The sequence below is a fragment of the Diplotaxodon limnothrissa genome, linkage group LG17, assembly GCF_057381915.1.
Source record: "Diplotaxodon limnothrissa isolate DT_005_m linkage group LG17, D_limnothrissa_male_GT1.1, whole genome shotgun sequence".
Classification (NCBI taxonomy): domain Eukaryota; kingdom Metazoa; phylum Chordata; class Actinopteri; order Cichliformes; family Cichlidae; genus Diplotaxodon; species Diplotaxodon limnothrissa.
In genome coordinates this window covers 10,599,685-10,660,632 of record NC_140612.1, presented here as the reverse complement: position 1 = coordinate 10,660,632, position 60,948 = coordinate 10,599,685, and the positions used below count along the sequence as shown (strand labels likewise).

The following is a 60,948-nucleotide window of genomic DNA, read 5'->3' as shown; positions in this document are numbered from 1 at the left end:
CAGCTGACTCCTTTCGATGTGGAGCAGCAGCGGCTCTACTCTGAGCCCCTCCCGGATGGCCGAACTTCTCACCCTATCTCTAAGGGAGAGGCCAGCCACCCTTCGGAGGAAGCTCATTTCCGCCGCTTGTATCCGCGATCTCGTTCTTTCGGTCACTACCCACAGCTCGTGGCCATAGGTGAGGGTAGGGACGTAGATCGACCGGTAAATTGAGAGCTTCGCTTTTACACTCAGCTCCCTCTTCACCACGACGGACCGGTGCAGCGTCCGCATTACAGCAGCTGCAGCCCCAATCCGTCTGTCAATCTCCGGCTCCCTTCTCCCATCACTTGCGAACAAGACCCCGAGATACTTGAACTCCTCCACTTGGGGCAGGAACTCATCCCCGACCCGGAGAGGGCACTCCACCCTTTTCCGGCTGAGAACCATGGCCTCAGATTTGGAGGTGCTGATCCTCATTCCCGCTGCTTCACACTCGGCTGCGAACCGTTCCAGTGCGAGCTGGAGGCCCCCACCTGATGAAGCCAACAGAACCACATCATCCGCAAAAATCAGAGATGAGATTCTGAGGCCACCAAAGCGAAAGCCCTCCGCCACTTGGCTGCGCCTAGAAATCCTGTCCATAAAAATTATGAACAGAACCGGAGACAAAGGGCAGCCCTGGCGGAGCCCATCACCCACCGGGAACGAGTCCGACTTATTGCCGGCAATGCGAACCAAGCTCCTGCAACGGTTGTATAGGGATTGAATGGCCCGTAGCAATGGGCCAGACACCCCATACTCCCGCAGCACCTCCCACAGGACACCCCGAGGGACACGGTCGAATGCCTTCTCCAAGTCCACAAAACACATGTAGACTGGTTGGGCAAACTCCCATGCTCCCTCAAGTACCCTCGAGAGGATAAAGAGCTGGTCCAGTGTTCCGCAACCAGGACGAAAACCGCATTGTTCCTCCTGTATCCGAGGTTCGACTAGCGGACGAACTGCCTCAGTGACCTCGCCCCCGGAAATTGGCGGGTCATTCCCCTCATCCCCAGACTCTGCTTCCTCCTCGGAAGACGTGTCAGTGGGATTAAGGAGGTCCTCGAAGTATTCCTTCCACCACCTGACAATTTTCTCAGTCGACGTCAACAGCGCTCCACCAGCACTATACACAGTGCAGGTAGAGCACCGCTTTCCCCTCCTGAGACGCCTGACGGTTTGCCAGAATCTCTTCGAGGCAGTCCGAAAGTCTTTTTCCATGGCCTCTCCGAACTCCTCCCACACCCGAGTTTTTGCTTCAGCCACTGCCCGAGCCGCATTCCGCTTGGCCTGTCGATACCCGTCAGCTGCCTCCGGAGTCCCACAGGCTAACCAAGCCCGATAGGACTCCTTCTTCAGCCTGGTGGCTCCCTTCACCTCTGGTGTCCACCATTTGGTTCAGGGATTACCACCACGGCAAGCACCAACCACCCTGCGGCCGCAGCTCAATGCAGCAGCTTCGGCAATGGAGACGCTGAACATGGTCCATTCGGACTCAATGTCCCCAGTCTCCCTCGGAATGCTGTTGAAGCTCTGCCGGAGGTGTGCGTTGAAGAGCTCACGGACTGGGGCCTCTGCTAGACGTTCCCAGCACACCCTCACTACGCGTTTAGGTGTACCAGGTCTGTCCAGTGTCCTCCCCCGCCACCTGATCCAACTCACCACCAGGTGGTGATCAGTTGACAGCTCAGCCCCTCTCTTTACCCGAGTGTCCAGAACATATGGTCACAGGTCTGGTGATACGATTACAAAATCGATCATCGACCTACGGCCTAGAGCGTCCTGGTGCCACGTGCACTTATGGAAACTCTTATGTTCGAACAGGGTGTTTGTTATGGACAAACTGTGATTAGCACAGAAGTCCAATAACAAAGCACCGCTCGGGTTCAGATCAGGGAGAACGTTCCTCCCAATCACGCCCCTCCAGGTCTCGCTGTCATTACCCACGTGAGCATTGAAGTCTCCCAGCAGGACAACAGAGTCTCCAGGTGGAGCACCTTCCAGCACCCCCCCCCCCAGGGACTCTAAGAAGGCTGGGTACTCTGAACTGCCACTCGGCGCATAAGCGCAGATGACAGTCAGGACCCGTTCCCCGACCCTAAGGCGCAGGGAACAAACCCTCTCGTCCACCGGGAAAAACCCCAACGTACCGGCAGCAAGCCGAGGGGATATTAGAATACCCACCCCAGCCCGCCGCCTCTCACCAGGGGCAACTCCAGACTGAGACAGAGTCCAGCCCCTCTCCAGGAGACTGGTTCCAGAGCCCAAGCCATGCGTAGAGGTGAGCCCAACTATATCTAGCCGGTACCTCTCAACCTCACGCACTAACCATTCCATGTCCCTATTGCCAGTCTTGGCAGCCGGGGGTCAGTCCGCCAGGGCCTCCGCTCCTGGCCGCCACCCGACACACAATGCACCCGACCCCTATGGCGCCTCCTGCGGGTGGTGGGCCTGCGGGATGATGGGCCCATGTCTCCTCTTCGGGCTGTGCCCGGCCGGGCCCCATGGACTAAGGCCCGGCCACCAGGCGCTCGCCCTCGAGCACCCTCCCCGGGCCTGGCTCCAGGGCGGGGCCCCGGTAACCCTATCCCGGGCAGGGTAAACTGTTCCCTCGATGTCCTTTTCATAAGGGTCTTCTGAATCGCTTTTTGTCTGGTCCATCACCCAGGACCAATTTGCCATGGGAGACCCTACCAGGGGGCAAAAGCCCCCAGACAACATAGCCCCCGGGATCCCTGGGACACAAAAACCCCTCCACCACGATAAGGTAGCGATTCAAGGAGGAGCACCCCTGGTTGAATCTCTGAAATGCTTTCATGAGCTCTGAGCCAACAGATTTCTAGCCTATAAAACATGACTGCAGATATGTACCCAGGATAATTTACAGCTAGTTATTACTTGTGTGGAATTTAGCAGTTCTGCAGTTTCATCTTTCTTGCTAAATGCAGCAAAATGTCCTCAGCATGTTATTAAAAAAACAAAACCATCCAGTGTCTGAGGGATATTTGTGAGGAAGTTTTTATGCCATGTAACTTGAATGTGTCCTGCAATAATTGTAACTTAATAGTTACATTAAAAAGCCAATTTAGAAAAACAGTAAAAGAAGTTAAAGAAGTGAGTGCGAAACAGTTCTGCTTCACTTTCACCTCCAAGCACACAAAGTCTTAACTCCTAGCAGTTCAAACATGCACACTAGTTCAGTGCAGCGATTAGAAGGGATTTAAATGGTTAAGACTCTCCGGAGCTTTACTGTATTTCTCTCGCTTTTTTGCAACAAATAATCCTAAAGGTAAAAGTGCCCATACACCAGTCTTACCTTGAGAGAGTTGCAGAGCGACACAGACGGGCTGCTGCCTGCAGCCTGCACATCTGCTGGGGATGTAATGCAAAGCTGATAGGAGACCCCCACTGCCAGAGTACTGATTACAGCACCCTGGTTTTGGGACTGTGTAGTCTTAGCGGGCAGATGGTATCATCCATTTCAGTTACTACAGTCAGAGAAAAGCCCCGACCCCGGAGTACCTGTCAGGACTGCAGCAGACAACGAAAAATTGAACTACAGTACGTGTCTTCGTTTTATTTCTCTAGTGCCAATTAAAAGGCATGTAAAAGGGGCGCTTCGTTGGCTACCTTAAAGTTACCTTCTGATGCTGTGGCAGGACCAGGCGGGGCAAATGCAAATCAAGGTGGTGCTAATTGGCTGGAAAAGCCCTCCGGCAGCACTGTCTTTGGAGGGTGGAGGAGCAGGACTTAAAGGGTGTCCTGCTCTGTCAGAAAAGGAACCCGTGTGCTGAGTCTGCGTGTTATCCGCTGTGAAGGCTAGAGGCGTTTCTGTTTCTCTGCACCGTCATTTCTTTTAAATTATGATCTAAATAAAACCCCGATTAAAATATCATCAAACGTTTAGGTTACACGAGACTTTTCGGGTTTTTGAGTGTAAGTTAAATCTAATTATGGCCATTGGGTTACAGACTTGATTACTGAGTCACTTGCAGGTGGTACAGTTAGCACCATTTGCGATTTATTTTCAAGAGCAAAGGTAAGCAAAATTAAAAGTAAAATATTTAAACGAATACGAAACTTTCGAACGCAGTAGCTAGTTAGCATTCCGGCTTAGACATCCTGATAATTTACATGCTAATCAATAGGGCGCCTTTTCAAATTAAGTTTAAACCAATGACTGTAGAAAACTGTTTTCTATAGTCATTGGTTTAAACCTGGACAAAAGAGGTGAAACAAAATCAACCCACAAATAGTCATTAGCCAACTCTAAAGTTGTATATACCTTGTTCACATTGTAGACTTTATTTTTTAGAAAAATAGAATTAATAACTTAATTAAATGTACGTTTCCACCTGGTCTCCCTAACTTTCATGTTTCGTCTGCTACTTTCAGGCGAAATCGTCTTCCTTTCAAAATAAAGACTGAACTAAAACCTAAAACCACTTAACTTTATACGTGAGTTTTTGTTCTGCGTTGTTGTTTGTTTGTTGTATTTGTCACCTCACTTTACACTTTGAAACTAAATCTGACGGTTTTTAAGTTACAAAATATAGCAAATCAATTCATCAAGAAACGTAAGCGAATCAGCAACAATCCCTCAAGAAGGGCTGATCCCAAAACGCATACGGCTCTTTGCATTATCACAATATCTAACTACTGGTATTACTGGGCAGCAACTGGGAATAATCGTGTCGTATTTAAGAAGGGACGATGCCATCTTGTGGAGGAAAATGAAAAGCCACAAAGAAATGGTTCCTTCCAAAGTAGCACTACCTTTACTCCACTAACGTTGAGCTTTGAAAGTCATATATTTAAATGGCTATAGAAACATTATTGGTATACAGTGCTAATCTGCACTGTATGTTATGTATTTCATCTGGAAAACTGCTTTTCCAAATATGTGGAAATTATTTTGTTCTGAGTCTTTTGAACTGATGAAATTTGAATAAATAGTTAATAGTGTGCCACGAGTAGTTCCCAAGAGTAGGCAGAGAGGAAATAGAAAAATGTATGTATTACCAGGTAAAATGGTGCCAAAAGACTTCTGAAATATTTTCAGCTGTCCCTTTAGAGATACAGTCACTATTTCACAGAGGTAATCAATCACTGATTCACTATATCTGGTGCCCCTTTGTAGGTTATCTACAGATACAGAGGTTAGAGGGCAGATATGATGGTAGCCCCCCTTTGGATATCTGCTGTCATGTTCAAATCTTTTAAATGTTTTCTTTTATTTAATTTTCATCCTTTGGAAGTTGATTATTGATTCTATAAAATATAACATCACCTGTTTTCTTTCCATTCACCTAAAACGGCAACATAAAACTGATCTGATCTGCCTAGTTACAAAATAAATACATAATAAAATAATTCTGTCACCAATGTAAAAATAAATCCGTGATAATTACAAAGTGTGTCATTTGTAATGTTCTTTCAACCAGTGGTCTGAGTTACAACTTCACATAAATCAAGTCAAGTCAAGTCAAGTCAAGTTTATTTATAGAGCACATTTAAAAACAACCAAGGCTGACCAAAGTGCTGTACAGTAAATACAGATAAAAATACAATAGAACACAATTTCGTAATAACACCTCGCTGATAAAAATAAAATAAAAATATATAAAACAAATAAATTAAACCTTTCTAAAAGCCAATGAAAAGAGGTGAGTTTTAAGAGCGGTTTTAAAAGTTTCTAGGCTTTTGGAGAGTCTGACGTGAGGAGGTAAACTGTTCCACAGTCTGGGTGCAGCCACAGCAAACGCCCTCTCTCCCTTTGTCTTTAATTTATACCTGGGAACATCTAAAAGCATCAGGTCGGCTGACCTCAAAGATCTCCTGGGGCGATAAGTTCTAAGGAGTTCTGACAGGTAAGAAGGTGCAGTGCCATTTAAAACCTTAAAAGCCAGCAATAAGATTTTAAAATCAATCCTAAAGGCAACTGGGAGCCAGTGGAGAGAGCAGAGAACCGGAGTGATGTGGTCTCTTTTTTTTGAACCGGTCAACAGGCGAGCGGCAGCGTTCTGCACCAGTTGAAGGCGATGTAGACAGGAACGATCTAGGCCAGCATAGAGGGAATTGCAGTAGTCTAGCCGTGAAGTAATAAAAGCATGGACCACTCTTTCTAGATCGTTCCTGCAAAGGTAAGACTTGACTTTGGCTAAAATCCGCAAATGATAAAAAGATCCCTTAACTACAGAGCTGATTTGTTTATCAAGTTTAAAAGCATTGTCAAAAATAACACCAAGACTCTTAATGGAAGAAGTGCAATCGGAGGTTAGGGGTCCCAAAAAGTCAAGAGAGAAGTTGGGATCTTTAGGAAGCCCAAACACAATGACTTCAGTTTTGCTTTCATTAAGGTGTAAGAAGTTAAGAGTCATCCAAGTCTTAATGTCAGACAAGCAGGAGAGTAGCGGCTGCAAAGAAACATTGCAGTTCAACCTCAGAGGGAGGTAGATCTGAATATCATCGGCAAAGATGTGGAAGGACACATTATGTTTACGGAGCACATCGCCCAGAGGGAGCAAGTACAGAATAAACAACAGGGGGCCTAGTATGGACCCCTGAGGTACGCCACAGGTTAAAGGAGCTCTGGGAGATGACAGTTCACCAAGGTGAACAGAAAAACCCCTATTATTCAAATAGGACTGGAAAAACTTTAAGACAGTGCCCTTTAACACAATGTTGAAGGCGGCATAGCAGTATGTTGTGATCAACAGTGTCGAAGGCTGCTGTCAGGTCCAGGGTTACTAAGACAGCAGCACAACCAGAGTCAACAGTTAAAAGCAAATCATTAAAAACTCTCAGAAGGGCGGTTTCTGTGCTATGCCGAGCTCTAAAACCAGACTGGAACTTCTCATAGAGATTGTTATTGTCAAGAAATAGCTGGAGCTGCGTGAGGGCGGCTCGTTCCAGTACTTTAGACAGAAAAGGGAGGTTGGAAATGGGCCTATAGTTAGAGAGTAGGGATGGATCTAGATTAGGCTTTTTAAGGAGAGGTTGAACAACAGCGTGCTTGAAGGGTGTTGGAAAACAACCAGAACTGAGGCAGGCATTGATCAGGACCAGAAGGAAAGGTCCGACTGAGTCCAGAACCTGCTTCAGAAGCCGAGAGGGGATAGCATCGGTGGAACAGTTGGTAGTCTTAACCTTGCAGACTATTTCATGCAGCTGAGAGAGAGAGATTGGTTCGAACTGATTAAAGGCAGAATGGCACAAAGACAAAACACAGGGATTGGAAGGTGAAGATGGAATGACAGACTGCAGGGAGGAAATCTTGTTTACAAAGAACTTTAGAAAGTCATTACAGAGGGTGGCAGAAGGTGTGAGGCTGGTGGATGTGTAAGGATTTACAATGGAATTTAAAACACGAAACAGAGTCTGAGGTTTATGGACACTACTGCTAACCAGGTTTGATATGTAGGAGGACTTGGCCTCTTTGACGGCTTTCTGATAGGTTGAAAGAGAGTCTCTGAGGATATTAAAAGAAATGTGCAGCTTGTCCTTTTTCCATTTTCTCTCAGCACACCTACAGGTGCGCCTGAGAGCACGAACAGAGTCTGTAATCCAGGGTTCAGCGTGAGCTTTGGGACGGAGTGTTTTTAGGGGAGCGATGAGGTCCAAAATAGAAGTACATGTTGAGTTGAAAAGCCCCAGTGTTGCTTCACATTTGACTGATGGGTGAATTGGTGCTGATGTGACATTCACAGTATAATTAGACTCACTTTAGACAGCGACATTCCAGCTTTGGTGAAGGTGCTGTATTTGATACGTTAAAATAGTAGGGATCACTTGTGAAGACTAATCTGCAGTGTTAAAGTTTAATTTTAATTTTTAATTTGTTATTTTACTTTAATAGTTTAGTTGTTACTTTTATTGAAGTAAGATGTCTCTCTCAGCAGGGCAGCCTCCAGATTTTTTTTTTTAATGGGGTGGCCATATGGGGGGTCACTAAAAATATTGGGTTGGCACACCAAAAACAGAAGAGTGCAGGGGTGCAGCAGAGGGGAGGGGGTGACGCCGGGAAATTGTGAGGAACATGCAAAGTGACACAATCCGAATGACAAAAATTGTATAATCAGGAATAAATAACAAGTTAATGTTTCAACTCATTGCAGGGTGCCTTCCTCTCTCTTGTGCTCACGTTTATTAAAATTATTACCAACATAAGACAATCTTACCGGGGCGACCTTCAAATTTTGAGGGGTGGCCAGTGGCCCCCCCTGGCCCTCCTTAGTGGTGCCCTGTCTCTCAGGACTCATACTGTAAGCTGGATGGAGGAGGCAAACTGCTCTGCGATACTATGATATATCATACTATCTGCAAAATGGTAATGGGTTACAAGAAGTCACGAAAGTATATGAAAAATGTCAACAAATATTTAAGACAAAAGACAAAACAGAACCAGCCCTTTACTTTATGACAGCTCGATAACCAATAAAAAAGTTGAACGCAATACAAGCAGGCTCGTAAGCCAATCAAAACCAGAAAAGGGCGGGCGCTGGATTGTTGTGGTTGACGTTTTACTTCCTCTTTCTTTGCGACGTGAAATCAATAAACTGCAGCAGCGAAGCTCAAGTAGGAAGAGAGGAGAATCCGCGAGAAAAGCGACTTCACGAAGGAAAACGTCTGTCGCATGTTTTATGTAGAAAGTCAAAAAAGTAAGAAGAACGAAAATAGTCGGTCGAAGAGCTCATGTGATGTGAAGTGAGACAATCGGGGGCTGCTGCTGCTCACAAGACTGCTGCATGTGATATCGATTACAGAAATAAGTCACAGGGATGACCACAGCCCTGCTTCGGGCCCACATGGACGGCTAGAAATTCAGGCTTGAATGCAGAGGTTTGTAGTGTGTTTTTTCTTTTTACCTTTATTACAACCGTGTTGTTCCCGCAGGTCTCTGAGATTTAATTGCGATAGTTTCGCCTTTCCCCCCCTGACTGATGTTAAAGTTTGAGAGAAAGTCTGCAGAAAGAGTTTTTAGCCTAATTCACTGGTCAAAAGTAAGTTGAATTGTGACGCAGACCTGCAGATCAGTAAAAAAAGAACAACTTTTCCTAGTAAACGCCAACAAATATCTACCAAAGAAATGGAGGAAGTACACTTTCGTGTGAAATTCATGTGTGTGTGATATGATGTTTATGTGTAAAAAGTAAAAAAAAAAAAAAAAAAACTGCACGAGAATTATATGTGCAAGTATGCAAATTAGTCCAATGTGTCAAATAAAGGAAAACTTTCCAGATGGCATCAGTCCTCATCGATAAACAATCCAGCGCCTGAGACTAAGTGCATCCCTTTTCTTGTAGTAGTCCTGTTTACCCTGATGGATGAAGCCTCTGAGAAACACAGATAAAGTAAGAATGAAGCACCTTAACTAATGTTTTGGGGTTTTTTTTTCTTGTTTTAAATTTCCACCTTGTACAGAGTCCTCTTGCCAGAAGACCAAACATGGTGCACGTCTACAACTGCCATCCTTTCTCCTCTCAGCAGATTGTGCAGGTAAAGTGAAACCTGACTGACGCTGATCCCATGTCAGCCGTGTTTTATTACCTATGCTCTCGTCTTCACTGCTTTCCCACTCTGTGGCTCAGGTGGAGAAGGAACCCGGACTGGTCTGCTGTGGAGGTGGAGCTATTTTTGTGGTGGCGACTGGAGGATGCAAGGTTGCTTTAATGTGCTTATGTTTACAGTTTGTGACCTTTTTAAAAATGTATTTATTTTAGTAATGACTTTGGTGGTAGCGAGGCAAAATAAGATAAAATAGTCAGTTTTGTGTTAAGCCTCTCCCACCAGATGTGCAAAGGTATTTGAGGGCATATCAGTCCCGTTAACTCCACTGGGACGAGTTAATTTCGCTCCAGACCACTTGAATTACATCATGCTCAAAGGTTATTATTGATGTTTTGTCTTCCTCATCTTACTTAAGCATTTAGTAACTAACCCTTTGTAGTAGCCTGACACTGTTGTGCTGAACTGAATCCAGGTGGAGGCGTACAATGTGGAGGTGGAGGGCTGCCCCCTCATCTGCCGCTTTTCCACCATGGGCGCTGTGAGGAGCATCCAGCATAGCAAGATAGGTAAAGACATTTCCTGTCTCCCTCTGCCCTCTGTACTGACATTCACTTTTTTGCTGTCTGTCTCCCATATGTGAGCAAAATGGCTTCAAGTGATGACAGTGTAAACTGGAAAGGCATCAAAAACAAAGACACTAGACACTGAAAAATCTTGGGTTTTATCACTGCCTCCTCTGTGCTCACTCACTTCTAGGAGACTACCTGGTGACCATTGAGGAAAAGAACAATGCCACCTACCTGAGAGCATACACCAACTGGCGTTACCAGGTACACAAGAACCATCTCGAGTCCAAATCACCCAAGAGTAAAAATAGGACAGAAACCTCCTTGTGGTTAGGGGAAAAAGTGGTTGCGAGGTGATTTTTCATTCGGCGGCAGATTGCAAGTAGTTGCAGTGACCAACTGGTTGGCCAGAGGTTGAATGCACACCACCTTTAACTAGGATTACCTCACTCTGGTGGTATGCAACCTGTCTCCAAGCAGTTGCAGTCCACCTAGAAATGACTGCGGTCAGTCTCACAAAGCGTAGCTCACAAAGGTTTGTAAATAACTAGCATCTAGATTACGAATGCAGATAGATGCTAACACATAATCAGTCAGTCAGTCTATCAGTCTGCTCTAATGGATGCAGATCATCTCCAATGTGTTTCATTGGAATGGCAAACTTGACTCGGCTCATTGTGAATTAGTTTAATTATGGTTCTATGCATAAATCTTATGTTGCTTTAATGTGATTAAACTAAGGAATATAATAAGCTTTTGTAAGAAAAAACTATCTCTCAGATTTAAACTGTGAATTTTTTGAAACTGGTAGTCAGATGTTGTTGTCAGATTGTTCTAGCTCTCTAGCTAGCTGTCTTAATTTGAACTGTACATCCTGTTATCTTCATATCACGGTATACTATACCAAACCTTCTAATTGAGGTCACGAGCACCCTCAATTAGTCTCAATGGTCATATGTCCAAGCTTACCTATGTTAGAGACAGACTGTCAAAGCAAATGGTATAAAGGGCGTTTAAACATGTGCATAGTTATGGATAAATTATGCTGAGAGCAAGAAGAAATAAGCAAATTATATTCCACCAAAGGCAGTCTGCAGCTGTCATGTATATTGCTGTTTTCTAATTACACACTGGGAAATATGTTAATGCCTTATTTGCCCTCTGTTCAGGCAGAGGAGAAAGCCCGCGTTGGGGTTCGTTTGTTGGGCCACTTGCTGGGTGGAGCATCTGTGTGGGGTGGAGTGCAGATGGAGATTATTGAGATCCCTCTGTCAGAGCGGCCCATTGCCGTGTCTTGCTGCCCGGTTAGAGGAGACCTGCTGGTTGGCTCTGAGAACACTCTGGTTCTCTTTACGTTGAGACAACACAACCAGCAGAACCTGGTAAGAACTCAATTCTTAATCAAAGTTTACCTGCTTTATTGACGTTATGGAGTTTATCTGCATTTAAATTTACAATTCAATAATGTCTTTAATTTGTTAAAGACTGTTTATTTAAGTTTTTGTTACTTTTTTGCGCAAACCGGTGTAGCTTCTCTCTGATAAGGGTCGATTTCAAGGTGCTTCAACCTTTGTCTGCTGCTCCACAATACCTCCCACATTAATTTCAGTGCTTCTTAAGCATCTCCGTTGGGCTTTGGTCTTCCTCTCATGCTGGACTCAGGACAGAATGGATGCTGCATTTATTCAATACACCATTTTGTAGTACTGATTTGTGATATGGTGCTTTGTGTGCCAGATGGGAGTCTTTAATGGGCCAATTCAGGCCCCCACGCCTTATGTTTAACATCCCTGCTTTAAATAATATCTCTTCAATATAATATGACGTCTTGGAAATAAAGATTTTTTTCCCGCACATACTGTTGGTAACTTGCACTCTTTTTTAGAAGATTTTAAAGTATTTTCCAAATATGATGAGTACCTTTACAAGGTTTTGTTAAGGTGGCAGCTTAACACCATTTATTTTAATAGCTGGCTGTAAAAAGATCAAATGTTGTGGTAACGTCTCTCATCGAAAATGAGCAGACTCACTGATAACCTACACACTATGTTACACTGGAATAATGTTTGTTTCTTTGGGAGGAAAATCAGGAGAATCGGAGTCTTCAGAGCAGCTGGCCAAACACTCGGCAGCGCTGCGGTCAGAGTCAAGGTAACTAAAAAAACACACATTTATTAATTTATTAAGATATTTTCAGTCAAACACTCATTTTGTATCGCAACTATCTACAAATCATCATCTGATCATTGATCAGAGAAAGATGTCTTACAATGAGCCGTGTGTATTTTATTTCATATGGCAAAGAGTTTACATTAGATGTGAATTAGGACTAAAAAGCTTCTGTTCAATAGGCCTGTTTTCTACCAACAGCTCAGTCTTCAAGTTCCAGCCAGAATCTTTCCGTCCTGGATTTTGAACGCTCCGTCATCCTGCACCTTCCAAAAATCACACCTAAGCAGGTGCTTTTCTTCACTTATTTTTATCTGTGACTGTGTCAAACTGTTATATCAACCATGTTCACTGCACCTATTTATATTTAAAAATGTAAGCCTTTTCTGAGTGGATAGCTTGCATTTACATAATGAGAGAAAGAGAACAATTTCTGTCGTACTGGGAAATTTCTAACTTAAGCATTTTTCCTTGTTTTTTTTTTTTTTCCTAAATATTTTGACCGCTAGGTGGCACTGTGCGACACATATGTGGCTGTGCAAGGAGAGCTGGAAGTCTTGATATTAAAACTGGATGAAACCTCTGAACCCCAAACCCTGGAGGAACCACTGGACACAAATAACGGTAACGGCACACATGTAAATGCTCTATAATGTGTTTTAAGTTATGGCTTTAGGGTGATTTTTTTTTCTATTTAACTAGAAAGGGATGAGTACAGAGACCTTTATGAATATGAATTACATTACTGAAGCTGTCAATTAGACATTTTTACAGAGTTCTCAAGCATTCTTTTTGGTTTTATTCTACAGATTTAATACTAAGAAAACAACATAAAAAATGCATTCAAGCTCATACTTTGAAATTGTCCACATGCAGCAGAGCATGAGACATTTTATCAAATGTAGGAGTGACCTGTGATATGCAATCTGTGATCTTTCTGCATGCACAGCAGAATATCTGGAAGACCAGGCTGACTTTCTGGTTGTTCCGAGACACCAGGAGTTACTTGGCGATCGAGCTAAAGACTGCGACATCCCAGTTAGCATTGAAAAAACCGGGCTGGAAGAAGGAAGGCAGTATGCACTTTCTTACGTTCTTTTCAGGTGTGTCTGCACTTCTGAGTTTGTTCCTTAAGAATATTTCTCCCAGCTGAGGTTTGACTGAACTCCCTCCGGTCCTGCAGGCACTTTTCTCCAGAGTTCTTCCAAGGATGCAGCATGGATGAGATGCAGCTTCACTCCCTGCAGCTTTACCCGTTCTTCACTGGTGAGTACAACATCAGTGTCGAGTTAACAGTGGAAGATGATCTGTTTTGAAATGAGGAGAAATGGAATTTTTTTTTCTGAGACATTGTAGTATGTTCAGGAGTTTACATTCAGTCATCACAGGCATGAATCTCATGGTAATTTTGGACTTTTAATGATGTTTTGAACTCTTTGTTTTGCTCTAGTGTGAAATGATTGCACAGCACGCATCCTTAATGACTTTAAAAAAACATTGCATTTCAGTGAAGTGTCATACCATGACATTCATGCCCGTGATGAGTGCATGTAAAGCTTCATTGCTATAGAGATATCTCTGTGGTATTTCTACAGCACCTTCACATTTCGGTGCAGTTTGCTCATGTTGTAAAAAATAATCCTTTTTCTTTTTGTCCTTGTGTGCGTTTTTGCCCAATCATTGTTTTTGAGGGATTGTTACTCTCTCCCCAGGTAACCAGTCAGTGTCTCCCGATGAAGCGACATGTGTGTTCTGCTTCTTCTCCCTCCCCACCACGGGCTACCTGTACAGTCTGAAGGGTGGAGTTGAGCTCCTGTCAGCATATCAGTATCCAGAGAAGGTCCTGGAGGCGGCGCTAACAGACCACCTGTTGCACGTTATAACAAAGTATGTCTGCAGCCTTGAAGGAGCCTGCATTCTGTGTGTATTTACATTTTACACGGGTTTAAAAAAAATAGGGCTCTAAATTCAACAGTTCACCAAACATCAGATAGATTACCTTTTTCATCAAACCCATCAAGCCTTATTTCCATGATATTCCAATTATACCCAAATATAGAAAAGTTGGTGTGTATTTTTTAATCTGTGGTTCTTACTTTCTTTGTGGATTACAAGTACATTTCTCTGTGTGGCTGGTAGGAGTGCATTGCAGTGTTTTACAGTACGATGTGCAGCTCTAGCAGCCAGGATTGAAGACCCCTACATCGATACGACCATGAAGGTATGAGCCTGGCATTTACAATAAGCGAAGCTAATTTAAAAGAAAGTTCAGCCTCAGTGCTCCCCTCACTGCAGAGATCCAGTTGGTGGCGCTAATATCTGTATGGATTGTTATTACATGTCTGTAAATGAGAACACATTTAACATTTACGTGTGTGTGTGTGTGTGTGTGTGTGTGTGTGTGTGTGTGTGTGTGTGTGTGTGTGTGTGTGTGTGTGTGTGTGTGTGTGTGTTTGTAAGGCCTGCCCACCCTGCAGCCTGGAGGTCTGTGCGCTCAGGATGCAGCTCTTCATCGGCCTGCGGTCGATGTGCGTGTACGGGCGCCATGTCATCCTGCTCTCTGCCGCCGACGCAGAGACACCGGAGGAGACCGAACGCGGCACACAGCGCAGGGGCCTGTAAGTTGTACGCACAAACACGCCGCCATGTTGATTTGTACACCTTTTGATTTTTAAAGGCTTTTTCAGGTTTGACCTCAGATACTTCCCTGCAGTTACTTGCATGTGCATGCATGTACGCACAAACATTTGAACATTTATGAGCCTGTTTACTGTATGTGTGTACGTGTGTGTTGTTGTTATTATAGCGAGTTGAAAGAACACAACATGCTGACTGGTATTTTCCTGGCGGTGGGAATTGATCCCGCAACCACGCCAGCTCTGGAGAGCCTTCTATCACGCCCCTTACTGTAAGACAAACCCAAAACCCATCCAACCCCCGTCCTTGTTGTCACTTTCAGGCCAAGCTGCAATGACGAGACCCTCAAAACACTCTCGTTCTCAAATGAAATCTTTATAAAGTCCCCTTCTGTAACCCTTGTTAATCTTATGTTACAAGACTAAATGATTCTTCTTTGCTTCTGTGTAGAGGTTAGAGGAACTCCATTAAAAACATTTTAAAAAACTAAAAGGACTCCAAGAACACAAACCTCCACCAAGGGAGGTCACTTTCTAAGCAGTATTTACTCTTTAAGGTAATAGTGTTGTATTTTCAGTACATTTGTATATCTCTGTTCTTTTTAAACATACTTTAAGGAGTTTGCAGTGCAGCAAAAATAAGCAAAGCGTGAAGGTGTTTGTTATTTGCCCTGCTGAAACCTATTTTTTTATGTTAATATAGGACATGTGTGGGATTCAATTCATTTTTTAGTAAAATTAATTTTTGATCACAAGTTTATTTAAGAAACATAGTTTTTTAAAGCCGTGCAACCTTCAGATCAATCTATTGATTGAAGAGAGGTCAGAGGTCAAATTTTACATATTTTAAATACTTATACGGTACTTTCTTTATGTTGACAATACACACCACACTTGTAAGAATCATAGTTTCTTAGTTATAAGCTTTTTGTCAACCAATAAATCATGGTGTTGATTTTAAGGACCTTGGTGGATGTAAGGCAGAATTTGAACGTATTGTTAACATGACCCGACTCTACTAACTTTTATCAGCATCCATTCAAAACTTGTCCAGCTATCGTGTTGACAGACAGAAAGAAATGCAAATATACCAAAAGCATAACCTAAAATCACAGACAACATATTATTTCATTGATAAGAACTTAGTGATCATGCCGTTTGATATAGAAAATAAAGAAAGGCAAATATAAAATTATATAAAAATTTAAAATCGCTTTTTTTTGGATTCATAAGAAATAAAGAACTAGCAGAAAAGGTCTTAAGCAAGTAAGTTGCATGTTTTGTGAAGAAGTTCAGAAACCCTGTGACAGTATGCAGTCAGTCATTTCTGTTTAAAAAATGGTAAATGGTCTGTATTTGTATAGCGCTTTACTTGGTCCTAAGGACCCCAAAGCGCTTTACACTATCACAATCATCCACCCATTCACACACTGGTGATGGCAAACTACATTGTAGCCACAGCCGCCCTGGGGCGCACTGACAGAGGCGAGGCTGCCGGACACTGACGCCACCGGGCCCTCTGACCACCACCAGTAGGCAACGGGTGAAATGTCTCGCCCAAGGACACAACGACCGAGACTGTCGGAGCTGGGGCTCGAACCGGCAACCTTCCGATTACAAGACGAACGCCCAACTCTTGAGCCACGATCGCCCCAAAAAACCAAATGATTAAAGTGTTTGTGTGAGTTTTGCAGCTTGGTCTAAAAGAGACAGCACTTCCTGTTTTAGTTTCTAAACCTAGCCATGGTAACCTGCCTAACTGCCCTCGGTGTGTGTTTGTGTCTTTTTTTTCTCACAAACTAATCGTGTTAGAATTGACCTAAAAAGACAATTTTATCACTGAGGTTCCTGGATTCCTGTAACTCTTTCTCTTTGACTGACACGGATGCACACACACAAGCCCCTCACCGTGTAACAAACACCTCAACATACCCTTGGTATGAAGCTCCTGTTACCCTGTTCACTAACTGTTTGTTAAAGCTGGGCAGACACTTAACAAACAGCTGAATTATGCTGTGAAGTGTTAGCCACTGATGTAGCACAGCGCATGTAGAGAGCTAAACGATCATAGTTGTCTATCTGTAGCTTCACGTGATCTAAATGTGCCAAAAAATTAGGTATAATCTGCAGTTTACCAGATGGCAGGGGAGGAAGACAGGACAAAAACATCATTAATAACTAATAATTAAATGGAAAGTGGTGTATCAATCTAGACCTACTGCAGTGTTACTAAGCGAGGAGCCAGGGGCACTTACAGTCTCACAGGCTACCATTGTACTCGTTGGTGTCAAATGATAAACCTGTTTAAAGATGAACAGGCAATAATTGGTTCTAAAAACTGAGAGCAAATGAAGCAGATCTTATAGGCTAGATTATGTCCTCATGATCATTCTGACAGTTGTTTAGTGTGTGCCCAGTTTAACAGTTTGTTTGAATTTGTAAAATTGTGTCTGTACTGTCTTGTTGATGTCCTGTAAAGGCAATTTTTTTTTAATAGTTAAAATATCTACAACAGATCACAACAAAGGTGGGTATAAGTACAGGATTCTTCCTGTGTATGTTGTGACTCAATGGTCAAAATCTTTGCTAATTTTTCTATATGTTGCTGTGTAATGTTTGATCTCAGGAGCAGGAGGTGGACAGTGTCTTCTACCAAAGAAAGCAGTGCAGCGGGACATGGATGGAACCTCTATGTTGTGGACACCGTCCCCCCCTTTACTCTCTACCAGGAGATGGTAACTCTCATTTGCCCAAATTGTGTGTTGCGCAACTGTTGATGATGAATATGAAAAAGTAAACAAATACAGATCTGCTGTGCAATCACTTGTGATTTGTGTGTTTTTCAGGTTGAGTACAGTCAGCGTTATGCAGAGACCAACCCACAGGCCCAGAGTCTGCGACACCTCCTCAGCGAAGCTCACCTCCTCCTGCGTGCTGCTCTACTACACGCATCAGACGAGCAACAGACGGGCCCAGGTGGCCCAGCAGATCACAGGACAGATCGACAAGTGCTGGAGGAGGCGCTGAGGGAGAACTGTGCCCAGCTGGGAGACAGTTTCAGCAGGTAACACACAACCAACATTCTGTATTGATAATAACATTTTATGGGTTTTTAAATGTGTTCAGTCAATGAGATTTTACTCTGTTGGACACCTTTACCTTCAGTTTTTGTATTTTCTGGCTATTTTATTAAAATTTGTTTCAGCAAAACTTTTAATCTCTTCTTTTCTCTAAGGGGCGGTCAGAGGGAGTGTCACCTTGCTCTGCCGTACTACAGGATGTCTGGTCTGTCACTCACAGAGGTCATGTCCAGGAATCGGCCATTTCCGGGCAGCCCTTCCTCCTATGGCCCTGGCTTCCTGTTTTACCTGAAACATTTCCTGTTAGAAGACTCAGAGCAGACCCTCAGTCAGGTACACAAGATCTAAATGAGCATGATTTAACAAGTTGAGGAGATTACTTTTTCACACAGCTGGTCAGCTTTTTTCCCTTAATTTAAATAATGATTTTAAACCATTTTGTAATTACTTAGAATGTCTTTGTCAAATATTAAAATTTGTTTTAAACATGACAAATATGCACAACAAACCTTAAGAAATTAGTAAGGGAACAAAAAAATACAAAATATTGAATCAAAAGAGACGGGGAACCTTTTTAATCTTTCTTTCCCTGCAGGAAGCAGCTGATCAGGTCATTGACATTTTCAGCCAATCAGAGCCTGTAATGCTCATAAGCATGTGCACCAGCCCCTGCATGATAAATGTCAGTCCTGCTCGGACGCTGCAAATTTTACAAAATCTGGAGGACTCGGTGGGCGTGTCGGTTTCACTGACAATCACCATGGCTACCATGATGCTGCGTTTGGGTGACCTGCAGCAGTACACACAGCTGATGGAGAGACACGCTGAGGTCAGGATTTCACTTGTTTTCTTTGGTGTACTAACTGCTCAAGGTGCAGTGCAAGGTCAAAGTTTGCTACATGATATTGCTTCTTTTTTTTTTTAAATTGTATGTCCATATTTTTTTTTTTATATTATATACTTTTCCACACAAAATGGACCAAAATAAAGAAAGTTGGTCCCTTTCCATTCTGTGCGTAGATGCTGCTAGTGTACGGGTTTATCGAGGAGCCGAGGCTGCTGCTCTATGGTGGATGTGCAAACCAGCATAGACGTGTTTATCCCACAGCTTTAACCCGCCAGATGGCCGACTCTCAGCCTGGACTGCTGGTGGCTGCCATGGTGGCTTTACATGAGAACAGCAAAGTTAAGCTGGAAGAGGCTGATCACATATTCAAGGTACTATTGGCACCTGGAAGTGCAGTGCCTGGAGGATAGTATATCAACCCGCTGATTTGTATTACTGCCTTTCTACACTTGGATGTAGAATTAATTTCAGTTTTGCAGAATCTGATGCTTTCTACGCTTTTAGGAGCTGCGTTGTGAAAACAGCCTGCAGGTCGACTTCTGGGAGGCGATGCTCATGGCATCATCAAATGACGCTGTCATTCAGGAGCTTCTGTTTCGGCTGGCTTCTGTCTACATCGACCGTCTAACAAATACAAAGTCAGAAAAGCACACAGCTCCAAAGCGCAAGTCACTGAAAAGTGCTGATGACCTGGTACGGCTACTTGGTGGTCTCTGTTTAGTAACCCCCCCCCAATTCTTTTAATTTGTTCAATAACCAGATTATAAAGACACGAGTTTCATGCAATCAGCTGCTCCCATGTTTGTGTCTGTTCCAGGTCAACTCGTGCTCTCATTACGGTGCTTTGTATCCATGGCTCATTCTTCTAAGTCCAACAGACATTACCAGTTCCCAACACTTGGAGGCGCTGCACAAACTGCAGGTATTTTCTAAAGTCTGCTTTGACTGCATGGATTCAATACAGTTAAGTCCATAAATTTTTAGACAGAGGCAACTTTTTTTCTAATTTTGCTTCTATGTTACAACAATATATTTTAAATGAAACAACTCAGATGCAGCTGGAGTGCAGACTCTCAGCTTTAATTCAGTGGGTTGAACAAAAAGATTGTATAAAAATGTGAGGAACTAAAGTGTTTTTTAACACAATCCCTTCATTTCAGGTGCTCAAAGGTTACTGAAAATAAAATGTTAATTTCTAATACTTGGTTGAAAACCTTTTGAAAACCCTTTGCTGTCAATGACAGTCTTGAATTCATGGACTTCACCAGATGCTGGGTTTCCTCCTTTTTAATGCTCTTCCAGGCCTTCCCTGCAGCTGCTGTTTGTTTGTGGGATTTCTGTCCCAAGTTTAGTCTTCAAGAAGTAAAATGCATGATCACTTGGGTTAAGTAACTGACTTTTCCATTCAAGAATATTCCACTTCTTTGCTTTAATGAACTCCTGGGTTGCTTTGGCTGTATTTTTTTTTTTTTGGATTGGAGCAGACAGTGTGTATCTGAATACCTCAGAATTCATTTGGCTGTTTCTGTCCTTTGCCACATCATCAATAAACACCAGTGTCACAGTCCCATTAACACCCATGCATGTCCAAGCCATCACACTACCTCGGATGATGAGCTGTTTCACACCTTCTCCATACATTTTTCTTTCCATCATTTTGGTAGAGGTTAATCTTGGTTTCAGTTTTCCAAACAGTGTTTTTCCTGAACTGGGCTGGCTTTTCTAGATGTTTTTTTTTTTTTTTAAATCAAAGTCCAATGTAGCCTTTCTATTTTTGAGGATTATGAGTGGCTTGCACCTCGCAGTGAATCCTCTGTATTTACTTTCATGCAGTCTTCTCTTTACTGTAGACTTGGACATCGATACGCCGACCTCCTGGAGAGTGTTGTTCACTTGGTTGGCTGTTGTGAAAGGGTTTTCTCATCACCATGGAAATGATTCTGTGATCATCCACTACTGTTGTCTCCTGTGGGTGTTCAGGTCTTTTAGCGTTGCTGAGTTCAGCAGTGCTTTCTTTCTCCAAAAGTTGATTCTGTTCATCTGGATGTAGCGTTTTCAGTGGGAGGAACATTTCGTCACTCATCCAAGTGACTTCTTCCGTCTCAGTTAACTGCAGGTTTCCCCAATCTTATAAATAGTACGTTTGCATAATGACTGAAACTAGCACCACTGTAGGAACAATGGGCTGTGAGGTCAGTTCCTTCATCATAATTATGCAAATTCTCATGATCATTGATCAACAACTACTGATCAAGGCCCGCTGATCAAAGACCACCAATGGCCATGAGTACCATTCACCATCTTTCACCATCTTACAATGCTATGATTGCAGCCATTCCCCAACTCTCTGTGAATGGTACTCATGGCCATTGACAGCTCACTCGGCACTGCCGAGTAAAGGGGACGTGTCCAAATGAAGCCCATGTCAAGGCCTGTATGGTTCTTCAGAATATCACGTGACGAATGACCAATGACTCTCTGAAATGATGTGTCCGGTTATGTGATTGGAGCTGCTGAAAAGAGGTGAAAATTAGTTTTTTGCATGAACTGGATCTGAGGTGATTCCGAGGATCATCACGAGAGCGCACGGAGATTGTTAGCGAATTATGGAGCAACCGAAAAGGTCAAATAATATTAGCAGTTAGGGGGCATTTTGACATGCTATAGCCCAATAATAAGTCTTAAATCAGTCTCAGAGAGGATAGTTAGTAAGAGGTGTGTGTGTATGTATGTATATATTTATATTATACAGGACCTCATATCGGTATTCTCCAATTGATACATCTTTACATTTATATATCGACTGTTATGTCAGCCCCTTGCATTATCACAGTAGGGCTGCTGTACATGGAATGACCAGCAGATGTCAGCACATCCAAATGAGCTGTTAAACGTTGCTTTGTGTGATCTGCCTTTTGGTGAACCGATTGGCCGGAAAGATTTGACACATTCACGGGGCTTCATCACACCATCACTACTATAGTACCACTTTCTCAGATGGGTTTTTTCTGTTTACGCAGCTTAAGGATGGTTTGTTTCACCTGCACAGAGAGCTCCTGTGACCGCATGTTGTCGGTTTACAGCAAAAAAAACAGGTCTATCAACTCCAGGCCTTTGATCTGCTTAATTGATAATGACATAACAAAGAAAATGCCCACACCTGCCCATGAAATGGCATTTGAGTTAACTGTCCGGTTACTTTAAAAAGAGGGTGGAACATGTTAACAAGCTAAAACTCCTCAACCCTTCATCCAATCTTAATGTGGATATCCTCAAATGCAATCCATTGATCTCCATTATATAACTATAATTGGAAGATATTTCAGTAAACAGGTAAAATAAGAAAAAACACTTTGTCATTGTCCAAATATAGTTGGACCTTAGTGTATAACAGACTAATGGAGCCACTGAGACATCACTGAATTGCTGCCCAACCTGTGCAGGAAACACAATTTCTTCTACTCGGTTGTGAAGAGACCCCTTTTTTTCCTGTTCACAATAAAACCCTTAAATGCTTTTACAATAAACCCTCAGTACTCCTACAGCAGTAAATGAAACTCCTGTTGAGAAAGTGCTGATAGTTGTGGTTTATGCCTTTTTATAAAACAAAACAAATATCCCCAGTGCATTCATTATGAAGAGGGAAATCTATTTTGTTTGTTGCTGTAAATGTTTCCTTCTGCTATAAATTTGGGAGCTGTTTTTTGGAGCCATCTTCAACTGGCCATTGAAGTAACTGCGCTTTTCAGCCCCCGGGGACTTTCAGTGTGTGACAGTTTTGACAGTTTAATGGTTTTCAGTATCTTTATTACTAACACACACGGTTGCTGTTCTGAAACACACACAGCTGCAGCTTTTCAGCCACCAGCCAACTACATACCGACTACAACAAGACAGTCAGGAACTGCTTTTATGCCGGCGAGGCATGATTGCCAATGCCGCGTAGGTGTGTCCATCTCACCTGCAGAGGCACTGCAGACAACACCCCGCCACAGTGACAAATACATTTTGTTTGTGACAAACGTTTGACTTGTCTCAGCTGGCAAAGCACAGGTGTACAATTGATGGCTGCATTCCACGTAGGGTGATGCCCTATTCACGGTCATTACTGGAACTTATAGTAATACGGGGCCATCATGCATTCCATGGCTTGTGAACTTGTTGCAATAAATATGTAGGTCAGTGACATTTGAAGAGAAAACATTTTATCTGTGCTATCAGTAGTGGACTTGGTGACATATAGCAGTTTATTTATGTTTCTTTTTCTTCTCGTGGACTTTAATTTAAAATCTAGCTGCTGTTATTCTGTAATTGTATTTTTAAGTGTTCCTGTTTGTGTGTGCAGTCTCTGCTGTGTGGTCCATCTCTGTCTGTGGGCTCCGTCGTGCCTTTGTTGGAGCGCCTGTCAGACGAAACCTTATGGGGCTTCAGCCTGCACCTCCTTTGCGCTACCAGAAGGGGGCAGTATGATAGGAGCATTGAGAAGTTGCTGGACAGATGTCCTCAAGCGATCATACCCTACGCCAATCACCAGTTACAGGAGAAAAACATGGTCTGTACTGATCACGGGGCTTACATTTGAAGTCTGTAGCTACACTTTTTAGTTTATTTTTAATTTCGCACCTAATTCAACTCCCGTCTCAATCACATGTCTAATCTCCGCAGGCACTTTGGTGGCAAAAGCTCCTCCCAGAGCTTTGTGATCGCACAAGAGCAGCCTCAGACAACAGCATCCTCCTGGCTGCTCTCAAAGGTAGAGGTATTTTTCCAAAGAGCTTTCACTTTCATTTAAAACAATTAGGATTTGCTGTGCTTTCGTCAGTCATGACTCACTAATGACCTTGTATTGTTCAGACTTATAATTTTATTACGCGGCAAAGCCGTCTGGCAGGTTTGAAAAATTTTTTGACATGAAATGAATTCACATTAAATCCCTACTTTAAGTCACATCCTCAGCTATTCAGAACCCTGTAATTAATAATGGATTCCGTGCTCAGGGAACAGATTTGAATCATTTAAACTGTAGAATACAATATTAAAATGACAAGCAATGAAGTCATCTTAGTCCAGATCTTCAAACAGTTTCAACAGTTTAATCAGTTTAATGGTCTAAAACTTAAACTGGTTCTTAAAAAAATAGCTGGATGTAATTTTATTTTACCATTTGGTCTTTGTTTTTGTGTGCCAAGCGACTTCATTCAGTCATTCATCTTGGTTGAAAAAGTGGTTCTCAAGAAAGCCCAAACCCCCTGTCTGTCTGTTCTGTGTAGTCATGTTTTGAACAGACACCGTCAATCGTCCTCTTTTCAAAAGCAAAATTGACTGCCTGCATGAAATGTGTTCAGGGAACATCAGTAAATTGTAACTTCAGCAACTAAATTGCTGTCATTGGGAAAGTGTTGGATATCTGTGCTGGGGAATGAATAGCAATTCATTACAATATGATTAAACAAAGTGAACTCTGAGGGTGTAGCAGGGTTGGGTAGACTGGGCACACCCCAAGCCACTTCTGTAAGTGGATATATTATGATGGGAATTAAAGAAATATCAGGAAATTACTTACTGATACTGGCAAAGAAACTAGAAGTATGAGGAAGTAACATCTCCTGTGTGTGTGTACTTGAGTTTAATGAGACTTGTTTTTTGTCAACAGAGACGCTTGTCGTAGTTGCTATGGAGATGAGCCCCGCAGAATTCCTGGAGCTCATCCCTGATGATGGCACAGCATCATACTTCTTGCCACACCTGTTGACGTGCAGCCAGAGACAAGTGCTGGCCTGAAGTGTGCATACACACACACACACTGAATACTGAGAAAACATTTCAGAAGAGTCCTCAGAGTTGTGTTTTTTGGCCAGCCACTGTGGATGACTCAACTTGCAGTATTTAAACTATTTGTTTGATATCAAGCAATCATGTATTATAAGCACTGTGCAACTAAACTCAAAGGCTTTAGAGTACTATGGTGGACATATCTCCTATTTGATGTGATTGAACAAATACAGGAACAGGCCTGCCGGGGGTGTACTATGTGAGATTAATGGCTTAGTGAGGTGTGTTTAGAGTTTAGGTTTAAAACCAGTTCCATTATCATAAATTCTGTTAATGAAAGCACGCACCATGGTTAGATCACTACCCAAGAGAACTTTATATATGCAGACCTGTTGGTTGGTACGTTGGTAACGCCACTTAACCTAAACCATGCAGTTAGGTTACTCATGCTTTCTCTCTCACATTGTCACTGGAATTTACAGGTGTTTGGTTACTGATGCAGCAAATGTTCACATACGGTATTCTTTTATGTTTGGTCACTTACCAGTGTTTTTTTTAATTGCCGATAATCAGTTATAAATTCACAAGAAAAGAACACTTTTCTGCACTCTGCAAAAGTTGATTCTGTTCGTTTTCAGTGGGAGAAACGTTTCGTCAGGCTTCTTCAACAACCACTGATCAAAGGCCATGAGTACAATTCAGATTTGGGGAATGGGTGCAATCACAGCATTTGTAAGATGTACCCTTCCTCGATTCAGAGATGGTCTTTCCCTTTTCACGTAAATGGCCTCCTTGACTCCCCGTTCAAACCAGCATCCCTTCCTCATCAGGATGTGTACATCCTCATCATGGAAAGAGTATCCACTGGCCTGTAGGTATAAAAAGACTGCACAGTCCTGGTATGAGTGGCGAAACGTTTCTCCCACTGAAAATGCTACGTCCAGATGAACAGAATCAACTTTTGGAGATTTACGTACCTGGATGATTGAGCAGGCATTAAGACACTTTCCTGCACGGTTTCTCTTTTGCTGGATTTGTTCCACCTCACTCATTTTGCTTTTTGGCATGATATTTTCTTGTATGTTATTAAAGTTTCTCAACCCTGAAGTGGAAAGCCCAGATTACTAGTGAAGCTGCACTAGGTTTTCTACATCAAGCTCTGTTAGTAACAGAGGTTATCAACAATCTCATATGTCTGAGCGACGCAAAGAAAGCCTTCCTACACTGAAGTTGCTTCATAGTATCCCCTTTAGGTCATGGAGAGCTTTTAGCAATGTCCCTCCTCAGGGCTGAAGCCTGTTTATCTGGTTTTATGGAGTCGGGGTGGGGTTGTTTGCAGAACTGTCGATATGTAGATATCGTTTTGTTTTCCCGTTCATAATCTACTATCACTGGCCACGTTGTTAGGTACACCTTGCTAGTACTGAGTTGGAGCTACTTCTCTCATCAGAGTGTACTTAGCATTGAACAGGTGTACCTAACAAAGTGGCTGTTGAGTCTATGTGTTTATGAAACACTTTAAAATACTGTTAGAACTGCAGAGGAACATTCAATTTATTTATTTTTTTAAAACTAAAGTTCTTAAGTGTGGAGATTTAGAAGTGAGTGACCTTTGAGCACTGATTTGTCCACTGATTTTTTTTTTTTTTTAAACAATTGCATGGATGTCTGTTAAGTGATAATGCTGTTCAGATAAACGGTAAATACATACCTCAACACATACCGGCGTCTTCTTCCTGCTGTATTTACTGTGTATCTGGTTGTTCAGTGATGACGCGACGAATCCTACTTCCGGGTCTAAAGTAGTCTGCGTTTAATATGGCTTTTGTGTTGTTAACATGTTTAATGTTATGTATTTTCTTCTATTTAATCTCAAAAAGCTCCTAAAACAGTCAGTGATCACTGTTGACCTCCCTCGGCTTTTATTACCGCTAATCATTTATTTAAGCTCAGTTTTTAAAACCTTAGGATGTAACTACAGCCCAGCCCATGCAGCAGTATATGAATGACTAACCTCGTATTGTGGATGGATTATCTCAGTTGTTCTCTTGGCTGAAGTTTGGTCCTTTTACAGCATCTTGCCATGCGATTACATTTGTTCCTGACCACCGAGAACACTCACGTTAACTTTTATCGAGTGGAAAAAAAGTTAGCTTGTTTATATTATGCTAACATAGCTGTGTCGCTAGCGGTCACGTAGCACATCATTATATACCAGCTAGCCCAACTTCAGTAACCCTACAAACGTCACTGCTGTTTAGTTTTCTGTCTTCATTTATGCTGGAAGTGATAGCAGAGCTGTACGTTTTAATTTGTTTCCAAAACCCCGCAGTCAGGACATGTTATATTGTATTTAGATAGAAGCTAGCGAGCTAACTTCCTGCTAACTTCTAACTCCGTTAAATGTCATAAATTCCGTTTTCATGGATGCCTGGATGTTAAACTCAATTGTTACACCTGGTAGAGCAGAACGCTGATCATTTTATTAAAGATGAAAGACTTTAGACAGTTTTTCAACTCTCAGTAATGCCATAGTGATCGTTTGATATATGGACCTGCAGCGGAGTTTAGACCCAGACAGGCTAGTGACGTCAGACTGAACAATCGGATTGTCACAGAGTGTGAAAGTTTAGTTTTGGCCACAGAAAGTTTAAACCTGTTTGTCACAAACAAGTGTTACATATCATCTGAGTATGCAGCAGATATAGAGATACTGTATCCAAGCAGCTGCCAACCAGTCTACCATTGCAGCAGCTAACTTTCCATGAACAGCTGAAGCGGCCAGAAAGTGTTTGTGAAGTAGTTGGGTTCTGCAAACACTTTAGGATTCAGGTAAACAATAAGCACAGTAGAACAAATATTGGTTTTGTGAACAAAATCATTTATCATAATCAATTACATCTTCTCCATTGAACGCCTTTTAAAACTTATTTGAATATTTCATCGTGTAAATCAACAACTAAGACCCGAACTCCTTCATTGCATGCATTTTTAATTTTTCTTTGCTATTTGGGTTGATTGGGACCTAAAGAATGTAAAAACAAAGAATTACCAGATTTTTTTTTTTTTTTTTTTTTACACCTAATTTTTGTTTTTGAGAAAAATGAGATCCACATATGAGGACATTTGTATCAAATTTTGATAGAACAGTGGCAGTATAATGTCCTCGTAAGTGAATATCAGGCCCTTGTAGAAATTTTTTTTTTAAAAATTAAGTATTTTGGTCTAGACGTCCCAAAATGTGATGTCCACATATGTGGACACCAGGTCCTAGGAGGTTAAGGAAGAGGAAATGTTGAGCAGAGGAATGCAGTCAAGTGAGGGTTATGAGGAATCTGTCTTCACACAGCTGATTCCTCATAACCCGGGGCGATCGTTATCGGTTACAGTTCGTCTTGTGTCCGGAAGGTTGCCGGTTCGAGCCCCGGCTCGAACAGTCTCGGTCGTTGTGTCCTTGGGCAAGACACTTCACCTACTGGCCTTCACCTGATGGCCAGAGGGGCCGATGGCGCGATATGGCAGCCTCGCTTCTGCCCCAGGGCAGCTGTGGCTACAACTGTAGCTTGCCTCCACCAGTGTGTGAATGTGAGAATGAATGACTAGTGGAATTGTAAAGCGCTTTGAGGGCCCCGAAAAGCAATCCATTATTATTATTATCATAACCCTGGTAAGTAAATCCCCCAAAAAGTTGATTCTGTTCATCTGGATGTAGTGTTTTCAGTGGGAGAAACATTTCGTCACTCATCCAAGTGATTTCTTCAGTCTCAGCTGACTGCAGGTTTCCCCAATCTTATAAACAGTACTTTTGCAGAATGGCTGAAACCAGCACCACTGAGGGAACACTGGGATAGGAGGTCTTCGATCCTCAACCCCTCGGTAGGCAGCTCTGAACACTGCATCCAGAACACCCTGGATTTTGTTGAGAAAGTGAGAGATGTCATTATGGAGGCAGATGAAACCGTGGTCTTGTACGATGTTACATCTCTCTTCACTTGCATCCCAGTCACAGAAGCGTTGGAGGTAGTCCTTAAGAGATTACAGGATGACCCCAACCTCAGCAACAAGACCACTCTCAGCATCGACCAAGTGTGTTTGCTTTTGGAACTGTGTCTTCATTCCACCTACTTCACATTCAAGGGTCATTTCTACAGGCAGAAACATGGGTGTGCCATGGGCTCCCCAGTTTCACCCACCGTGTCCAATTTGTACATGGAAGAAGTGGAAAAGAGGGCTTGCTATCCTACCCTGGAACACCACCAAGCCATTGGTTCAGGTATGTGGATGACACCTGTGTGAAAGTCAAATCTCAGGACGTACCACATTTCACGGATCACATTAACTCGGTGGACCAACACATCAAATTCACCAGGGAGGATATGAAAAGTGGCAGGTTAGCCTTCTTAGACTGTGAGATTTCCATCAGTAATGGGGGACATCTAAAAGCTGACGTGTACTGTAAACCTACGCATACAGATCGGACACAACGGTTCGGGAGGCAGAAGAACATCGCATCAAGAAAGTCCTGAGTAAATGTGGTTATCCCATCTGGACATTTGTCAAAGCTGGAAAGGCACCTAAAGAAAGCTCCAGCCGATCCAGGAGAGAAGGACAACCGCTGACTAAGCGAAAACCTGTAGTGATCCTGTATGTATCAGGAGTATCAGAGCAGTTGAGACACATTTTTTCTAAACACCGTGTCTTTGTAGCCTTTAAACCCCAAAACACACTGCACCAAAAATTGGTCCACCCCAAGGATCGGGTCCCCTGACACAAACAGAGTAATATAGTGTACGCTGTTAAGTGCATGGGGATTGCCAGGATTTATACATCAGGGAAACCAAACAACCTCTGGCGAAGCGGATGGCACAACACAGAAGAGCTACCTCGTCAGGCCAGGACTCTGCAGTCTATTTACACCTACAGGCCAGTGGACACTCTTTCCATGATGAGGATGTACACATCCTGGACAGGGAGGAACGCTGGTTTGAATGGGGAGTCAAGGAGGCCATTTATGTGAAAAGGGAAAGACCATCTCTGGCAATCGAGGAGGGGGCCAAAGGGTCCATCTTTTGCCATCTTACAAGGCTGTGATTGCAGCCATTCCCCAACTCTCTGTGAATTGTACTCATGGCCATTGATCAGTAGTTGTTGCTCAATGGTCATGACAATTTGCATCAAGGGAACTGACCTCACAGCCCATTGTTCATTCAGTGGTGCTAGTTTCAGTCATTATGCAAATGTACTGTTTATAAGAAAAACCTGCAGTTAACTGAGACTGAAGAACTTGGAAAAGTTACGAAACGTTTCTCCGACTGAAAATGCTACGTCCAGATGAACAGAATCAATTTTTTGGGACAAACTTGTGACACACATCAGCCTCCAGTCATCTCAGGGAAAACGATGGTGCATGGAGCAGTATGCATTCCATGACAGTGAAAAGGAAATGCACAAGACTTCTTGGAAGTTAGATAATGTGATAAACAAAGGTAACATTAGAAATACCAAGTCGTAGCTCACACCCGGCTTCTCAGAATCTTGTCCAAGACATTTGGAGTGACTGCCGCGAATCACCATTATCAGGAAACACAGGACCACCATCATAAATTCTGTTCCCTTCTCTCCTGATTGCAAGTGGCAGTAAACAAAGTGGATAGCTTGCAGTCATAGTTAAAAGTTTTCTTTTAATATCAGAACATGGTTTTTAAAAATAATCTGGTCTTTAGCAGCTTCTAAAATAATTTAAATATAACCTCAGGTGTAAAATTGCACACAACAGATTCCACTGTTTAATTGTTTATTTAACAAAAATGCAAAATAAAATAAACATTTAACATGTTTAGCTGGTTGAGTCTAATGATGATCTACTCCAGAGAGGACTAGCAAGTCTTTCCACTAATGAATCTCACTACACAAGCATGGACTTTAAATAGTTAGAAAATTAGTCGGTTAACCAAAAGCATTTGAATAGAAGCACCTGGCTGCTGCTTTCCTTTTTAATGGCAGCAGTAAGGTGTTTTTAGCGATTCACTTACACCTTCTGCATTTGGCTTAGCTTTTCTTAAATAATGACAGCGCATTAATTCATATGTTGTTCACCTGAGGTTATATCTACCCAATTGTTTAAAAAAAAAAAAAAAAAAAAAAAAGACCAGACAATTTTTATTATATTTTTATATGTAAAACCTTAGAATTGAAAGGTGATGATGGGACAAAGCAGTGTCAATAGGAAGAAATGCTAATGGCAGAACACTTGATCACAGCATGGACCCAAAGGCCACATTAAGACAGTAGAACCTAGTGAATATGTAAAATGTTGTCTGGGATGCCACTGCACAGATTTCCCCTGGGGGGCAGGCACACGTGCTGCTTCATACTCTTGTTTTATTGTGTCACCAAGCCAGTGAGAAAGTCACTGTCTGAACAGAGCCTTATCCCTTGTACTTTCAGATGCAATGACTGGAGTGGATATAGCAAATCCAAATCACAGTTTCTGTACTGCAAAGATAATGCAGCCCAGAGCCTCTGACATGGTCTCCTTGTTGGAGAAGAACTTAAATTCTGCATGGTATGATAAACTAAGGGCTTGAGGTCAGTCAAGAATGACAGATTCCCTTCAAGTGCATTTGTAAGGCTGGAAAAAACCTGGAGATGAATGCCATACCAATATTTCTACAGCTAAGGTCCATTCTCCTTTTGAGCTGCCACAGGTCCCTGTTCAAGACCCTGCAGGGAGTAGGGAACCAGACTGTTGATGGACACTTGGGTGCCACCAAGAGGACCCTGAGCTCTGACTGTCTGACCCTGTGAAACATTATTGAAGGAATCAGGGGGAAAGCGTAAAGAAGGTGGTGTTGGTGAAAGCATCCAACACCAGGTCTTTCCATGTAAAAATAAATTTCCTGATTTAAGTTTTAAGAAATACACAAAGATACTAACTCGATTTATCCATGTGACATTTCATCGGATCCATTTGAACCTCATGAAGGATATTAAATGGTAAATTTTCAGTTTTTGATCCTGCTGATTAAAGACTGTTCAGTGTGGGGTTTTATTATTCGCCACAGTCTCAGTGAAATGAATAAACATAATTAGATATGGAATCATTGTTTCCTAGTACCTGCTACCAAAGCTCACGCTTAAGCCTAAGTCATTTCTTTATCATTTTTTAGCTGTTATTTTACACTGTTTCAAATCAAAGGTCCTGAAATGTCTTCCTTGTAAACTTACATGTTGTAACAATTAATTTTTGCAGTACTTTTAACAGGAAAGTTGAAGTGAATGAAAATTAAGCCTGAATAATAATTTTAAAGAAGGAAATAAAAATATGGATTCTGAAATAATGTGTTACAGACTTTCTCCTTGCAGTCCATATTTTAATAAGGTAAATGAATGTTTTTGTTAATAATGGTATGATAGCTTTAAGAGCAGTATTTTAATAATCAGCCTTATGATGAAAGAAATTCTTAGGATAGCATGATTAGTGACCTTTTCTCATGACAGTGTCTATAACTTGAGGACAAGTCTCCTTCAAGCTCTACAGAGACAAAGTTGCATTGATTGGGCCACATGTTGTACTTCTAAAGCTACTTTTGAATCAGGCAGAGCTTTTTTTCATTTCATTTTTTATTTTGTTTCACACGTGGTACAGCAGTAATTCATTTCCTATACACAAACCGTCCTTTCAAAAGTCACACTGTTTTTGAACAGAACTCCCATAAATATCAGCTTCTAGATTATCCACACAACCAATCACAGCCTGAGAACACAACTGTGAGCCAACTACAGCTTTAGACTGATAGGTTGCAGCTTGAGGTAATGAAACTTCACCTGTTTAGATGTTTGGTGGTTCCCTCTCAGCTAAGCAAGAGAACACTTAATTAGCATGAAATCAGCTTTGAGTCACAAGAAGCCTGCAAAAAAGAGGTAATAAGAATAAGGACAAAATAAAGAACAAGCAAAGGTTAGATACCGTAAACGGTGTCATTTTAGGAAGGATGGCGTGTGGGAAGAAACCAGTGTCACTGGTCATTAAAGAAAACATTGAAATGAAAGTGTTTTCTTCCAAGGAGCCCTGTAAGGTCTTGATAACACAGGAGGAAGAGGAGGAATACAGCGTTCACCAGGTGTGTCTTTTTAAATACTTCACTGCAAGACATTATGTGTGATTTATAAATAGTGCTGACCCCATCAGGAAACTTTTTGAAGCTCATATGATGAGCAGAGTGGTGGTATATCATAATCAGATCCAATATCTTTTGACTAACCTCAGAACTAACATATAAATACACCTTAAAGGGTTGATGTCCTACTTCTAGACAGTACAGAGAGGTATTGCTTTAAATACTCACCAAACCTGTTTGGTTTTACTTTGTATGTAGAACTGTAGATGTATAGATATTGTTCTGCGTTTCCATTCAGACTTTACTTTCACTTGCACCTTGCTGGTACTGGGATGGAAACCCTTTTTCAATTTAGAACTGCTTTCATGGCATTTTTCAACAACATAATTGCTGCAGATTTGTCAGCTACACTCTCTTGTTCTACCACATCCCAGTTGGTGGCATTTTCTCAGTTGTTACCAAGTGCACCAAATGTGTTAGAAGATGTCTCCTACTACATACATACATACATACATACATACATACATACATACATACATACATACATACATACATACATTTTTCCAATCTTCTGTTCATGAATCTTTCTGAGACCATGGAAATTGTGGCCTCAGTTTCCTGGTCTTAGCTGATAAGAGTGGCACCTGGTGTGGACTTTTGCTCCTGTAGCCCATATGCTTTCTCACCTCTAGCATCAACAAGACATCTTCAATTTTATTTATACAGTGCAAAATCATAACAACAGTCGCCCCTAGACACTTTTTATATTGTAAGGTAGACCCTATAATGGTACAACAGAGAAAATGAATGGTAAATGAATGGGAAGACAACAATCATCATCAATCACGTAAACGCACATTTTTTCTTCTCACTCTTAACAAACTGAAGACTTTCATTGAACTGCCAAATAAACAAATTGGTACTGTCTTTCTGGCCAGACACATGGCAGCACTTCTGCTATAACTTTGTTTGAATCTATCAAAATAATAATGCAGACATTAGTTATTGACTGCAGGTGAAAATTGTTTTCTTTGCGAATAACTCTCACTGAACTAACACAGACAATCACTCGACACGTTTGCCATCATTAAATAATTTCTTTGCTTTTTAAAGAACTTATTTTAATGTTGCATTCAACAACAAAGAAATCCTCTTGAACAAAAAAAACACAAACTTAAAGAGCCAAACTGCATTATATTTCTTTACGCCGATATAGGGATGACGTGAGACGCAAGTGGCCCTCTGGCCTAAAGGAAACATGTATAATGTAAATGGAATGAACAAATTTGAGTTTGTTAGAAAGATATGATTCCACTGCAGTGCAGTACCTTTAATACCCACTGCATGTTCTCATTGGTGTAATAAAATCTTATGGTCAACAGTATCAATCTGTTCTAGCCGGACAAGCACAGAGATGAGGCCACTGTCAGAGGCCACCATTTGTAACCATTGCTTAGGCTGTTTCTGTACTCTGAGCTCTGAAACCTGACCGAAACTCTTCAGATAAGTCATTTCTCTGTAGATGATTAGCTTTACTACTACTCTCTCAAGAATTTCTGATATAAAATTGATGAAATTCTGTTGGTACAGCTAAATAACAATCTGCTGTCAAACCTGTCAAGCAAAAAGCACCAAGTTAGACTACAAGCCACAACATGATCTAATATCACTGATTGTTGTTATTCCAACAATCAGTGTTGCTTCAGATACATCACTGAAACTGTTCAATCAAGCAAAAGGACAACTGAACCAGAGCCAAAGCCATAATTTCAAAACACTGTGATTAATCAGCTCTCATCATTGCAGTGAGTAGAATTGTTCTGATGTTGTAGTGGATCCACAATGTTGAAACTACAACTCATGTATTCAAAACAACAATGGTGTTTTGCTGCCTGATGGTTAATGATGCGGACTCACATATTCTTTTGTTGCATCATTCGTGTGCTCATACATAACAAGCCAGCTCCTTGTCCTCCTCTTGTACACAGCGATACATGGCGAGTCCTCTGTTCTCCAACTCCGAGGAAGCCCCTGAGCAGCAGGTCCAAACTCAACCCAGACACCAGGCTGAAACAGATTCCCCAGACCAGGAAGAACCTCACTGCTCTGCTGTGGTCTGCAAACAAGAAGTAGAGATAGAGCTGGAGGTTAGTAATAAGGCAGAAGTTATAAACCACTTGGTAAGAAAGTAAGAAATTTGTAGTAGAAAAAAAGACATCCCATGCTAAATAGCTGGTCAGGACCTCCAGGAATGGGTTTTTACTTTACTTTATTGCTTCTCTACAATGTTCATCTTATTTGTATTCCTTTTTTTTTAGTTCACATTTCTTGTTTTTATTCACCCTTCTTGTTTTTCCTTCCTGTAGGTGATTCCTTCTATCAGAAAGTCAAAGAGTCATCCAGCAATGGTAAAGTCAGGGAATCCTTTATTCATTACTGATATGTCATGACTCTTCATAACATATCACCGACTCAGGCATTTGATTTGCAGCCTGGACTCTAGAGCAGGGATGCTGCATACAAACAGTGAGAGCAGTGCAAACAGTATATAACTATATGGTGCAGTGGTCCAGTTCCCCTACTGGAATTAGAACAAAGCACAGCAATGTTAATTCAAATCAGTTCATACCAAATCAGAACAACAGTCGCCTCAAGGAGCTTAAATTGCCTCCCTAACATTGGTTAACGTGTGTATTATATGAAATTGGTTCTTCATCCCAAACCAGGCGGACAATAAAAAATGAAAAATGAATTAGACATCATAAGATTTAAATAAAATTTCCTTCAGAAAATATTCACAATTCACACTTTCAAGTGTATTAAAAAAGAACTTTTTCTTTCTACATTACTACTACTACTTTATATTTTTATTGTAGGCTTGACCTTAATATTGATGAATCTGTTCATCTTTCTTCCACAGTGTCAGAAAAATGTTGACTTCAGTCTCCAGCACATTATTTATCATCAACGATTTAAGCTTTTTAATCAAAGTTCAATCAGTTTTTTCAAACTTTATTTTCTGCCAAAATGGAAACCATATTTCCCATTTCCTGCACAGTTTTGCCCCATTGTAACTTCAGGATATTCTCCTGTTCGTGAATCCAACATGTAACACTGAGGGTTTATTCTGTGTATTTCAGCCATATTCTAACAAAGCTGGTCATCTCAAATGGAAGAGACTGATTCCTCAGAAGAAAAGACTGGTGGTTAAAGACGTGGTCTGTTTACCCAGAGGACACTCTATGTCACAGCTGGACAGGTGAGTGTTTATGTAGGAAAGAATACCATAAAATCTTATTCAAAATGCCATTTTAGGTCAGTGAATGTTTGAGTAGCTCCCACTGTTTCTAAAGTGATGATTGTGGCAATAAAAGGTGTTTACATAGCTCTGTTTGAATCTACTCTACTGTTCATAACATTTTTCAGTGAAGTAAATGTTATTTTCTGTTCTTCCAGACAAATAGTTCCAAAGAATAAAGACCAAGCAGCTCTGGAAGCCATGATGATGACTGCTCGCATCACCATTGACCACAGCTGGTCAGCCACTCAGGTGAAGGGTCGACTGGCGATGCTCTTTCAGGGGCACTTTGTAAAACAGGCAGGACAAAAGTTTTCATTTACATATCTGCAGGTGGGTGTGAGATGTGTTCTGCCTGAGGTGTCTTAAAGTCTGTTCATTTTAGTACACAGAACATTGCTGAATGTGGTGGTTGTTTCCAGTGTGTGCAGAGCTCCAGAGTGCTGTTTGTCCCTGACACCCCTTCAGAGGGCTGGACTGGAGAGCAGGTCCTCAGGATCTCTGAACATGGTGCTTTATATATCCTGAGCCACCACGACTACTCAGAGGTAACTACTGCTGCTTCATTACTAATACCCTGATGTGATCATTATAAAAGTAGGACTTGGATCTGATACATTTTTATATTTCAAAAGCCATAAAGACAACTTTGTGTGTTAAGATTCAGTTTAAAGATAATTTGGCTTCTGTGAAAAAACAGAAACGACAGCAAGTGTTTAAAATGGCTCATGGACCCCTGGACGCCTTGTTCCTGTGAACCGGGGAACACGGGATCTTTAATTATTTCGTTTATTTCTCCAATCTGCTTTAGCTTTGCTCAGTCTGCCTCCATTTTGTCTGTAGTTTATAAAGTTCTCTTCTCCTTACAGACAGAATCTGAAGGGTCAGCAAGTGAGACACTTGTGGTAAAAAGGCAAGAAAACATTTCCTGTGAATACACATTTAGAAATGATTAGTGACAAACTAAATAGCTGCATTATCTGAATTTGTGTTTTTTTGTTTTTTTGGGGGGGGGGGAGCAGCACAGACAGCTGCCAAGATGGTAAAAGTGAGCTAATAATCAAGCCTAGCATCTGCAGGGATACAAAGAAGGTGAGTTTGGAGGATAAAAGATAAAAAAAGTCAATCCTAAATTCAGTTTGTTGTATTATTATTATTATTATTATCATCATCATCTTTGTCTCCTGTTAAACTTGCATCTTTTGTGCGCAGTCCACTGTTGACCTGGACACCATCCTGAGAGCGTTCAGACAGGAGAACGTAGATCCAGGATTGAAAACTCACATCCAGGTGAGGCGGACAGATCTACTCCACGGCGCTCTGGAGGTGGTGAGGAGGCCCGACTTCTGCTTCAGGGCGACGCCTGTTATCTCCTTCAGTGGAGAAGAGCCCGACAGCCACGAGGCCCCTGTCAGGGAGTTTTTCAGGTCCTCATCATTTCCCTGAAATTATTGCTGGAGCTGATGGCTTCAGGCATAAAATAAGTTGTATGGTTTTCTATACTGAAGCTAATTTATTCAAACTCTGATCCAACATGACTGTATGAATTTCATCAAGATTTAATATTCACTTTTTTTTGTAATTGGAAAACTGGCTCACAAAAAGATTTCCACATGGTAGCATGTAGTCTATAATAGGATCATATTCTATACATTTTGGGGCTGCAGTAAACAATGTGAAAATTGTGTCAAATGCTCATCATGATAGTTCAGGATCCCAGAAGACGGTGTGGTAATAAAACTGATTGTGTTGTTTGATCAACCGTCCAAAACCCCAAATATGTGAACAGATGGTATTTACAGCAATACAAAATGGAAAGGTAGCAGCTGATTTTTCTTTTTTTCTTTGATGAATGACATAATAATGGCATCTAGGTTTCATTTTGTTTTTTGTTTGTTTTGGTGCTCCACCATTCTGAGAGAAATGTTCAGTTCTTCTGAAAGAGGTTTCTGCCAAAACACCAAAGCATAAAGGTGTCATTTGTTAATTCATGTCTACATTTCTTCTCATGCAGGCTGATGCTGCTGGAGCTGCAGCACAGCTGTGTGTTTGAGGGTCTTCCAGGAAGTCTGTTCATGACCTGCAACTTCACAGCTCTTGAGGAGAGGAAGTACTATGAAGCTGGGGTTCTCATTGGCTGGTCGCTGGCTCAGGGTGGGCCTGGACTTTGTTGCCTTCACCCTGCATTGTATCAGGTAGAGTCCTTAACTGAATGTGTGCTAGTGTAGGCACTACAAGAATTTGTCATACAGTATTGCCTATTCTTTGCGAATGTGATATTAGATTACTTTTTCTGATGCCCTGTAGCTGTGTCAGGTATTACCAGCACAATCTTTGTCTGTATGGCTTATTTTACTGTCACAGGTGATGTGTTGCCACAGTATAACATTAGAAGACTTCAACTGGCGGGACATTATTGATACCGAAGTCCAAATCCAACTGAAAGAGGTAGCACACAAGAAGAAAACTCACAACTCTAATTGTAACATATTTAAAAACTTGATATACTGCTGTACCTGTGTTATTATACATGGTTAGTTTGGATAACAATGATCTTAATATAAACCAGTTATTTTATTGATGGATCGGTCACACTGGAGTAAAAATAGGATGGTAACCTCATAGCTGCACCAACCCACTGGTTGCCCAGAAGTTGGTTGTGCAACAACTTGTGAAGGAATTTCTTTTTCATATTTGTGAGGTTCTGCTTGGACACTAAAAATAACTGGGAACTGTGAGTTTCTGTGTAGTAGAGAAAGCAACGGATGACAAAAGACTTTGTAACTGCCAAATGACCCTATTCAATACAGTCTGATAGCAGACTGCATCTTACTGCCATTCAATCACCCTCCTGATGTGTGATAGTCCCTTTGAACACAGGTCACAGACCTGGTCCCTGTCTTAAGTAACCATTTCGATGAGATTGTGAGATCACTGCATATACCATGGCAATTGTAGTGGTTTCCTAATGTGACTGTAGCATAATTACAGTGCTGAATAACATCATCTTGTTTCTGCCTTCAGCTGTAGAATGATGAACTGTTTGTATGGCAGTTTTTCCCCCCTCACCTTTAAACTCTTCTCTGTATTAAACCCTCAGTCCTGTGTACATAATTGCCTTCTGTGTGCCGCACACAAATGATGTTCCTCTGCTCTCACAGCTACATAGTTGTACTGATGTAAAGCTGCTGTCTCCCAGTCTGTGCGACTGGGTGTCACGCTGTGGGATCCCTGAGATCTGTTCAGCCAACTCTGATGAAATGCCAGCCATTTATAGTCGCCTGGTAAAACACTACATCTACGACAGGTAGTGCACACACAGAAGCATACGTCATACACATGGTGTCGACAGTTTCAACTTGAGCTACATGCAAATGTTGCCCTTTCTAAATACAAAAGTTAAATTTAATCCACTTGCTGTCCTTCAGGGTGACTAAAATGATCTCCCAGTTTACTGAGGGGCTGAATAGCTGTGGTGGGCTGTGGGACATGGTTCAGTCCCACTGGGAAATTTTTGCCCCAGTTATGACGAGTGCACCGCAGCAGCCTCTGAGTCTGGAAGAGTTCAAGCAGCTTTTTACCATCAGCTTTAGCACTTCAGATGCCCAACTGAGGGCAGATGAGGAGGCCACAGCTGGACACTGGGAAACAATCCTCACTTTAGTGCGTGGTAAGGTTGGAGGGTGTGGTGGAAAGAATAAAGATGCTTCTAGTGTTTCAGGTTAGATAAAATATGTCTCTGTTTGCACAATCAGACGGCAAGGCAGAGTTTTCCTTTGAAGACCTCCTCACCTTCATCACAGGAGCTGACCGTTTGCCTCCTCTTGGCTTCCCCAGATTCATTTCTCTGTGTTTTTACTCTCAGGTTGGTGTTTAACATAAAAATCCTTAAAATCCTGCCTTTAATTGTGATTCAAATTCACAAGAATCACCACCAGCATCAACTATCCAAGGTGATAAAATATAGCTCCTTTTCCTTTGTCAAGAGATGAATCTTTGTCACATTTCCCTCACTATTCCTTTTTTTTTTTTTTTTTTTTTTTTCCCCTCTCAGGATGCCAGCATGCAAGATTTGCGCCTGCCTCATGCCGCCTCCTCTTCTCTGGAGCTCTACCTGCCAAGGGGAGTGGCTGGGGCTGTGGACCTGCTGGCCCTGTTAAACAGAGCTGTGCACAAGGTGCTGCGAGACGGAGAGGACAACTGAAGAGAAGTGATGATGAGATTATGAAGAGAATTCCCTCTCACTGGAGATTAAACGTTTCTGTGTGACGTTAACAACATGACTAAAAGGACGCAATTTGCTCTGTGTGCACTTTGGTGCTGGTGACACGATGCTGTAGATTAGACCAGTGTTTGTATTTTGTAAAGACCTCAGTCTGATGGTTTTAAACCGTGTAGTGTTTATAATAGAACCTGTGCGCATTTTTTGATAAGTAGAATCATGTATTTTAAAAGAACGGGAAGGAATGGTACTCAACACACAAGGTCTTAGATGTTTTTGGCAGGGCCAAGTCAGAGTTGATGGATCCATGTTGAGTTTATTTGTTGATGCAGATAAGGTGTGTGTTTTCTTTCATTAATTATTAAAATGGCACTTACGAAGAGCACATTTAACATTGAATAGCAATCTATGTTTTCACTTTCTCTTGTATTTTCTAACAGCTGTTGTTCTTGATATTCTGTATATGGGTATAAATCTGCTTTAAATTCACAAGTTGAATAAAGTTTCATTTAAAAAGAATTCTGAAAGAATAAATGATACAAAGAATGGCCATTACAAATGGTTATATCTCTTTATTCAGAATAATCAGAATCAGATATATTTCTGTGTATATGAGACTTTAGTAGCAGGAGTGACAAGTTTGTAAAATTTAGTCACAGTTTAAAGTACAGTACAAATCAGCAGACATACAAAAACAAATTCTGAAAAACAGATTTGATTCTAATACCACAAAGGGGGAAAAAGTGTGTTGTTGGTCAGTAATATCTGAAAACTGATTTATTTTCTTCATTAGGGTGCAGTATTTATGCACCAACAGTAATAATTTTCCTTGTTTTCCATGTGGAAAAGCCGAGTTAACAAGAATCTGTTACGGAAATTTAATTAAAATCTATTGACACGGTGAGCAGTAAGTTAACACCTGTGGAATTCTCACCCACTGAGTGTCACCCACTTTCTCAGAGGCCTAGCTGTGTGTGCAGTACAATTAATGCTTTTCCGGATCTGTACTTTTAAATGACTCAAAAGTGATATTACTAAAACACGTAACCAATAAATAAAATATTTTTTTTGTTTCAAAGCATATAAATTATTTGATTTCCTAGTCACCATTTTGTCAGAGTGAGTAAGTATTGACATTATTAGCCAGCTGCCTGGTTTGAGATGCCTATTGTACTTTTCAAGATGATAAACCAAAAGCGCATTTGTAATTCATGGGAACTACAGCATTGTGTTTCTGCAGTTTGATTTAATTTCAGAAATGATCATGTAAGGGGATTGATATTTAAATATGATCTGCTTTCACCCAGGTTTAGGTTTCATACATTCACAGAGCAATCCAAGCCCATCTGGCTGTCGACCACTGCAGCACAGCTGATGTCTCCTTCTCACACCAACGTACTAATCATTCAGGATATGATGAAGCGACTGAGGCAAACTGCCGCTCCGGATCATGTTGAAACAAATCTACTAACTCACTGTTAAATTCTTGCCTTTATATTTTTATTTTTGACTTGTGTCCACATTCAATTTTTATGCTCCAACTTTTTTAATGTTTGTCACAGAGAGAATGTGGGGTATTCCATTCAGGACCTTGGTGTTAAACTAAATGGAAAGAAAACACAGAGATTAAACATTTGAATTTTTAACACATGATTTGTGTGTGTGAAATTACTGATAAGTCAAGAATGTACGAAGCAAACTTTAAGATATAGCTATACCTGTTCAAGAAGGGCAATGATGGTTGCATTGCTAACCTGCCCGTATGTAGTCATCTTTATCTTTAGATGTGCAAGTGCTTGTGGGCCTGTTGGAACTGAAAAAAAGAATTATAAAAGTATAATTGGTAAGTGTAAAGTAATTATACATCATAAAATGCATTTGATTATTGCTATAAGGCACATTTCCCTCAATACTGAAACAATTACACTATAACATTTTTAGATTTTTAGATGAAACCAGGAGTCACAACAGCATTTGAGGCTTTATGGCTTTTCCTATAGTACTTTGTGGGCTGGTCTCTAGTCAAAATGCTTAGGCCGTTTTTTTGTCCCAGTCCAACCCTGGGTGGGGGAACTCCAGGCCTCAAGTGCTGGTGTCCTGCGGGTTTTAGAACCACCGCAGCTAATTTAAATGGCTAAATTACCTCCTCACCATGTCTTGAAATTCTGCAGTGGCCTGGTAATGAACTAATCATTTGATTCCAGTGTGTTGACCCAGGGTGAGATCTAAAACCTGCAGGACTTCAACCCTTGAGGCCTGGAGTTTCCCACCCTAGTATTAGAGTGTGAATGTTGGAAGGACAACAGAAGGTAGGAAGAGAAACTGTTGCACACATTAAGTACTTTTAATTTAAATCACATACTTTGAATGGTGGTTGACCCTTCTGTAGGGGTTGTGGTGCTTTGTGCTGCAGTTTTAGTTGTAGTTGTAGTAGTTGGCGCTGCAGTTGTGGTTGTTGGTGCTGTAGTTGTAGTGGTTTGTGCTGCAGTTATGGTTGGTGTTGTAGTTGTGTTGGTTGGTGCTGTAGTTGTAGTGGTGGTTGGTAGTGCAGTTGTGGTTGTTGCTGTAGTTGTATTCGTTGGTGCTGCAGTTGTGGTTGCCGGTGCTGCAGTTGTGGTTGGTGTTATAGTTGTAGTGGTGGTTGGTGCTGCAGTTGTAGTGGTGGTTAGTGTTGTGGTTGTTGGTGCAGTAGTTGTGGTTACTGTTGCAGTTATGGTTGCCGGTGCTGCAGCTGTAGTGGTTGTTGTTGGTGGTGCAGTTGTAGTGAATGGCGCTGCAGTTATGGTTGCTGGTGCTGCAGTTGTAGTGGTTGTTGGTGCTGCAGTGGTTGTTGGTGATGCAGGTGTGGTTGGTGCTGCAGTTGCGGTTAGCGTTGCAGTTGTAGTGGTTGTTGGTGCAGTTGTAGTGGTTGGTGCTGCAGTTATGGTTGCTGGTGCTGCAGTTGTAGTGGTTGTTGGTGCTGCAGTGGTTGTTGGTGACGCAGGTGTGGTTGGTGCTGCAGTTGCGGTTAGCGTTGCAGTTGTAGTGGTTGTTGGTGCAGTTGTAGTGGTTGGCGCTGCAGTTATAGTTGCTGGTGCTGCAGTTGTAGTGGTTGTTGGTGCTGCAGTGGTTGTTGGTGACGCAGGTGTGGTTGGTGCTGCAGTTGCGGTTAGCGTTGCAGTTGTAGTGGTTGTTGGTGCAGTTGTAGTGGTTGGCGCTGCAGTTATGGTTGCTGGTGCTGCAGTTGTAGTTGTTGTGGTTGGTGCTGCAGTTGTGGTTGCTTAAAGACAGTGAGTTAAGCGCAGATTAGAATGACTTAACACGATGAAACTTTCATTCATAATTTCAGTAACAGCCACAGACTGCTGGCCCCTCTCCAAATAACTCGACAGAAAATAATCTGTCTACTAATCTTAGTAGCAACTCAAAGTCATTCCATGCAATCATTTGATATTGACAGGAGTTTCAAGTACAGTGGGGCAAAAAAGTATTTAGTCAGCCACCGATTGTGCAAGTTCCCCCACCTAAAATGATGACAGAGGTCAGTAATTTGCACCAGAGGTACACTTCAACTGTGAGAGACAGAATGTGAAAAAAAAATCCATGAATCCACATGGTAGGATTTGTAAAGAATTTATTCGTAAATCAGGGTGGAAAATAAGTATTTGGTCACCTCAAACAAGGAAAATCTCTGGCTCTCACAGACCTGTAACGTCTTCTGTAAGAAGCTTTTCTGTCCCCCACTCGTTACCTGTATGAATGGCACCTGTTTGAACTCATCATCTGTATAAAAGACACCTGTCCACAGCCTCAAACAGTCGGACTCCAAACTCCGCCATGGCCAAGACCAAAGAGCTTTCGAAGGACACCAGGAAAAGTATTGTAGACCTGCATCAGACTGGGAAGAGTGAATCTACAATAGGCAAGCAGCTTGGTGTGAAAAAATCAACTGTGGGAGCAATCATCAGAAAATGGAAGACATACAAGACCACTGATAATCTCCCTCGATCTGGGGCTCCACGCAAGATCTCATCCCGTGGGGTCAAAATGATCATGAGAACGGTGAGCAAAGATCCCAGAACCACACGGGGGGACCTGGTGAATGACCTGCAGAGAGCTGGGACCAAAGTAACAAAGGTCACCATCAGTAACACACTACAACGGCAGGGAATCAAATCCCGCAGTGCCAGACGTGTTCCGCTGCTGAAGCCAGTGCATGTCCAGGCCCGTCTGAAGTTTGCCAGAGAGCACATGGATGATACAGCAGAGGATTGGGAGAATGTCATGTGGTCAGATGAAACCAAAGTAGAACTTTTTGGTATAAACTCAACTCGTCGTGTTTGGAGGAAGAAGAATACTGAGTTGCATCCCAAGAACACCATACCTACTGTGAAGCATGGGGGTGGAAACATCATGCTATGGGGCTGTTTTTCTGCCAAGGGGACAGGACGACTGATCCGTGTTAAGGACAGAATGAATGGGGCCATGTATCGTGAGATTTTGAGCCAAAACCTCCTACCATCAGTGAGAACTTTGAAGATGAAATGAGGCTGGGTCTTCCAACATGACCATCCATCCATCTTCTTCCGCTTTGTCCGGGGCCGGGTCGCGGGGGCAGCAGCCTAAGCAAAGAGGCCCAGACCTCCCTCTCCCCAGCCACCTCCTCCATCTTGTCCGGGGGAATACCAAGGCGTTCCCAGGCCAGCCGAGAGATATAATCTCTCCAGCGTGTCCTGGGTCTGCCCCGGGGCCTCCTCCCGGTGGGACATGCCTGGAACACCTCACCCAGGAGGCGCCCAGGGGGCATCCTTGTCAGATGCCCGAACCACCTCAGCTGGCTCCTTTCGATGTGGAGCAGCAGCTGCTCTACTCTGAGCCCCTCCCGGATGGCCGAACCTCTCACCCTATCTCTAAGGGAGAGGCCAGCCACCCTTCGGAGGAAGCTCATTTCTGCCGCTTGTATCCGCGATCTCGTTCTTTCGGTCACTACCCACAGCTCGTGGCCATAGGTGAGGGTAGGGACGTAGATCGACCGGTAAATTGAGAGCTTCGCTTTTACACTCAGCTCCCTCTTCACCACGACGGACCGGTGCAGCGTCCGCATTACTGCAGCTGCAGCCCCAATCCGTCTGTCGATCTCCGGCTCCCTTCTCCCATCACTCGCGAACAAGACCCCGAGATACTTGAACTCCTCCACTTGGGGCAGGAACTCATCCCCGACCCAGAGTGGGCACTCCACCCTTTTCCGGCTGAGAACCATGGCCTCAGATTTGGAGGTGCTGATCCTCATTCCCGCTGCTTCACACTCGGCTGCGAACCGTTCCAGTGCGAGCTGGAGGCCTTCACCCGATGAAGCCAACAGAACCACATCATCTGCAAAAATCAGAGATGAGATTCTGAGGCCACCAAAGCGAAAGCCCTCCGCCACTTGGCTGCGCCTAGAAATCCTCTCCATAAAAATTATGAACAGAACCGGAGACAAAGGGCAGCCCTGGCGAAGCCCATCACCCACCGGGAACGAGTCCGACTTATTGCCGGCAATGCGAACCAAGCTCTTGCAACGGTTGTATAGGGATCGAATGGCCCGTAGCAATGGGCCAGACACCCCATATTCCCGCAACACCTCCCACAGGACACCCCGAGGGACACGGTCGAATGCCTTCTCCAAGTCCACAAAACACATGTAGACTGGTTGGGCAAACTCCCATGCACCCTCTTCCAACATGACAATGATCCAAAACACACCGCCCGGGCAACAAAGGAGTGGCTCCGTAAGAAGCATTTGAAAGTCCTGGAGTGGCCTAGCCAGTCTCCAGACCTCAACCCCATAGAAAATCTGTGGCGGGAGTTGAAAGTCCGTGTTGCTCGGCGACAGCCCCAAAACATCACTGCTCTCGAGAAGATCTGCATGGAGGAATGGGCCAAAATACCAGCTACTGTGTGTGCAAACCTGGTAAAGACCTATAGTAAACGTTTGACCTCTGTTATTGCCAACAAAGGTTATGTTACAAAGTATTGAGTTGTATTTTTGTTATTGACCAAATACTTATTTTCCACCCTGATTTACGAATAAATTCTTTACAAATCCTACCATGTGGATTCATGGATTTTTTTTTCACATTCTGTCTCTCACAGTTGAGAGTGCAAATTACTGACTTCTGTCATCATTTTAGGTGGGGGAACTTGCACAATCGGTGGCTGACTAAATACTTTTTTGACCCACTGTATAAGCTTAGAAGCACTAACTTAAGGTAAGCTTTATTGAACATGTTAAGCTTTATCTTGAATATGTGCTGTGTGGTCAGCAGAGCATGAAAATATTCAACTTCACTTAGTTTCAAAGAAGCCATCTGTAGACAGAAAATTTGATTTATAAAAAACATGAACTGAAAATGGGTTTTATATGCCATATCATTACATATATCATACACCCAATCCAATGTTACAGTTTAATAAACTGTCATTAAACCTACTCATCCAAGGTGCTCTAGTCATATTGTTACAATTTAATAAACACAAATTCCCCAACTTATTTGTGTTTATTAAATTGTAACAATATGACTAGAGCACCTTGGATGCTCTAGTCATATTGTTACATGGGATCACTGAAGTCTTCATTCTCCAGGAGTTTGTGCATTCCGGTGATCCCAGGATGTATGTTCTTGGAGGTAACCAAAATTTTGCTCACAGTACTACAGTTTAAAAAAAGCTGATTATTAATATTTTGTGGAGTCTGTGCTATTATCATTTTGTTTTAGTATTGTACTACATTTGTTGTTGTTGAATCACTCTAAAGCTGTCTAATATAAAAAGTACAAACAATGCTATAACTTGCAATAAACACTTACTTTGTGCCAAAGATGTCTGAAAATATGCCAGCAGACATATCCAGCAAAGTATTCTTTTATCCATGATGAACTCTGCTACTACTCACTACTCCCAGATTGTCTCAGACTCTGACTGTTTGTTTTCTGTGTCTGCACACTTTACTTAGATGACATGATTTGCTCCTCCCTCCAATATTAAAGAGTGTCACATGACCTGAAAAACCACAAACCAAAGGTATGTGCACTGAAACTTACATCTTTATATAATGCAGGTCAAGTTAAATAGTAAAAATGCTCCACAAAGTTCAAAATGAGTAAATGTCACTAAATGTTTAATTGCATGATAGGAGTACTGGTACATATACTGAGAGCTTTTCCTCATTAAAAGTATGTTAAGTGTAGTAACAGGGGAAGCATAGATGAAATTAGTTTTACTTCAAGTTAATATTGGAAGTGCTTGAGAACTGAAGTATTCTTTTTTTAATATTCTACTATAGATTTGCTGTGAAATTCTCTTCAGCTTTGCCAATCTCCAAATCTGAGTGACTGAGTTATGACAATACTGATGCAGTATGTAAGGACTAACACTTTAAAGCTTCAAAGGAACTACAAATCATCATAATAGAACAAATAGCCAGATCCTTGATTGCACCCTGATGGTTAACTGCTCAGTATGAACTTATTTTCCTTCCTGTGGAATTAACTGAAATACATTGGGTTTTCAAAAAGATATTTATATATATTTGCTCAGTACTTGCCATTCATTTGTTTTCAACAGGTGTAGCTTGCACTTTCTTTTTATTGTTTAACAATTGTAGAAAAACACCACACACAAACAACACAGTGGATATAAAAGCAACTTTCCGAGGTCAAGAGGGAAGTACAGTGCTTTCAGCCATGTGAGTTCACCTAAACTAAAAAATGTCAACCTATGTCATAGTATGACTTACTGGAAATCGTCACAGAAGTTGGCAAACCAGTTTTTCATAAAATGTAGCTCACCTTTTATTCTGGTCATCCTGCTTTTCACCTTAGCCACCACTAATCTCTGTAATTACTGAACACTTTACAGTTTAATTCATTCAGTCACTTTGTTTTTCCTGGCAGAGCAGTTGCCAGGTTCAAAGTATTTGTAATTATATTAAAATGCTATTACTCTTCCTATGAGATGTATGGCAATCTTACACTCTTATTTAAGTTTTCCTGTGTGCTGCTTATCACTTGGTATAATAAACTTCATATATATCGCTTGACATATTTGTTTGTTTGTAGGGGCTGCCACTTGTATGTATTTATTGACTAAATTTATGCATAGTGCCAGTCTCAAATTTATTTACTTGAATTGCATGTGAAGTATGTGCTATTGACTTGTGCTGAGTTTCTGGTACGCCAAGTGCTGATAATCAGGTGCCTGACTGTTGTCTGATTAGCAGCATCTGTAAGCATGGACCCTGCTACAGCTGTCAGTTGGTGTCTGCACCAAGCGTGCCACATTTGACAGATGGCATAGAACATCTTCAAGCTGGTGTTCTACAAAATCAAGTTGCAGCGATATTAAGGAATAAGACTCAAGTTCTATTCCAAAATTAAAGGCCAAGTTCCATATAACAGGGCATGTCAGACACAGTATGATGAAGGCGAAGCTGGCATCCCAACAGGACAACATCAGAAGACTTTCCTTACCATGTCAGCACTTTTACGGGATGATATGACCAATGGTTCTCTACCAGGCAATCTGGAAAAGATCAAGCATGTCAATCTATGGTCTCATAAAGCTGCCAGGATGTCTGCCATGACTCCAATTCACCATCATCACCACCAGAGATGGGCATTAACGCGTTACTGTAATCCGATTACTTTTTTCAAGTAACGAGTAAAGTAAGGGATTACTATTGCAAAAACAGTAATTAGATTACCATTACTTTCCCGTAGGAACGCTGCGTTACTGCGTTACTAAAACCGTGATTTTTTTTTGCGAGAATGTCTCACGACAGTGACGTAAGCAAGTGCGACGTTCATGACAACAGCTGTGTGCAGATCAACAATGGATCACATATCGAGTGCGGGAGAGAGTATGAGCGTGCAGCGAACATTTTTCTTTAAAACAAAGGGGGCCCAGCAAAAAAGTTTGGGAACCACTGTTCTAGAGGATCTTTTTGAGTTAATTTATTTTAATTGGATCTAAAAACAAGTTGATCTCCACATTGTTGCTGGAATAATGTTATCATGTAGGCTTCAAAGATCCGTGTCTATAAGCGTTCATGTGCGTCATCTGTTATTATGAGCTTCCTACCATCGTTAAACTTTGCTCTGCTATGATGCCTCATCTAAGTCTTATCACCAAAAAGTTTGAGTAACAACTCTGTATTCAAGTGATGCAAGTTCAGTTCTTTCTAATGTTAGTTAGCCTGCTTAGCAAAATGCACCAGTAAACTGTGAGAGTGAGTAACACAGGCACAGATATCTTGGCTAAAATGTTTAGTCATGTTAAGGCACCCACCTTTGATTAAAAGAGCTTTTAATAGTTTAATTGAGAAAAGTACAAAAGCAAGCAGCGATGAAAATGTATTTGTTATGAAAGTGTAATTACTAGACAAATGTAGTCTTTTAGTATGAGCATGCACTGAATAAAGCAGAAATGCACCCAGTCTGCTGCTAAATGAATGAAATAATAATAATAAAAAACATTAAACATAGGAGTTTGTGTTAGTTATTCATTTAGCTTTTGGAAAGTTAAAAAAAACTTGTTGATGTTTGACAAAAATATAATTTTAGTTTATTTTTATTTAGTCATTGTTCTGTAAATGGTTTTGCTCCTGGTCCTGTGTGCAGTCTCTGCTGTCAGCTCCATCTGTCGTGTTTTTTTTTTGGAGCCTCTGTCCAAAGAAACCTTCCAGGGCTTCAGCCTGCGCCTCCTCAGCTCCATCAGGAGGTGGCAGCATTGAGAAGGATACACACCTGGACTGGATTCATTGCTCTTGTGCTTTGTCATTACTGTTCCTACAGTCATGTGACAACTGTGGTAAAGATTAAGATTTATTTACTCATGTATCAAATTGTGGACAAAAATCACAAATTCTCATCGACTTTCCTAAAAATATGCAATTGTTGCTCCATTTTCCCAAACTGCATGACATTTTTTATTTTGCTCTATGCCAGAACAATTAAAATAATTTATACTATAAAACTAGGGAACTTTGAAACATGAATAAATATTTCAACAATAACTTCAAAGTGTGAAAAATGCTATACTTGCATTTTTCTTTATTTTTTGTGTGTTTGTTTTTTGTGTGCCAGATTTAAATTGTCATATGGATATCTGTGCCAGTGTATCTACAAATGTAAATAAGAATTATAATTATAACTAATGATGCATAATAAAAGGTTCCCCTGCACACACAATGTCTTGGACCAGCTCTAAATTTAGTTATAGTGTTTCAAAGCACAATACAAACAGTACACAATAACAAACAGGGAGAGCTTTAAAGTTCATCAAGTGAACTGGAAAGATGAATAGTAGAATAATAGTTCAGGATGAAATTTCCAGAGGCCTTTTGTCGTACAACAGGTACAAGATACAACACTCAAACACTTGGTATGCTCCCCACACTAAAATTACAGCCGTCAATTTCCTTGTTTAGACGAGGAGTGAGTGAGAAGTTTATTTTCCTAGTCGACAGGCTTCTCAGAGTGAGATGTGCGTTTATAGCAGTAAAACAATGGTATTAATGACACCTCTTTCAAATGGTCTTTGATCAGATTGTCTGGTTTAATATCCTTGATGTACTGTGCAAGCTGACACTTAAATGACAAACAACCATAATAAGCCAACATAAGTTAATTTCACAAAATGATCATAAAACTTATCAGATCATCTAATGTTCTGTGTAGTCGGAATACTTTCTTACACTTGGAAACTAAGTCTACCAATCTGGTGCGTTGTGGATGTTACTTTGTGATCCCTGCAACACAGCTGATGTCTTGTATTGCCACAACATGAAACATATATGTCATGATGTGATAAAGTGAGCGGGTGCTCCGCATTTGCTAAAACAAATCCACCAACACACTCATGAATTGTTGCTTTCATACTTTTACTTTAGTCTTCTGTGCACATGAGGTTTTATGGACCAACAATTATAGTTATTGTAAATATTATTTTATGTATGCTTGTAACATGTTGTCACTTCTAGTGTGTTTTAGTATTTTGCATTTATTTATTAATATATTTTGTGATTATTAATTCTGATCTACAATTCCGACACTTTACTGGACTTTGAGCCCTGGCTTAAGCTGAGCAAATCGATCCAAATATCAATGATATCGACATTATACTAGCACAATAGGGTTGATACTTTGTTTCTCTCTTCTACGTTCAATATTGAATTGTGTTGAATCACTTTTTTGAACCTCAAACATGCACAATGAAAAATCTTTTTGTCAGCTTTTTGTGTTGACTGTCACATCAATGTTATTTATAGCGTATAACATATTAAAAGAACAGGAGCTGACCAAAAGAGCTTCAGAGACAGACACATTTACTTTCCAGGTCTTCAAAAAAGCCAGTTTCAAATTACGCGAAAAGCTGAAAGGTGTGTTTTGTTTAATTAACAGTGATTTAGTTATTGTGTTAGAAATTTGTAAATTAATAATTAATCTCATGAGTCATGATACACGGCTCTTCCCTACATAAATTTATTACATAAAAGTATTGGCATTGTCATTACTGTTCCTGTATTTACTTGGTATCAGATCGATACCAAAATAATACAATATATAATTGTATTATGTAATTGTCATAATAATATAATAATATAGCTTCATAATGATTACAGGACATCAGACGACTTGTTCTTATTGCTTAATAATGCAGAATAATCATATAGAATAAAAACTCCTGAAGTTGAAGCATGTTGCCTGCCGCACTGAAGGACTCTGCAAGAGACGTCTCTCTCCCCCTAGCAGCACCTGTCCCTCTCCTCCTCTTCAGTTCGCCTCAACATACGCTCGTCATATTCTGTGATATGACTTACTCTGAGGTTTTTGACGAGGTTAGTGGTGTTGCCACAACACCTCACTGTCTTGCCACATGTATCGCAAACCATGTCTTGGGTGTTTGTGGAGGTGAAATACCTCCACACATGACTCCACACACAGTTACACACTGGTGATGGCAAGCTACATTGTAGCCACAGCCACCCTGGGGCGCACTGACAGAGGCGAGGCTGCCGGACACTGGTGCCACCGGGCCCTCTGACCACCACCAGTAGGCAACGGGTGAAGTGTCTTGCCCAAGGACACAACGACCGAGACTGTCCAAGCCGGGGCTCGAACCGGCAACCTTCCGATTACAAGGCAAACTCCCATCTCTTGAGCCACGATCGCCCCATAAAACATAAATCTATCGTGGGTTGTGTGAAGAAGGGCATTTGGTGTCACCACATCAACTGTGGTGTGATCCCATGTGAAAAAGAAAGTAGCCGAAAGTAGCCACTTGGTGGCTCAAATAAAAGCACATGTGAGGCTTGCCCAGTCGGGCCCAGGTGGGCTGGCCACAGTGGCCCAAATGACATGTTGAAGAGGACATTTTTAGTGAATGTTGCTACTATAATCCCAAAATTGTTATACAAAAGTGCATTATACATTATATTATACAGTATATATTACACCACAAAGTGCAAAAATATTTAGAAACAAATTTCGTTTGGTATTTAGTTTTGGGGGCAGGGATAGCTCAGTAGGTAGAGTGGTGGTCCCATGAGACTTATAGTTAATATCTACCTGACATTTCAATAGCAAGAGACGCTTCCTGAGACTTCTTCTGCACACACAATGTTTTGGACTTCCTCCAAATTTTATTTATACTTTAAAGTAAAAATACACAACCTTCAGCAAACAAGGGGTGATTTCAAATTCTTTCTTGCCAATGAACTGGAAAGGTGACCTTGAGTATAACAGAATCAGTCACAATAACAGTAATACCTAACAGACAATTGATTTTCCCATTTTGAGGTTCAGTATTCGTTCACTTGGCATGCTTCACTCACTGTAATTTTACTTATTTTTAATATAGAAAGGAGGAGGAAGCAAGAAGCCAACTTTAACGTTTTCTGGTTACCAGGGTTGTCAGAGGGACCTCTGCTTCTCAAGCTGGAGAACTGAAAAAAAAAAATGCCTCTTACAAATCTCTGACAGATCAAAGCACATTTCCAGTTCTCACATTTATGTAAAATACAACCAAAAGTCTGTAATTACAAAACTGTTTGTTATTTCTTTTCATTCAGAAATTACTGTCTTGACTTGTAAATCTGATGGCTTGTGGAAACAGCCGGTGTCTACAACTGTCTTGTTTCAAGATTTGATAAAACAGCTGAGGCATACTGCTGCTTCACATTATGTTAAAACAAAGACATCCTTGAATTGTTGTCTTCATTCAGACACTTTTGACTTCTGTCCACGTGGAGCTTTTATGGGCCAACTCTCTTTCGTTGAATGTTTGTCACAGAGAGACTGTGGGCTGTTCCATTCATGATCTGGTTCCTAAAAAACTAAACAGAGAGAAAACACAAAGACTAAACATCTAAATGTTTATCTCACTTTCTTATTATTCAAAGTAAGTTTAAAGAATCCACAAAGCAAACTTATTTTAAATGAGATATAATTTTATATAGGCATACCTTTTCAAGAACTTTGATGATGGTTGCATTGATGACCTCTCCATAGGTAGTTATCCTCATCTCTATGTGGGCTAGTGCTTGCAGGGCTTTAGATTTTAAAAACATTACAATCAGAAGTGAATAAAAGAGCATAAGATTTTAAAACTGAATTTTGTTGTTAGTCTTCCATGTGAAAAGTGTTACATGTCTTTCAAAACTACAGAAGTTTGCATTTGAGCTCTCCAATATTTTTATATGCGGCTGCTACTTCTATTTGGAGAGGCGCTGAGCCTTCTGGTGGCAGCGAGGGGCCAACTTTGGCTTGTTCCAGAGGACCACTGCTGCTTTTTTCAGATCAGGTTGGAATGGCCCTTTGCCTTCGCTAGTCAAGCAGTAGGAGTATGCGGTTTGTGGGTCAGCTACAGAGGAGGTGGTGCATTGTGTTCAGGTGACAGTGCCAGGGGAGGCTGAGAAACACAGCCTGAGATCATCATTGGTTTACTCCTCCCCTACTGGAGCAGCACATTGGGACAAGAGGTGAAAGAGGAACAGAGGGCAGAACTGTTCCCAACAGGTCAGTTTGGTTGCCGGAGTGACCACAGGGAAGTGCTACATAAACTCCTAAACTGTACAAATAAAAAAACCTTACTGGAGGGTTAATGGTACAATGCATCAATCTATGATGAAGACTCAGGCTCAGATGAGAAAAAGCATGTAGTGTCCGACAACAGAGCTTAGCTAAACACTCCTGCCAGTGGACAGTTGGACTAGCTAGCCATATCTGGCTGAGAAATGCCCCCAAGTGAGACGAGGTGTGTGAATAATGACTGCATAGTAGTGCAAACTGCTTCTAAGGAATACACAGGGGGTCGATAAATATAAGAAAAAGCAAAGTAATTGGTGTAATTTTGGATTAAACAACACCCATGACAGAATCTTTTATTCATTTTTATTTTACACAGTCAGCTGCAGCACCAGTTTCTACTATTTAAAAGATTTCTGACTCCGGGTGAATTTTAGATTTACTTGTGTTGACCCACCGAAGAATCTATTCAGATTTAAGGCATCTTTTTAAGTCTCTGTAGTTAATCATTAGCTATATGTTTTTCAAATAATTTGTAATCACCTTCTGTGGTTGTTGTTGTTGTTATAGCGGTTGGAACTGCTGTTGTTGTGGTTGGTGCTGCAGTTATTGTGATTGGTGCTGCAGTTGTTGTGGTTGGTGCTGCGGTAGTTGTGGTTGGTGCTGCAGTAGTTGTGATTGGTGCTGCAGTTGTTGTGGTTGGTGCTGCGGTAGTTGTGGTTGGTGCTGCAGTAGTTGTGATTGGTGCTGCAGTTGTTGTGGTTGGTGCTGCAGTTGTTGTGGTTGGTGCTGCAGTAGTTGTGGTTGGTGCTGCAGTAGTTGTGATTGGTGCTGCAGTTGTTGTGGTTGGTGCTGCAGTAGTTGTGGTTGGTGCTGCAGTTGTTGTGGTTGGTGCTGCAGTAGTTGTGGTTGGTGCTGCAGTTGTTGTGGTTGGTCCTGCAGTAGTTGTGGTTGGTACTGCAGTAGTTGTGGTTGGTGCTGCAGTTGTTGTGGTTGGTGCTGCAGTAGTTGTGGTTGGTGCTGCAGTTGTTGTGGTTGGTGCTGCAGTTGTTGTGGTTGGTGCTGCAGTAGTTGTGGTTGGTGCTGCAGTAGTTGTGATTGGTGCTGCAGTAGTTGTGGTTGGTGCTGCAGTTGTTGTGGTTGGTGCTGCAGTTGTTGTGGTTGGTCCTGCAGTAGTTGTGGTTGGTGCTGCAGTAGTTGTGGTTGGTGCTGCGGTAGTTGTGGTTGGTGCTGCAGTTGTTGTGGTTGGTGCTGCAGTAGTTGGGGCTATAGAACAGGTTGGGCCGCTCGTTATGGTACCAACAGTGTTGGGTTAGTTACTTTAAAATAGTAACTTAGTTACATTACTAGTTACTTCTCTCAAAAGTAACTCAGTTACTTCAAGTTACTCGTTACTTTCAACGTAACTAGTTACTAGGGAAAGTAACTTTGGTTTTACTCAGAATTCTCTTGTTAATGTGTTTCTTCCATAACTTTGCCAGTCTTCTAGCTTGCTTACTTGCCACAAGTGCACTGTGCCACCTACCAATAGAAAGGAAAAGATAATGTGCATATTTTCACGAGAGAAATCCCACGCCTGGACCGTCATTGACTGCTGCCATGATTCTAGCCTACGTCACAGCGTCATGTGTGCCTTTTACATCCAACACAAAAACTGCAGTCGTAGTGCTTTCGATTGTACTCAGAACTCGGAAATTCTGCTTTTTGAATAGGAAGATGTAGGCAACACCAGACTGCAGATGAGCTGCATACAGGGCTGGACTGGGACGAAAAATCGTCCTGGGCATTTTGACTAGAGACCGGCCCACCATTATAGGAAAAATCATAAAGCCTTTGAATGAAAATAAACACTGTTGTGACAGTGATGTACACTGTTTTGATGGTATATATGCATCAATCTATCAATCGTTTGTTGTAAGATTCAGATAATTATTTTTTAAAAGCTAGACATTTTAAATGAGAATAAGAAAGAAAAGTATTTCTTTGTGCCCCCCTTTCCCTGTTAATGACCTACCTGCCCCCTGGCAACACTTTGCTAGACCCGCCCCTGCACAGTTACCAGCTGTCAGCTACCTAAAAAAGGATCCTGGGGTTATTTGTCTCTCAGAAACAGTTCATAACTTCCCTTCAACTCATTCATGTCACCTAAAAGGTAAACCTGTTTCTCCATCACCTGTTCAGCTCTGATGATTCAGTAAGGACATCTCCTGGTTTCATCTTCATGTTTCCCTCTCACCAGCAGTGGCGTGTCTAGAAAATCTTTGTTGGGGGGGCCAGGTAGGGGCACAGATTTGGAGAAGGGTGGCAGATGTAATTGGCAGATAATGTTTAAAAAAAAATTCTACCAACCGTTAACCATAATTCAATAATCCTATAAACCTAATAACCGAATGCGCTTTTAACTCTTATTAGAATGAGATTTTAACCACTACGGTGCAAAGTTTTTAGATACTGCGTTGATAAAGTACAAGAGATACAATCAGTGCTTTGTCAGTGTTTTCTCAGCATTCAAGGACAGCAATATTTGCATAGTATTTTTACTGACATATAGTGCACATATGTTTTGGGCAAAAGCATTTTTGAATATTAAAATACGAACATTTGTAACAAACAATTGACAAATTAGCCAGTTCCAATGTAAAACTTTATCTGCCTGTTAAAAAAAGAAGATAATCTTCTCACAAACTGGTGTTTGATTTTAAAACAGGAAAAAAGTGGGGAAACAACTGAAAAGACTAACATTTGAATAAAACCTGAAAGCAAGTAAATACTTTCTATGCTGACTTATGGTAAACTTTGGTAATATTGATAAAGAACAACACTGGCTGATGATGAAATACAGTCAGCTGGCATGGTGACACTGCCAGTATTAACCTGCAGGGCTGGACTGGGACAGAAAATCGGGCATTTTGACTACAGACCGGCCCACCAGGTATTAAAGCCATAAAGCCTTTGAATGAAAACAAATGCTGTTGTGACAGTGCCCATATGGAAAAGAAATAGTAAAAACTTATATGATTTACTCATGAAAGTGGCCACTTTCTCATTACTTTCATATATTCAATTCAATTCAATTCTTTATTTATTTGTCACATGTAGTTATAACTAGTACAACACACAGTGAAATGTTTTTTCCGGCTAAAAAGTACTCCCCCCCCGACTGTGCATCTTACTAAACTTATAATAAAAAATATCTATATAAAAGTATAAAAATGTATAATATCGTGCAAAATATTACGCTGTAATAGTTAAGAGCTATAGTGTACGTATTTACATAAATACAGATGTATATGATAAAATACAAATAAAAATAAGGATAAAACTCAAAGGAAAATTATATACTGTGTATGGAATTGTCCATCATGTTGTCCGATTTGTGTTTTGATTGAGGAGTCTCACTGTTTGTGGGTAAAAACTCCTCCTGAACCTTTCAGTTCTTGTTTTCAGGCTACAGAGGCGTTTCCCTGACCTCAGTGGCCTGAACAGTTTGTAAGCGGGATGGCTGGAGTCGTTAGTGATCCTGATGGCCCGGGATCTGCACCTTTCAGCGTAGATGTCCTGCAGTGTTGGTAAAGATGTTCCCATAGTGCGTTCAGCTGTGCGCACGACCCTCTGCAGGGCTTTCTGTTGCTGTACTGTGCAGTTCCCGTACCACACCGTGATGTTATTACACAGGATGCTCTCAATGACCCCGGTGTAGAATCTCCTCTGGATGTTCTTGGAGATCTTAAACCTCTTTAAATGCCTCAGATGATAGAGGCGCTGTCTGCCTTTGCTGATGAGGAAGTCCGTATGTGTGTTCCAAATAAGGTCCTCGTTGATATAAACACCGAGGTATTTAAAATTAGAGACTTTCTCCACAGGGTTTCCATTGATCTGAATTGGGGTGTGAGTTTTGTCGCCTCTCTGTCTCCTAAAATCAATCACCATCTCCTTTGTTTTGCTGATATTCATGGAGAGGTGGTTTGCCACACACCACTTTGCTAATCCGTCCACCTCGCTTCGGTAGGCCCTCTCGTCATTCCCGGAGATGAGTCCTACCACCACTGTGTCGTCAGCGAACTTCACAATGGAGTTAGTGGGGTATCTGGCCGTGCAGTCCGCGGTGTAGAGGGAATAAAGAAGAGGGCTAAGCACACATCCCTGGGGGGCCCCTATGTTCAGTGAAAGGGTATGAGAGTACACATCCCCTATTCTCACCGACTGTGGTCTCGCAGTCAAAAAGCTGTGAATCCACCTGCACAAGGATGTGCTGAATCCCAGATCCCGGAGCTTATCCGTAAGGATGTGGGGCACTATGGTGTTGAACGCTGAGCTGTAGTCTATAAACAGCATTCTCACATAGTTCCCACGTCCCTCATCTAGATGGCTCAGTGTGGTGTGCAGGACCTGTGCTACAGCATCTCCAGTGGATCTATTTGTCCGGTATGCAAACTGCAATGAGTCCAAGTCGGGAGGGAGGAAAGAACTAATAAAGGGTTTCATGAGCCTCTCAAAACATTTCATCACTACAGATGTTAGGGCCACTGGGCGATAATCATTTAGGCTGGCTGGGCGGGTGTTCTTAGGGATCGGAACAATCACTGATGTTTTAAAGCAGGTGGGGACTACCTGCTGGGCCAGGGAGGCATTGAAGATGTTAGTGAAAACTGTAGTTAGCTGATCTGCACATACTCTTAGCACACGTCCCGGTATGCTATCTGGTCCCGCTGCCTTCCTGCAGTTGGTTGCCCTCAGAGCTTTCCTCACATCATGCTCAGAGAGTATCAGTGGTGCTGGTTCAGCAGCGGGGGCGGGTGCAGGGCTCTGAGATTGAAACTGAGGCGCCTCAAAACGCGCAAAAAAAGCATTGAGTTCGTTAGCTAATTCCGGTTTCGTACATCTCACAGTGCTGGGTTTATAATCTGTGATTGTTCGTAGCCCGTCCCATATATGTCGGGAGTCGCCATATTGGAAATGCGACTCCACCTTGTCCTTGTAACGCCTTTTAGCCGCTTTCACAGTCTTCCTTAAACCATAAGAAGCTGCTTTATAGTTGGTCATATCGCCCGATGTGAGCCCCATATTGTAGGCCGTGGTCCGTGCTTTGAGAGCTCTCCTGACAGTAGAGTCAACCCAAGGTTTTTGATTGGGAAAGGTCCGAATTGTAGTCGAGGGGATATATTGTTTTAGTAAGTATCCAAAACATACAAGTTTCATTATATAATTTTTCCAAGGGATCTTATATCTGTTTTTACTCTTGTATGCTTTTCATACAAGTTTCACACAAGACAGATACAAACTTTATAAGATTTATATATATCTTTTCCATATGTACACAGTCTTGTTGGTATATGTATGATTTCTATACATTTTACGTCAGATAAAAACTTTGGTTGTAAGATTTAGATAATTATTTAATAAAAGCTAGATATTTTAAATGAGAATAAGAAAGAAAAGTATTTCTTTGTGCCCCACCTTTCCCTGTTAATGCCCTACCTGCCCCCCTGGCAAAACTTTCCTAGATCCACCCCTGCACAGTTACCAGCTGTCAGCTACTTAGAAAAGGATCCTGGGGTTATTTGTCTCTCAGAAACAGTTCATAACTTCCCTTCAACTCATTCATGTCACCTAAAAGGTAAACCTGTTTCTCCATCAACTGTTCAGCTCTGATGATTCAGTAAGGACGTCTCCTGGTTTCATCTTCATGTTTCCCTCTCACCACATATCCAAACCGACATCAAGACCAGCAGGTTTACAGCTGTGGCTCCAGCAAACATCAGCTGATACTAGAAATTAATATTAAATAAATTCTAACAACAGCTGATCAAGCTTAAACATGCTGCTGTTGTTTAGCGCGACTGGTTTCCTCTTTCTGGCGCAAAGTGGGCGATAAACAAACAAGAGAGAAAAGCCGATCAGCTGATCATTGATCAGTTTAATGATTGAAGTAGAAACAGGAGAGAGAGGAGGAGAGAATGAGAGGAGAAGAGGCAGCTGTGCAGCGTGAACACAGAATAACTCCAGCTTTGTGTCTTTTTCATTGTAGCTGAACAAACTGTGTTCCTTTTCACCTCAATACGAAACGCGAAATATTTTCTTTGAATACGAGACGATTCCATTTTTTACGGGACGGTTGGCAACACTAATAATTAACCTTATGAACAAAATAAAGTTCAACATCAGTAACATAGCACCCACCCAACTGTATAGAAACTCCATTATGCTAGCTAGTACGCAGTACGAAAAAGTCAGAACAACGAAAATAAACTCCACCTAAACTTGGTTTATAACTGACCCAGATAGACTGCAGGTCATAACTTATTACCTGAAGTTCAGTTCACCTGACACTTGGACCTGCGGCCGCCTCGGGTCTCTCCCCCTCCTGCCTCCCCTTTCCCTCATCCACCTGCTGGCCTCCACCACTTGCTAATGTTATTGAATCTGTGGAAGCTCCACGATAACCACCACACAAAGTAACGAATAACAATGTAAATCCCAGTAACGAGTAACGCGTTCCTGGTTTTCGCATAATAACTAGTTACCGTGATCGTTACCATAATAATAACGTAGTTACTGTACTTAATAACGCGTCAGTCCCAACACTGCTTAAAAGTCATGGTACCTAGTAAAAAGCCTTTAACAGAAAGCCACTTAGTGAAGTCGCCAAACAGTTTTTCAAA

The 60,948-nt window shown here is 41.7% G+C and overlaps 2 protein-coding genes across 2 annotated transcripts; both read left to right on the top strand.

The window, feature by feature from the left end:
* Nucleotides 1–8,571: 8,571 nt before the first annotated feature.
* hps3 (HPS3 biogenesis of lysosomal organelles complex 2 subunit 1) lies at nucleotides 8,572–26,187 on the top strand. Its single transcript, XM_085376323.1, has 25 exons — nucleotides 8,572–8,862; nucleotides 9,445–9,519; nucleotides 9,612–9,683; nucleotides 10,004–10,097; nucleotides 10,288–10,361; nucleotides 11,267–11,479; nucleotides 12,179–12,248; nucleotides 12,468–12,556; nucleotides 12,776–12,890; nucleotides 13,216–13,369; nucleotides 13,450–13,532; nucleotides 13,979–14,153; nucleotides 14,406–14,487; nucleotides 14,727–14,884; nucleotides 15,073–15,174; nucleotides 17,529–17,637; nucleotides 17,749–17,966; nucleotides 18,138–18,315; nucleotides 18,578–18,811; nucleotides 19,003–19,200; nucleotides 19,334–19,522; nucleotides 19,647–19,751; nucleotides 23,175–23,381; nucleotides 23,495–23,582; nucleotides 24,483–26,187. Exons 2-25 carry the CDS (start codon nucleotides 9,469–9,471, stop codon nucleotides 24,608–24,610), a joined length of 3,186 nt encoding a protein of 1,061 aa, XP_085232449.1. The 5' UTR covers nucleotides 8,572–8,862; nucleotides 9,445–9,468; the 3' UTR covers nucleotides 24,611–26,187.
* A 6,408-nt stretch (nucleotides 26,188–32,595) lies between these two features.
* Nucleotides 32,596–40,223, top strand: LOC146614646 (uncharacterized). The gene is made up of 15 exons (XM_085376553.1): nucleotides 32,596–32,724; nucleotides 34,710–34,868; nucleotides 35,088–35,129; nucleotides 35,862–35,980; nucleotides 36,178–36,352; nucleotides 36,442–36,567; nucleotides 36,889–36,932; nucleotides 37,042–37,111; nucleotides 37,232–37,446; nucleotides 38,034–38,214; nucleotides 38,384–38,467; nucleotides 39,181–39,326; nucleotides 39,448–39,689; nucleotides 39,775–39,884; nucleotides 40,074–40,223. The coding sequence occupies exons 1-15, from the start codon at nucleotides 32,596–32,598 to the stop codon at nucleotides 40,221–40,223; spliced, it is 1,992 nt and encodes a 663-aa protein (XP_085232679.1).
* Nucleotides 40,224–60,948: the final 20,725 nt, after the last annotated feature.

Excerpts from the sequence above, each read along its gene's own strand:
- hps3 (XM_085376323.1), top strand. The coding sequence starts at position 9,469 with ATGGTGCACGTCTACAACTGCCATCCTTTCTCCTCTCAGCAGATTGTG. Across the intron at positions 14,154-14,405 it reads CTGTTGCACGTTATAACAAA|GAGTGCATTGCAGTGTTTTA; the intron begins GTATGTCTGCAG and ends TGTGGCTGGTAG. Across the intron at positions 23,382-23,494 it reads AGTTACAGGAGAAAAACATG|GCACTTTGGTGGCAAAAGCT; the intron begins GTCTGTACTGAT and ends TAATCTCCGCAG.
- LOC146614646 (XM_085376553.1), top strand. The coding sequence starts at position 32,596 with ATGGCGTGTGGGAAGAAACCAGTGTCACTGGTCATTAAAGAAAACATT. Across the intron at positions 36,568-36,888 it reads GCCACCACGACTACTCAGAG|ACAGAATCTGAAGGGTCAGC; the intron begins GTAACTACTGCT and ends TTCTCCTTACAG. Across the intron at positions 36,933-37,041 it reads GAGACACTTGTGGTAAAAAG|CACAGACAGCTGCCAAGATG; the intron begins GCAAGAAAACAT and ends GGGGGGGAGCAG.